A 68841-nucleotide genomic window follows, 5' to 3' on the forward strand; every position below is an offset into this window, starting at 1 on the left:
AGTCTCACCTCTGTGCCTGGCAGGATCATGGAGCGGAATCTGATGGAAATTCTGCTACGGCGCATGGAAAATCAGGAGGTGATTGGTGACAGCCAACAAGGCTTCACCAAGGCCAAATCGTGCCTGACAAGTTTGGTGGCCTTCTACAATGGGGTTACAGAGCTGGCAGGTAAGGGAAGAGCAACTGATGCCATCTGCATGGACTTGACAAATGCTTTGCTCATCGTCCTACACGACATCCCTGTCTCTAAATTGGAGAGACATGGATTTGATGGATGGGCCACTCGGTGGATAAGGAACTGGTCACACTGAGCTGCAGTCAACAGCTCCATGTCCCAGTGGAGAGCAGTGACGAGTGGTGCTCCTCAGGGGTCGGCCTCGGGGCGGGCACTGTTTAACATCTTTGTTGGCAACGTGGACAACTGGATCGATGCACCCTCAGCAAGTTCACCAAGGACACCGAGCCGTGTGCTGCGGGGACAGGCGGGAGGGCAGGGATGGCATCCAGAGGGACCTGGGCAGGCTGGAGAGGGGGCCTGGGCAAACCTCATGGAGTTCAACAAGGCCAAGGGCAAGGTCCTGTCCATGGGTCACAGCAATCCCCAGCACAGACACAGGCTGGGCAAGGAGTGGCTGGAGAGCAGCCCCGAGGAGAGGGACTTGGGGGTGCTGGTGGGGGAAAACTGTGATCCAGCAACATGTGCTCACAGCCCAGAACCCACCCGTGCCCCGGGCTGCAGCCAGGGCAGGGGGGCAGCAGGGCCAGGGAGGGGATTGTCCCCCTCTGCTCCGCTCTGGGGAGACCCCCCTGCAGTGCTGGGGCCAGCTCGGGGGCCCCCAACAGCAGAAGGACACGGAGCTGCTCGAGCGGGGCCAGAGGAGGCCACGGAGATGCTGGGGGGGCTGGAGCAGCTCCCCTGGGGGGCCGGGCTGAGAGAGTTGGGGGGTTCAGCCTGGAGAAGAGAAGGCTCCGGGGGGACCTTCGAGCGGCCTCCCAGGGCTTAAAGGGGGGGCAGGAGAGGTGGGGAGGGACTCTTGGTCAGGGGGTGGGGATGGGACGAGGGGGGACGGTTTTGCACTGAAAGAGAGCAGGTTTAGGTTAGATGTAAGGCAGAAATCCTTCCCTGTGTGGGGGGTGAGGCACCGGCCCAGGGTGACCAGAGCAGCTGTGGCTGCCCCCTCCCTGGAAGGGTTCAAGGCCAGGTTGGACGGGGCTGGGAGCACCCTGGGCTGGGGGAAAGGGTCCCTGCTCACGGCAGGGGGGCTGGAACTAGATGATCTTTAATGTCCCTTCCAACCCAAACTGTTCTGATTTTATGAAGCTCTTTGAATCGTGTAGCATGGAGCTGGGGGATGAGGTGATCTAGCTTTAATAGTCATTAACTGGATAATTTATAACTTAATACTTTAAGAATCCAAGGCAAACGATGCGTTAATTGTTGTAGCTCTCTGCTGCAGGACATTGCAGATACTAAGTCTGCATGTTCTCAGAAAGGAATCAGTCAAATTAACGGCAGCAAAAATCCACCATGTGACATAGAGGGAGCCACAAATCTTTGGAGGTACAGAAGGCGTTCCTGAAAGCGCGGCTGTGCATTTGCGATTTCCACGTGGTGTTTGCTAGGCCCAAGAAATTAGCTACTGCTTGAGACAAATCTTGGGTTTGATGGGTTCGGGCTAACCCAGAGAACCATTGTGGCAGCTGTGAGAACCAGCCGGGAGCACGCAAACCTGCTGCGAGCGGAGGAAGAGGCTGTCCCCACAGCAGCGCCGAAAGGTGATGCCTCTCGCTGAGAAACAGGAGTGAAATTCAAGCAGCCAAGCGCAGCAGCCCCGGGGCTGAGCGGCGGAAACCAGCACAGCAACGTCCCCGATGTCAGCTGCCCCGAGCCACGCGCTGGCACTGGGGAGGGGAGGAAGGAACTGGAATCGCATTCAACACACCCGGTCCGCTTTTGGCACACACAGGCAGATAATAACAGGCCCACACGTCCTCTGTGGTATAAAAATGCTGCTATCGGTAAAACAGAAATAGCGTTTCCTTTCTCTCTACCCTTCGCCTGTCTTATCAGGGCGGTGGGGAGGCTGTTTGCAGTGGGGAGGCTGTTTGCAGGGGGTTTGCAGGGTGGGAGGGGACGCCCGCGCCCAAATTGGGGCTGTTTGCACGGAAAGGCAGGAGGGAAGCGAGAAATTCCTTCCTGCCAGGAGCCCTGGAAGGGGCGCTGGGTCCTGGCCAACATCCACCCTCCTCACCCGCGTCCCCACTCCCTTTGGTCTCCCCAAAGGTCACCTTCCATTAGTCACTGCAGCTTTTTGTTTAGGAAATACCAGCTGGGATGTCCTGTCCTGTGTGAGCAGGGCTGAACCGTGGCCTCTGCCAAGCAACTACAACAGACCTTTCCCTGCAGCCCTCCAGGCCCAGGAAGTCTCCAAGAAATTCGTGGAAGAAAAGAGACAGGCTCCAAGTGCCCGGGGCCAGGCTGCCCGTGCGCACTCAGCAGTCCCTCCTTCATCCTTCCCTGCAGTTCTTCCCCAGGGCAGGGGGATAGCACAGAGAGAAGGTTCATTCACTGCATGGGGCAAAACTGCCTCGAAAGCTTTTGTGTTTTGAGATTATCCAGATGAATCAGAGGAATGTGTTAAAGCACGCAGCCAGGAAAAGCATTGCTTCTGAAAACAGGCACCTTCCCTGGGTGAGGACAAACCAGGGCTGGTCTGTGGCAGCAGGAGGGGACAGGTCCCTTCTGCAGCCAAAGAGCAACAGAGCAGCTCATCCCTAAGACACACGGGAAGGATGAGGCCTCGCACACCCCAAAGTGGACAGCAAATGTCCCCGAGGGCCTGTTCTGGCCCCAGCTCTGAGAGCAAGCTCCCCACTCGCCCAAGACACTATGCTCCAAGGACCCAAAATGGCTCTGCCTGTAAAATGAGGATGATTTCAAGCCCAGCTTCCAGCTGGGCTTGCAACATCTGAGGCATACTTTGTTATTTCAGAGCAAATAGTATTTTATTATTATTGCTCTTGGAGTATTTCAGCTTCTGTAAGCCCTGAAATTTCAGCCACCACCCAGGCCTGGAAGTCTTAGGCGGGGTCACCATTACACATCTAATGCTCAAGAAACTGGCTTAGTGCAGATTCCTGAGGCTTGTTGAAAAAAAAGCACATTCAGAGAATTTCCCCATTCTGTGGCAACTCCCACTTCCTGCTTCACAGGAAACCCCAACACACAGCGAGTAAAAATCAAACGAGACTCACACCCAACTGGAGCAGTGATAAGAAATTTGGTTCTGATCCATGCCGTGGAGAAACACAATAAAATGCCAACTTCTCAGAAGCCGAAAGACTGAACGTTTGCCAAGAGACTAAAAATAAGCCAAAGAAGGATATACTTAAAGGCAGATACTAATAAATACCTCTGTCCTTGATTAAATAAACTGCAGCTTCCAGAAAAGCACTCTGTTTTCCAGCAGTCTGGGGGAGCTTTGGCAGCAGGGGAATAAACATTAAATGCAAAACTTTCAACACATTTTAAAATAACTACCTTGCGGCTGGAGCTGTGCTGGTCAGTGCTCCGACAGCAGCAGCGAACTGGGGGGTTGCTGTTCCATCGCGCTGTACGGGCCAGGCACTGCACTTGCACATCCCCGTGTGGCTGCAGAAGCACCTTTACTTCAGCGATTGATTTCATTTGGCCTGTTTACATTCATTCCTTAGAAATAAATCATCCTTTCCACAGAAATGGGGACTAGAAGTTCGTGCTACATGGTGGCAGAAGCATTTATGGTAGCGCGCTGCCACCTGCCAGGGACCTGGGCAGAGAAGGAGCCCCTCAGCCACTCCAGCCGAGCTTTACAGGGCAACAACTGCCTCAGCTCCGCATGGTCACAACTCCAGCACGTTTAGGAAGCAAGTGTTTGCACAGGGAAAACTGTCCAAGACCCCTGTGTGAAAGGAACTGTGCCAGAGCTCGCTGAACAGCACCGTTTAACTTGACAAGTAACCCGTTGAACCTACATTACAAGAACACAGTGTATAAACGGAGCTCAGCCATGAATCACAGAAGGGATATCTGGTCTGGTTAAACAAAGCATTATTTTAATTTTAAGATTTTATAAATACATATTTACAAAAGGAACGTATCAATCCAAAGAGTTAAACAAATGTACAGCTCCCAAGTATTGCTACAGTACAGGGAGAGAAATCATGTTAATGCAATCCCACGATTTACAATACCCATTATTCAAAAAGAAACCACATTCTTAAAGTATCTCATCTGAAGTTTACAATATCCGCTGCTGCAAAAGCACGATCTGCCTCCAACAGAATGACATGACAAGAAGGAACTCATCCCTCTCATACAGCTTTTCACACAAAACACACCACTTTCCGCCATCTAAGTGAACACTGCCAGCCAACATTTCACGACCCTACGAAAGGCTTTTTTCCAGCCCACGGACTCCCTGGGGAGCACGGCTTGGGAACAGCACACTGCACGGATTCAAGGAACGTAAAGCCCTGTGAGCCCCGCGGGGCTGGTGAGGAAGCTGCAGGTCCCACCGCCCTACACCCTCCCGGCCAGAGGAGAACCCCGGCGGCACCCCGGGCGCACCGCCCGACGGCATCGGACAACGGCCGCGCTCGGACTCGCTCCGTCCCTGAAAGCGCGCGTGCAACCTTCCTCGTAAACTGGTTCTACTCTTGCTACGCTCCTCACACAGATGCAGGCCTACGGGTAAAGGGACTTCCCATCAACACAGGGGTTAAAGAAGCTACTGAGAACTCCAAGAATGCTTCAGATAAATAAAAGACCGGAGCTGCTCAGAAGTTACTCTCTGCAGCTTCCACGGGACTTGAGTAATCTTCCCCCTAAGCCAACAGCAACATTCCCTTTAGATGTCCTTCACTGCGACCGCCTCAGCACCGTTCAAATCACAGAATGAGGAGAAGCAGAGCCAGAAGAGCGCTATCTAAACTCCGTGACAGAAGCAGCAGTGACCTCCTAGAACAAAACACAGCAACGTCCACAACTGAATCTGTTTGAGGCACCAATTGCTGGATGAGGTGGGGGAGTTCTTGGATAACAAGGCTCAGCTCGTGCGTGGTTCTTCTGAAGCAGGATGTCCAGCAATTTTCTCTTAATTCATCCAGTAGTTCTAAACCTGTATGAGAGCCACCTAGGGTATTTTTTAACTGAAAGTTTCGGCAAATTAATTTTAATTAATTAAACTAAAGGACTGAAACACAAACTGCTAGTGGAAAATGGAATATAAGTCGCTAGAAACGTTAACCTGAAGTCTTGCACAATTTATTTACTTCTTTTATTTCACACCTCATGTATGCAGCTCCCAAATCTCATGGTCAGAGCAACATCCCCTGTTGTCCATTACTGTGAATCAGGTCTGGCTTGATGCTTTCACCATACTCAAGATGCTGTTTGGTCCTCTTTAGCCACAGTCTGAAGAAAGCAAAAAAAGATAAATGGAAGAAAGGGAGTACAGGAGAGCTATGTGACTCTCTGCCATGATTCAGGGGCAAGATAGCAATTTCTGCCAGATACTGAGACTGGTCTGGGCCTCTGGTTAACCACTGCAGCAGTCCAAGTACTCAGAAGCAAACTCAGCTACAGAAGAGCACAATCCCAGCACAAACTGCCAAGAAAGGTTTATCAATGTTTGAGCTTCTGATCACACCAGAGTAATTCCAGAAAACCTTTGTGAACCTGTGACAGCCAAACTGTCTGTCCCCAGAGTTGTCTGCTAATACAGCACACTCAGGAAACTTGGTAAAAGCAGAATTTAAATAACAGCCTGGAAGAGGGACAGGGAACAGTTGTACCTACTGCTGCAGGGACCTATGGAAGGAAGAAAAGCCAGTGCTGGGGCAGAAAATGATCTGTTGAGCTGGTCAGAAGTGAGAAAGAATATAAAAGGCAGTGGCAGCCCTTCCAGTTAAGAGCTACACACTCTGCAGCTGTGCACTGAAGCACGAGGACCAATGCAACATCCCTCCAGATGCATGGTTTGCTGGCTAGCACAACCCAAAGAGGAAGCAGTGCAATGAAAGGAGTAATTTAGCAACGCATTATCCAAGAGCAGTAATTTATCAAAAACCATTTTGTTCTGTCAGCACATTCACCATGTTTCTTATTTCCAATATACCAGCCATATTCCAGTAACTTCTACGGCACCTGCCCGTGGCACCAGCAAGTAACAGGAGCTCACAGTGCACTGCATATGGAACTTGATGCCAATAATTAGCAAGTTACTCTGTGACTTTACTAAGGGGGCTCAAATTCATAAGGCAGCAAGGTGTGAAGGTGCCCTCTGCAGAACTACAAATAACAGCTTTTTCAGTCTTTCTTCTCATGCCCCAGGCAGTAAGGAAGCTGATGGACAGAAACAAATATGACTGGAGGGTTTCCAAAACCCTGGAAATCTTACCTGTCGCAAGAACTGCTTCCCAAGATAGCTGGTCGCCATGCTTGTCAAGTTCTTTCTACTGCCAACTTTACACCTGATATAACCATAAAGGTTGGCTCCCTGAAGCACCACTCCCATCACAACCACTGCCTAAGACAGGAAAATACAGTCACTGATATACACTGCCTTGTCTGTAACATACAGGATCTATTACCTGAGAGAGTCCACTCACCAGCCATTTTACTTTGAAAGAAAAGAGAGCGCTGAAAGCAAATATCACCCAGATCATAGGACAGGTAATTAGACCTAACCAGAAAATTCGGGACTCTGCTTCTGATGAGGTTTTACTCCCTTGTGCTGACACCTAGAAGCAGAAAGGAAACAGAGATTAACAGGTTGCTCCATTGCATAGATCACACTGTCATTAAAAACAGCCCAGAATCTACAAGCCCCTTGTTTTTTGCCTCCACACGACAGTACTGGGTGCTTTCGAGATCAATTTCTACATCATATAAAGATCTTTCTGCAACAGAAGATGTTTCCATTTAAGGGAGCTTTTGTCAATTTTTTTGTCAGAAACAGTAGAGGCAGCAGCACCCTCTTTTTGGATACATGACATTTACTGCCTGGGTCAGTTACAAAGCTCAGAAAACAGCCAAACAGATGTTTTCTACCTCCAAATCACTGCACAGACAAACAGAATTTCACTAGTTCTAGCACTGGCAGAACTAAACACTGATACTCTTAGGCATTAAAGTAGGATAATTTTTTCTTTACACACGCAGAGGTCTGATTCACACCACACTATTATAAAGTCTTTACAGAGCTGAAGATCCCAAGCAAACACTCACTTCCTCCTATAATAGTTAGAAAACCTGGACTGTGGTAACAGCTTAGGGCTAAATTTACAGCATCACCAGCAATTCAGCTCCCTTTATTTCCATCCCCCAGTACATTCTAGCTTTTCTAAACGAGCAACGTTTTGAGAAAGAATGTGCCTGTAGCGAATGCACAAACTCAGCTGGAGAAGGACTTAAATTCAAGTCCCTCCACCACTGCAGACTTCCCACATGACTGCAGGAAATTATCATTACCTCACTCCAGAAGTGCATGCCATTAGCTCCATACAAAGAGATAAGAACCAAAACAGTAAATACGTGACACGTTGCAAGGTTCCTGACAGATGGGATACTAGTAGCCATCAGGAATGCAAAGGCACAGGAGTAGCCATGACAAATGCTATACATGGTTCTTCCTACTTCCAATAGTTTTCTTTAGAAGAGAAAAGTTATGTCAGCTGTTCCAAGTTCACACCTGAAAACCTGTAGGCTACTAACATGACACGGAAGCCTTTACTGCATTTTATATGGAACTTTCAGGTTACTTACATAAAGACAAATGAAATCATGAGAATTTTTAAATAATTCAACAATCTCAAAGCTCATTCTGCAGCCTACGTGAAACAAGCACTTGGTCACAGATCTATGCCTGGAAGTAAATGTCTGCATCGTGCAGTCTATCATCATAAGCATAGCCACCAATTAACAGAGGTTTCATAAAACAGAAGCAATTAAAGAGAAAAATAAAAGGAAAAGGAATTTACCTTTCTGGCTTCAAATATCCAGTGACTTCTACCATCATCATCTACCTGGTTCCACCAGCGAAGGCCAACCATCAGTCGCCCTGTCACATTCTGAAATAGAAGCAAAGCAACAAACTGAGGCTTTCCGCTAAAAGAAACCATTTGCTAAAGTTCAGCTGTTTGGGCTGCTATTTTCAATGCTGCTCATTTGCCTCACATTTGGGAAAACGAGGTTACAAGGCTCCTATGTCCACAACAAACTGTTTTCTAATATGTCCAGTACAATACCAAATTATTGTGAGGCGTGACTCTAGTGATTCAGAAGTGATCTGATAACAAAGCCTGGGCTACCTTAAAAGAAAGCCTAATATACGTTGTCTATTTGATTTTCAGAAAAAACCCAGGTACACAGAGATTTAAAAGTTATTATTTCATAATGCTTTGCAATACATCACAGTACTTGAGGGTATTGTAGGTATCATTTTGTGGGAATGACACAAAGTTAATTTTTTTGTGACATGAATATCACAGTTCAATTATTCTTATACATCAAGATGAAGATAACAAAAAGCTTAAGAGGAACTTACCTTTACAGCCCAAAAGTCACACGACAAGAGGAGGATAATTGTCACCATGCAGGCAATAAAGCTGCTAGTTAAGAGCTCACAGAGCAGATAGACAACTATCGCACTGACTCGGAAGAATAAGTGGAAAAATGATGCCACTGGATGCCTGGAATGAAGTACAGTACAGTCACAGCTCTTTCAGACAAGACTGAAGCAATTTCAGAGAAATGACACTGCCAAGGCGATCTCCCGCCAACTCACAGGATAAGGATCAGCATCGTAACATGACCCTGGTGTGCAACAACCGCTGCAACTACGGGAAACAAACTGACTAGAAGCTCATCATAAGGAAGACACATTCTACGTGCAACGATATCCCATGTGCAGACAGAATTTGGGGTGGAAGGGGACAGGGAGTTTTACCTGGTGTTCAATGTAAGGCAATTTTTATGGGGTAAATTTAAAAAGGTTCTGACAGAGGAAATACCTCTGAAGGAAAGATCATGTTTCTCAACACAGCAGACTTGCCCTTCCTTCTGAGTTCTGCAGTTTCCAGGTCAAAAACGTGCAGTGCACTGCTGAGCTCACCACAGCGCGCGGGTACGGACAGAGCTCTGTGGCAGGAGGCTGGGCAGCACGAAGAGGGAGGTGGCTGGACCAATATTGCCAGGACATGGCAGACAGGAGGGCAGCAAACACAGCCAAGAACAAAGACTGGGGAAGTGATAACGGACTAGCCCAGAACCAGCACTCCACACGGCGAGAGCCTCCCGTTACACAGTCACTGTGTCAGGGTCAGTCCCTTACACACAGGAACACACAAACACGTATTAAATGCGAGGGCACCCAGGACCACGAAGGCACAGACCTACAAACCCCAACTGAGCTCCTGGAACTGGCATTCTCAGTCACCCAGAAGTTATACTCTCCATTACCTCTAACCAAATAAAGGCGGTATTTGCCATTTCCTATTTTGATGTCACATGGCAGTCCTTCCTTCCTCACACATCTGCCTAGACCTCATCTGGAATCTCTCTCTATGGCTACTGACCTTATTTTTGACTTTTTTGATCTCCTGGATACATCATCATCTGCATCAAAGAGAGACACATCTTCAATGTCATCATTGCTGTCCTAAAGTGGGGAACAGATGCAAAGAGTTGTAGCAGGAAAAAGAATCTGTTTTCAACTCCAAACAGGGACAGTTTTGATAGTTTTGACTGCTCAGAAGTATTGCAGTGTCGCCTTAAGATCAAAATTACTTTGGGAAGAATGTGAAGATTTAACCACATATAAAACCAACAGCGCAGCGCTAAACGTTTTGATTTGTGCTTAGTGAAAGCTACAGGACAGCGTGAGCCCAAGGCTCCGTCCTGCCCCCCCAGCAGCTAACTTCACAGCCCGGCCCAGGGTCTCCTCCTCGGCATCCCCCCCCCCCCCCAAAGCTCATAACTACGTGCAAAAGCTCTTCCTACGTCAGGCCACGGACTCGCATCTTATTTTTTGATAGAGGGAGTCGCTGGCCCTGCAGGAACGGGCCCCGCCGAGTCCCTCACGCCGTAACCCTCCCCTCGGCCCGCCGCCCCGCGCCTCCCCACACCGCCCAGGCCCGAGGAGCCAAGGGGGGGGGGGCCGGGGCGTTTCGGGTGTCCCGGGGGCCGCAGAGCTGCCAGCGGAACGCGCCTGCCCTGCCCTGCCCTGCCCTGCCCTGCCCTGCCCTGCCCTGCCCTGCCCGCCCCGCCGGTGCCCGGTGCCCCCCGCCCCGCTGCCCCCGGCCCGCCGGGGCCGCTCACCTGCCGGAGCATGGTCGGAGCCCCCGCACTTCCGCCCGCCGCGCCACGTCACCGCCGCGGGCCAATCCCGACGCGCCTCTTCCTCCCCCCCCCACCCAATCGCTCCCTCCGCGCGCATGCGCAACGTGGCCGCGCTCCCCCCTCGCCCCGCCCAGTGCTGGTGATGTCACGGCGGCCGGACACGCCCACACCCACTCCGTGACGTGGCGGAACGCTCCCCCCTCCCACCTCCCTGCTGGTTGTATAGAAAATACAGTAGAAAAAACTGAAAATAAGAGGAACGCCCCGAGGTCAGTATTTTTAGGACGTAAGAAGAGACTGAGCAGCCGCGCTGGCAGGAGAGGGGGAGCTTTAAGCATCGTTTTTTCCAAAGTGCACAGAGAGGCCTCACACGGCAAGGAAACCATCAGAAAACATTCGTTAGGGAAGAAATGAGGAAAATTTCCCTCCGTTTACAAGGGAAGATGGTTGAATAAACTATATGCTTACCCCTTCCAGTTCTTCCATCTGTTTTGGCAAGCGCAAAGGAACAAAGAGGCTGCCTTGCAAGGAGGCACAACGTTGTTTTATTACATGCCGCCTCTTTGAAGGATCATGACTTGATCCAATTTGAAGCAAAAAGGGTCTGTCTGCATCCCTCTTACCAGAGCTGGTGCCAGCTGGAACTGCTTACTGGGTGGATCTGGCAGCCGCTGTATCCCTGAAGGACAGCTCGTTTAGCTCAGATTCAGTTACTTTGGGGACGAGCTCATCCTCTGCTGGGCTCATACACTTTAAAATTCAGACCTGCAAGACTATGACTTTTATAGCGAGTCGCACATCACAGCAAAGATGTAGAAATACAGAGCTTTTTAAGGACAAAAAGTCTCTAATTGGGCTGACCCACGAGTACTTTGAGCTGTTCTGGTGCCTCATCTGCTTCACCTCTCCCACTCGCTGGGGGAGAGAGGAGAGCAGGCAAGGGGGACCCCTGTGAGCTCTGCTTTAGCACCAGCACACACCACTACCAATAATCCCTAGTTTTTAGTTAAAAATGTCATTCTAAAGCAATAACGTGGAAGCATATGAAGTGCTGGTAGCAGCAATGCATTCTCTTTGGACAATCTTGCCTGTTGTTTCTCTGCTAAAATCTAAAACCTGGTTGTGATGCGGCATATTACAGAAATTACCGTCAGTGTTGCAACACAAAGTTGTTACTGTTGAGAAGCACAAATTTATTGGGACCCCTGAAGCTATACAGCACCGCTGCCTAACCTTTATGTTGAACGATCAAAAAGTAAAACAAACAAACAAAAAAATCAACAAATCTACTGAAAAACCTCTGAAGGAAACAGTGACCTTTTTGGGGTTTTTTTCCTTTTTTTTTTTTTTTTTTTTTTTTTTTTTAATATGGCCAAGCATTTGCCTCGAGGATAAAAAAAAAATACCAATAGTACTTTATGCTTTATTATTGTGATCAATGCAGCATTTTCACAGACAGCATTTCCTCCCAGATGCCCCCAAGGTGCTGTTCGATACCGGGACAGGACACATGCTGAGCTGGGGAGCAGGTCTTGGCTGCTTTCACCTTGTTCAGGTGTCGGTGCTGGGCAAAGCTCCCTCTGGGCATTGCCTCCCGTAGGTGCCTGCTGGGGGGCAGCGAGGCGTACACTGTCCCCAAAACGCAGCTGGGGCCCGGACCCCAAGTCCGAGCCACCGAGGAGTGGAGCTGTGGCTGTAGGGAAGATCCCCAGACATGCGGGGTGTAACCCCAGGGCTCAGATTCACCCACGCTCCCGGGTCAATATACCGGCTCGTTTAAAAGGAGCTCTGGAATCTGCTAGTGCCACAAGCAACCCAGCCTTCCCTGTCATGACTTTCTCAAAAATTGTACTGGATTCAGATTAACACTTTATTTCTATATAACACCACAGCAGAGAAGCACCACAGAAATAAAATGTATTATGCAGCAAGTCAGAAGACTTAATGTTCTTTATGTAAAGACCAGACTGTTTTAATGGCCTTTTTCATACATCTTTAATTTTCTATTTTATTTTTTTAAATTTAGAAAGGGCAGATGTAGAGATATTAGAATCACCACTGTCTTAAGTGATACACACAACCTAATCTTATGGTACGTGATCCAGCCATGAACAAGTAAACCATCCTTTCGCATCAATACTGCCTGCATACAGTTTTGCTTTCACATTAGTTTAGAGATAATATTAAAAAATCTATGGTGTTTACCTAGTTAACCAGTACACTTGCAATGCTCACTTAAGTCAGCGTGCCATTTCACAGGCAATCTAAAGCTATTACTGATAAATACAATACTATATAAAAACTTAATTTACTTTTTATATCTTTGCTTTTGCCTTTTAAAAATACTCTCTTGCTCCTTTCCTATTCGCTGCGTGAAGCATCAGGCACCACTTCTCTGCTGAAATACAGACACCTCTGGCTATAACCAACACTCAGCTAAAAGCACGTTTTGTTCAGAAGCGTCTGTCAAGCTATACGGACAAAATTCCTGTGACATCAACGCAGTCTCATTGGGATCATATCTACACTTTGTGGATGACAAGTACATCAATGACACCTAGTTACAACGAAACTATCGACACTATCTTGCCACTGCTCTGCCTGGCTTTGTCTCTGCTTGCGGGTACATCACGCCATGCACAGCACCCCCAGGTTGCCACCCCTGCACGCCCGAAGGGCAGGGGCACAGAAAGGTCAATTTAATTCAGAAGTGAATTGCAAAAATAATAAAACAACCTCCTCTTAGTTACCATCCTGACTTCACGTACCACGTATGACATCTTCCCATGCGTTAATTCCCTTGCAATGCATCTCTTGACGCCCAGCTCCCAGCTTTGCATCCGCTGTGCTGAGCTAAAGCTGATCGCAGGACTTGGTCCAGCTCTGCCTTGGTAGGTAACTGCACACCACCTCTGTTGGCTGTAGCATCTTGCAAGTGCCTGAGCATCCACACCTGCAGGAGATGCTGATTTATTGACTCCAGATAGGAAGACAACACTAATCCTCTTCACTTCGGCATGACTAAAAAGGCATCAACCGTTCCGTGATGTTTTTCCATCAGGCTTCCTGTTAGATGCTTTTTTCCAGGGGAGTTGTGCCAAAGGGCCTCTGGTTGCAGCTGTGCTGGGCTTACGCCTGATTTCTTGTGAGAAAGTGCCATCCCGTGGCTAAGTGTGAAATCCTTGCTGCTTCGTGTCTGAAAACTGCCAGGCGGAGCCACCGCAGATCACTGTAATGCTACGATAAGGCCAATTGCCAACCTCCACCCTTGCTCATCCCCAGCCTGCACAGCCTTTCAGCAGCAAATCTGAATTACAACAGTCCAGCTCCCACATCTTCATTAGCCTCCGGCTTCTTCATAGTTCTGCACGGACACTTAGTTTTTATTACCTGTTCATTATTCTTTGGGGGACAACTGGTGTTATTTTTCTCTGTTAGCAAGATCCGACTTAATCACGGGGTTTAGAAGTTGAAGATGACATTAAAATAGACAAACTGAAACTAATCCTCACCCTGCTGTATGGGGAGTTTCACAGACTTTCATCTTAGACCAAAACTGCTGCTGAAAGGACCCTTGACGTGACCCTGGGCAGGAGTATCTTGCCTTAAGCCTCTAATGCAAGAAAATAATGGAGATATTTCTGGTACACTGGCCCAGATACTCAGAGCTGGACAACCAGACAGGCTTTTGTCTTCCCAACTCAAGCCAATTTAGGTCCTGAGCGTTAATGGAAATCAAGGACATTTAGGCATTTTATCCACAAAACCAGAGAAATAGAAACCACTACCTTTATTTTTTATTTAATACAGATTAAATTTTAAGTTGCTTTCCAGCTGGGTGGCCCCCAGCATCTCCTGGTGCCTGGGGGCAGGACTTGCCACTTCCCCTTTGCTCAACCTCACCAGGTCGCTCTCCGCCCGTTTCTCCAGCCTGTCCAGGTCCCTCTGGACGGCAGCAGGACCCTCTGGTGCACCAGCCACTGCTCCCGGCGTGGTGTCATCTGCCAACTTGCTGAGGGTGCACCCTACCCCATCGTCCACGTCATTATTTAATGAAAATGTTTAAAAAGATCAGGCCCAGTATTTACCCATGGGCTACACCACTAGTTACTGGCCTCCAACTAGACTTTGTGCGACTGATCACCACCCTCTGGGCTCAGCTGCTCAGCAGTTGTCCGTATGCAGGTCTTCAGCTTATAGACTCTAATGAATCCACACAAACTCTAACAATACATATTTATTTTATTTATTCACACACAGTTGAGCCATATGTTGAGCTATATTAGCATCAAACAGTGCTGTGTCTGTAGTAACAGCAGGTCTAGCAAGATAAATTCACTAGAGGACTCAGTCCATTGACTGCCTTGAGAAATAGCTGAATATACCAATAATATTTCTCAGAAAAACTTACAGGGGAGATGTATTTTATACATAGAAACCACAGGGATCTTCACATGGCAGACTCAGCTGGACACCAGAATCCTCAGATACCAATTGTTTGTTAGACTAAGGGATTATCTCAGATGAATGTATTAAACCCAAGTTCAGGAGCAGCTATTTTCCCCTCCTTAGTGAAAGAGTCTGTAGGTAGGCCTTTAATTTTCCGTAACCAGGCCTTCTTGCATGCTTTCTGGTGATGTTCTGTGAGCTTTGCGTGGTATGCCTGAAACTGAGCTACAGTAGCTGCCTCGTACGCCTCCTTCTGTTTCGTTGTCAGAAGTCTGAACCCACTGTCATTCTGGGAAGGGTCTGCAGCGTACGGACAAAAGGGCTTTTTTCTCCTGGGAACTGCTTCATTTTTCATCTGTGCAGTCCTCACACGTGTTGATTTGATCAGTTCAGAAGAAGCTGTAAAGGGATTGATAAGCTGTTCCTCATCTTCAGGGAGAGGGATGACTTTACTGTGACCACTTTGAGCTTTGTTTTCTCGCAGCAAACCACAAGTCTTGGGACGTACAACGGAGGGAGCAGGGATGGAGGAATTCACACTGGGTCCATGCAAGGAGTTTTTCAGCTTGAGCTTCAGCATTTTGGTTTCAAAGGGTACAGAAATTCTTTTCGTAGTCAGAGAATCACCGTGCAATCTCACATGTTGGAGCTGGACTGTCTGATCCTTTTTGTGTTGCAGAGGGGTTTTGTATATTTGTACCATTTCAGGGCGGTGTTGCTGATGTTCCCGTGGAGGTTCCCATGCTTCCCTGACTTTTGCAGCGTGCTCAATACTGGACCTGAGTGGGGCTGCCTTGCGGGTGTTCTGCAGCATGCTGGTGGTTGAGAGGAGCTTGTCAGGGGACACTGGACAACTCGGACCTCTTCTCTTTTCATGGTGCAAAGTAGCTTCTGCCCTGTCAGGTTGTGCAGGTGCATAGAGAGAAAGGCCATGTTCAGGTTTGCCATCTGTTTCCAAAAATAAAACAATACATTTGGAATTGAGGATAGTTTTTGTGATCATTGTTGGCAGGTTAGTACTCTGAGTAAGACCAAATGCTGGATTGACAGGCATATGGACAGTCCCAGTTTATCTCTGGAACAGGCAGCATGGGAAGGTACATGGCAGTGGTGCCCATTTCAGTTTGCTCATCCTTAGCCTCACTAGTGATGCTGCCAACGTCAGAGGTAACTCTGTCTTGGTTGACTGAGAAATGTTCCTTGCCATCGCCTGTAAGAGTCAAACTCAAGTCAGATTCTGTAACGTGTGTTGTATTTGCATGTGGAGGGATTGGTGTCCACCTTGTTTGAAACCATGGTTTCCAAAAGGAATGGGGTTCCCCACCACTACCTCTTCCCATGCACCCCTTTCTTGTCCTACAGTTTGTGCTTTGGGAAAAGGCTTCAAGAAAAGTTGGTTCCTGGTAGAAATCTTTGAAGTAGCCAACACCTGGGAATCACTTTGAACTGTTACTACTGAGAGCTGCATTTGAATTGGAAACCACAAAACATGCTTCATAGCCTGGCTTTGCTGTCTAAAGGGGTGTGTGGAGTGACCTGTGCTGTATGACAGACACATCAAGATGGATTGTGTGATTATGCCCTTGACTATAAGAACTTGATGGGGATTATGACACAGAGTGTGTAAGATGCTCTGTCCCATGGCCTTGCCATAGCGATTAATATGTCACTTTGCTTTGCAGTGTCATGCTGTTCACATATCATTGCATTGCAATACAGTGCTGGTTTTCCAGACTGGTTAACAAACTTCTGCCCTCTGGAAATGCATTTCAGAGAACAGTAAGTTACAGTGCAGAAAGGCAGAGTACAGCAAAAGAAACGAGTGAAAATTACTGCTTGTTCCTTGTCACAGAATTTAGAACTGATTAATCTGCACATATATGTGACCCTGCATCTTAGTTACAAACACCAGGAGTTTAGGGTTGGAGACTTTCAATTGGTACAGACTTCAGAGTATGTCTTGAGATTTAAGATCCCAACAGATTCTGAATATAAAACCTTCAAAAAATTAATTTGAGACAAATGCCATATGGCCACAGACCTTATCTGTGACCTCAGCACTATCTCATTTGCGAGTTTCAGGTTGACATCTCATTGCTGGCTGAGATGATTTACATACAATTTTTAAAAACAATTACTGCTACTGATTAATTACCAACTACTTGAATAAATTTTGTGCACAGTTTTCCTATACCTGTTAAAGAAATCAGAAAGTACATTAAGGATACAGTAAAAAAAAAAAATCTAGATACCAGAGAACTAGGCTTTATAGCTAGAACTGATCTCTTATCCTACTGACTTGATCTAAAGCAGCTTCTGTAGCCATCACAGAATCTGCAAGTGATCTGTTTTACCACTGCAAACCTTTCATCCAGAACGGGTCTGTCTTCTAGAGATCCTTACCTTTTGTTTACTCCATTCCATTATCTTAGGTGCACTTATTTGAAGAATTACTGCCCTGCCTAGCTGGGAAGAATCCTTACCAGTATCTGCTAGGATTCTTGCAGAACATGCTCTCATTGACTTTCCCAAGGCAAAGCCATGGGGCTGTGTGGTACCAGGAATGAAAAGCTTTTTCAGCTTCTCTGCCTGATTATGAAAAGTCTTTTCAATCTTGAGAAAATTCTGCTGTTCCTGGCAAGCTGCTGATTTCATCAGTCCATTGCGGAGAGCTAGAAAGCAGAAGAAAGAATCATCTCTAAACCTTACTGGTGTTAAACTTTTTTTTTTTTTTAATTAAATAAATTATTCATAACTGATGATATTTCAAGTCTTTGTTTTGCCTCTTATCACAGCTTCTAAAGGCCTTGATATTATAACTAATCCAAAGATATACGATTAGCAGAAAACCTCTCAAAATTCAAAGATGACAGCAAATGTTGATTTTTAAAATATTAAATGTGTACACTTTTTTTGCCACTAAAATTAAAATATATTGTACTCCCTATTTGTTTCATGTTTCTACAAACTGTAGATCTTTTACCAAGCAGAGCTGCATCAAGGAGGTTAGCATCTGATGGCCTTAAAAGCATGCAAACTTTCTTAGCTCATGAGTTCATCTGCAATATATAGTTTGATTGTAGAGCTGGAAGATTTGTGATGCAAACTGTATTAAGTAACTGCTGATTTTAAAAAAAAACAACATCACAATGTTACAATTTAAAAGGTGCCTGCTTATGTGCAATTGCATTTCCCCGTGATGGCAGATCCTGAATGCAGGTGTCCTATGACTTTCTAGAGTATTTTCTAATAAATAATTCAAGCACTGAATCAGCGACATGTTTCCGTGCATGCCAGCTGTAAGAATATGAATAATACTACTGATTTCTCTATTACTCAGTTAGAAAGTGACAGTGCCTGTCTTGACAAATGTGTTGAATTTATACCAAACCTTTCTAAAAAGGTACAAAGGTTTTACAAAAGCCTGGAAATGACAGAACTATTGAAATGCAACAGCACATCGACCAGACTGCGCTTTCAAAAAGCAGAGCATCTGTAAATTGATTCGGATGAAGGCAGTGGGTACTTGAAATTATTTCTAACTCATTTTAGAAAATGCCAGCGTATTGCAGAGGCTGTACATAATATGTTGAGATGTTCCACAGCTTTTTGGTGGCCAGCAGCAGATCCAGCAAGACAGCATGAGCTGGTCAGCACCTCGTGTCTCCAGAGCAAGTTGATGCACCCGGCTGAGGTCGTGGCATTTCGCTCCCTGAAGGTGGAGTGGCCTGCTGCTTGAAGTCCCCGTGGGCTGTTTTTTCTTCCCCACCACCTCTCGATTGGAGTCTAAGGTATAGTCCCACCTGCCCTCCTCAAACTGGAACATCAGCAGGCTAGTTGGTGAATTGATCACCAGCCTGGAGAAGGGAAGGGAAAGCCATTAAAAGCACAGATGTCATTAACACAGCAGTTACTACCTAACAGGGCCGTGTTTTGCTTCTGTGCAATACAAAACCTGAAGGCGATTAAACAGATCCAAGATAACCATCACTTGTTTAAGGAAGCAGTAGCAATTAGCCCCATCAGTGAGATGCTGTACATTTTAACTCATACTCTGTATGAGCTCTGTGGGGCTCTTTTCGCTCATCTCTAAGGCAAGATTAGTTTTAAAATAATTAGGATGAAAATTTCCAACAGTGGACTGAGCTAGATTACTGCAATGCCAAAAGAAACTGGAGATACCAACCACATTATTAGGGACATTTAAACCTAAATTAGAGAGGTGTATTTGGTCTGGTTGGCATGGAGTTAGTTTTCTTCATGGCAGCCCATATATAACTGTGTTTTAGTGTTGTGACCAAAACAGCATTGTACACCAGTATTTTAGCTATTGTTCACACAGAAGCTGGGAACTACCTTTAGTTTAGAGGCACAGATGTGAAGGAACCTGGAAGAATTTTCCATTATTGTCTGTTATAAAGAGGCAGTAGGTCAGGGTAAAAGTAGGTAGAAGTAGGTAAAGGCTTTGGCAGGCCTTGGCTTGATTCTCCAACCCCTTAAGAAATTTGGGTTCTCAATTCAGCTTTACAGTTGGTCCATAGAATCATAGAATCATTTAGGTTGGAAAAGACCTTTAAGGTCATCAAATCCAAACATAAATCTAATACTGACAAATCTACCACTCAACCATGTAGCTACCCACCAGGACTACACATCTTTACCTCCAGGGATGGTGACTCAACCCCAGGCAGCCTGTTTCAATGCTATATCTTAAGGTTGTGTAAAACCAGAAAATTATAGATTTCTGAATGGACTAAGCAAATCTATTTTCAATCATTACTAACAAAACCAAGTTGCTGAAGCAGCCAATAAGCAGTAGAGCCCTTTAAAGCTTATTTGCAAGGACAGTAAAAGGAAGAATACATAATTTCTTAAATTACAATGTTATCTACCGAGTTTGGTCCAGAGGCTGATTGCAGCTGTCATCACCAACCTGTTTTCTGCAACACAGAAAGACGATATGGGGTCCCCTCTACTACTGGCCATCAAGACTTTCAGGCAGGTTCCAGTCAGGTAGCTAAATACACGAATCTTTCCATCAGCGCAGCCGCTGATGACTCTGAGATAGAGGAACTCCAGGCACAGAACTTCCCTGAAAACACAATATGCCACTGTTGGTACATCATGCTTTCACAAGGAGACATGATCAACTACCTCTTTTGTCTTGGAGGAGATGCAAAGGTCTGCCTCCATCAACAGGCTAAACAAAGATGCTCACTGAGATATTTAAAAGGCCTGGTAGTGAAGTCCTTCATCATCACTCCATGTCCAAACAAACCAACCCAGTGCATCCTCAGAACAACCTGTGTGGTTATGGCCATCTGCTTTATTTTAAATTTCATTATTATGTCTAGGAAAGCAAATGAAAACAATATGATGCTACAGTTTTTACAGTTCTAATAAGCAATTAAAGTATTATCAAATAACAATATACAGTTGGTAGGGTTCAGTATGCAACCCAGCCACCTCTGACACAGGCGGTATCTTCTCCTGACCAGGTAGCATGATCCCCTCTTGCATCTTTAAAATATTGCATGGACTGTGCACTGTCAGTCTTAAGTCATCCCTGTTTGTGAACAAGTGGTTGCATATTTGCATTTTAGGTTGTTCTAGGTCTTAACTGACAAACACTGGTTGCAGCCACGTAGTGCCTGACACTGTGAAGATGAAGACTGTTGAAAATGGGGATATTTCAAATCCTAAGGCTGTTAATTAAAGCATTTTGTGTTCCTACAAAGGAGGATTATTTTTTTTTTTAACAGGTTTAATGGGCTGTTGAATACAACTTGAAACACATCTGATTCCTACTTAGGGTGACGGAAAGCTATTAGGCATCGCTTAAGGTTTCCCAACATGCTCCATCCCAGGGCGTATCCATCAGTGCTTCCTGTGACTAGGTGCCACTGATCGAAGGACAAGCACTTAACTGGGCCTTGGTGCCCCTCTAATGTCTGCAAAGTAAAAGAAATAGGTGCAACACTGTCAGCAATCTGGATATAAATATGCCAAGGTATCTATGGCATTCACAATACCAGCCTTATATATTATATTGTAGTTTTATTGGGTGTTATTATAATATACCAATACAACCTACGGAGAAATGTGTTAGTTTTATAATCACTTATAAGAAATATTCTGGGCTTGTTGCTGATAATGAGCTACTAGCATGGAATTAACATCCATTCTCCTTCTTTATTATCTGTGCTAAATAGATGTGACTGCACCGAGACCTTTGCGATCTACTGAATCACCCAGGAGATCACGAGGATTCACCCACCCAGGAGAAGAGAGTGGACTGCCCTGACTATAGTGGACGGGCCAATTGCAAACTTAGCTCAGCTGGTGCTGGGGTAGCTTGCACCTGAGATGCATTTCAATTTGCAGCTCTCTTCCCGCAGGTAGAGCGAGATTCATTCCTCTCAGAGATGTGGACTAATACTAATTCTGGATGCCTGCTAAGGTAATTGGCAGACTCTGGCCTCAATCTTTACATTGCAGAGCAGCTATCCAGCTGCTTCAGCTTTATAAATGGGTTCTGAGAGCAAGTTTCATATTTTTGGCTAACCCGTGATACCTCTGACCCTGAGAGCTGTTAGTCAAGCCCTCCTGCCCTCTTCCCAGTTCTGAACGTTCCTACAGGAGCAGAGATGAGTGTATCTACAGAGATCAAGTAATGATGGGGCTTAAGCAAGGCAAATCAAACCCTGAGTTAAAATTGACAGTTGTTTTCAAATCAGTTTTTGTATTATTTGCTTAAGACTAATTCTGCAGTTTCTTTTATCAGTTTAGACTGCTTGTGATTTGAGGGGCCGGGGGAGAGATATTTCTTCTTTTTTTTTTTTTTTTTTTTTTAAGAACGTCTTTGGCAATAGCAAAAAGCTATGATAAACTAGCACAGAAGATTTTTGACTATTTTGCACAAAATTATCCACCTGAGGAGAAACTTACTTTGATCAGAGTGCCCGTATCAGCACACCAGACTTTCACCAGCCCTTGGTTACCCCCACTGACAACACGGGTGCCATCCATTTTAACTACCCAAACAGCACTGTTGTGCTTCAGGGTCTTGAGACATTTCCCACTCTCCAAGCTCCACACTGTTAGGGGCAAAGGGGAGAAATATTAAATACATATGCCCCAATGATAATTTTTTCTGATTTAATTAAAAGATACTATTGGAATTACAGCTGCACCTTGAACCTGCAGCTCTGCATGGAGTCAGGTGTTGGCTTAAAGAGTGTAATTGCATGGAAAAATTTTTAAATGTGAAGTCCAGAAAATGGCACGTCCTTTTCATCCCATTCTATAAGCTAACAACAAGGAAATGTCTGGCAAAGCTGAAAGTTGATAACTCTCTCCTAAGACTTTGTCTAGTCCCATAGTCACAAAGCCATTAAAATGACTAAAAGCAGAAATAATGAGAATTTTTTCAATGACACAATCAGAGCCCTTGGGTGTGCATGTGCCAGCTTCAGCTGTTCTGGAAGCAAAAATATAAGACACTAACATTCACCTTCTGATTTACAGACTTATTTCGTACTCGCACACTACACGTGTCACACTCATTACAACTCCCAAGTACTCTGCCCACTGCTCACTGCTGGTTGCCTTTGGCTGGGAAGCTGCTAGTCTTGGCTCTCACCTTTTACCATCCCATCTCTGGCTCCTGACACAAACTGCTCTTCATGTAAGTCCAAGCAGGTGATTGTCCCACAGTGACCATTAAAGATTTTCACGCAAGCACCACTGTATATATTCCAACATCTACAAAAGACCAACCAGAAAGGGAATACAGTGACTAACTTGACTGGTGGCTTATTCATCTTACTCATTATTTCCAGCTCTTCTCCCGTACACACTAGGTTAAAATCAGGAGTCATTCCACTAGGGTGTTGGAGGATTTGGAATGATGAAGTCAGGCTCAGTATTCAATTTTTACCAGTATACTTTGTTCTTCTACCTCCAAACGGCCTGAAAATGTGTGGCTAGATTTCACCTTTGTCATGGTTACCTTCACTTAACCTTAAAATGTGGAGTTTTCCAGATAAGATTGTTTCTTTACTGGCCAAGATGATTTCTGTTGACTTTATCTAGAGAACTCAAGCTCACACTTAAGCAAACAGCCCTTTTGGAGTGGGGAAGAGCAGGGAGAGCAGAGCCTGAGTCAGTATAAACTCTTTCCCCTTTAGTTAAATGCTCCCTTTAAGGAAGTTATGCAATTACCCTGCCAGAGCCAGACAACCTGCCGTTTAGCTTTTCACACCTCATTGTAATACTTTGAGAATTAGTGCTAAATAAGATACAAGAGCTGATCATCTCCACCCCTTGTTTCAGGGTGCAGTACCTGGGAAGGAGCAGCTGTACAGCAGCTACCCGGGTGTTGAGCCTGCTGAGCACAACCCACCTTCTAAAATGCCCTGGAGACACTCAGCCCCCCTGAACTTGATGCTGACCTTAGAAAGCTCAGAATCTTACTGAAGGTTCCTATGGGAAACATATCTGGTGTTTTAAGATACTGTAGGAAAACCTGTGCATCACCATATCTTCCTATTTTATCACTCAGTACTGGGTGAAACTGGGAAACAGAAGTTGTCCTGTGTGAGTGGGGGGATGTGTTTTCTTGTCCACTGTCCTTTCTTCATTGCTTTAATGAAAGTGATGGAAGGAGGATTCACAAAGGTTGGAGTGGAAGGATTAAAGTTTCATTTTTCCTAGGGGCTGGTATCCCAGTGCTGCTCACCTGATGCTGAGATCAAAGCTTGCACTGAGAACCAACCCTTTCTTCTCATTGAGGAAGAGTGCTTTGATGCTCCCAGCGTGGCCAGAGAGCAGAGGAGGAACTTCTTTCATTCCTGACATATCAAGAAGCCTCACTTTTCGGTCTGCAGAGCCAATGGCTACCAAGTTTCCACCACTGTAGTGGATTATTCTGCTCCCGTCTGGTCTGGATTAGAAACAGTGATGGAGAAGAACTTTAGCCAGCTAACAAGGTACAACAGGCCTAGGACTGTGACAGGCGTTTCTCTGATGCTTAATGGTCCTTATTGAGCAACCTGATGGGCAAGACACTTAAGTGAGCGAGTCCTTTGCAGGCCACCACAGCCAAGACCCCTCGTTCTGCATACCTGAGTTTGTATCTGGAGGGTAAACTTAAAAAGGGGAGAGGACTCTTCCTGACCCCGTGATGCACTGTGGATCGCTAACCCTTGTGTCTTTAAAAGTAGCTTATCTTGGTATCGCCACAAAAAACTGGATTTGACACTGAGGATTTCTTAACACTGATGGTGAGAGACCCTTCTCCAGCCATACATTGTCACAGAAGGATCACAGGGAATGGGACAGGTTTTAAGAAGCTGCTGTTTGGCCCTACAGCTGAGCAGCCCACTCACTGGTCCATGAGAACACGAATATTGTAGGAGCCACAGAAGACATTTCTCTCTTCCAGCTGGATTGTGTCAGTTTTCAGACCATGATAGGCTGCCTGTAGATTTTTTTCCTCCTGATGGAAAGAAAAATAGGGAAAAGTGACTCAAGGAGAGAGGAACGCAGCATCACGCCATAGTATTACACATATCGGCTTGGTCCCCACCATAGCAATGAGACCAAATGGGACAGAAAGCGTTGGCATGGAACACCCAGAGTGCAGAAACTTCCTGGTTGGTGCCGAAACAAGGGTTGTTCCCGTGCCACGTGCTGTGGCAGAAATGGAAGACCTGACAGCTGCACCCTTTATTCTTTGGGAAAGATGCCGTGTCCTTGTGATGCTGCCCAGCCGTGCCAGCGCCCTGGGGCGGTGCGACTGGGGGACGTTAGGACACGGCAGGAGCTCAGGGATGCAGGCTCCCTCCCCTGTGAGAAGGTGCTGAGCAAGCACTGTGCTTATGAATTGCTCACGATGGTGCAAGCAGGAGTGGGAGGAGAGCAAAGCAACTCCAATTTCACTGTCCTGTCTTCCAAGACCACCATGTCCTCCTTCCTCCGCAAATACTGGAATGCAGGATCCATGGAAGGCAAACAATTTCCAGCATACCTTTGATTTGCTTCCCCATTTGTGGCGTTTCATTTCGATGGCATCACCCTCTTCATTTAACTGTGGAATTGTGACATTGACTCTTTTAGCATAGTTTGAAACTGCTCCTCTGGGGCACAATCCCTGGAATAAACCAGTAGAGGTAGCACAGTTACTCCATATCCCATCTCCCATCTCCACGGGATGCACTGCACGCACTGGCTCCCTGTTACTGTTTAAGAGACTTTGTTGGTATAAGATTTAACTTCTTGTGAAAAATAATTGCTTTTTATTTTTTTTTTTCCAAAACTCTAGTCTTAAGCTTTTAATAAGCTGAAAAATTTCAAAGCGCATATCATCTTTGGTGAACACTCAGTTGATTCAAAATCCAAACCCACTGGGATGAGAGGCTCTCAAAACATCTTTATCAATATTTAAGATTCATTTTTAATGTGTGAAACCTTCCATTAAGCCTTCTTGAATAGCTAGCACAGGGTGGAGATCTCTGTGCTCTCTTCACAAATTAAAGCATGCAAAGACTCCTAACTATCTCTTTGGGGATTTACCTTTCCGCTTAGCTTGGTGTATGGCAGGTCTGTACTAACCAGGACAAGCCTTTCCTAGAAGCTCTGCTTTACTGTGTCCCAACCACCAGCTCTGACTTCTCGCAAAGAAACCTAGCATTTCCATCTTCCTAAGTGGAACAAATAAAGCTCATTTTTGAGCTGCCCCAGGGAGCCACTGTCGCTCTGCCCAATTTCCACTAGCTCCTGGAAGTCCAGTATTTGCATTTGTGACCAGACTCTGCTTTCTTGATTACGAGAATGTTTTGATCCTTTTTTAGAGTCATAGGCTCTCTAAAGGTCAGTAAAAGCTATTCTGTTGTGCTTACTTGTGACAGCAGGAACATCTGACCTGGATTAGCTCTGCAGAGGGAGGAGAAAGGAACAGGGTGGAGTTGGGAGGTAGCCTTTAGTAAAAGATCTCCATCTAATGGCTTGGGCAGTAGCAGAAAAACACCCTCTTCTTAAAGTGCATAATAATGGCAGAAACCCAGACATCGTACCTGCAAATACAGGATCCTCTCCTGGACTGTTCTTTGACACACACGTTCCCTCTTGACTTCTTTGGCCAGAAAATCCCAGCATCTACTCACAGCAGCACACGCATTGAGGGATTTTTCATCCAGAAGCCCTGAGAAATTGAAGGGACAGATTGGCTAAGCCCTATCCACGCTAGAGACCGTTCATTACCCTTGGGGGAAACCACCCTTGGAAATCAGAGCAGCTTTACCCAGGATATACATGGACAGGTGAGGTGGCAGGCAGCGAATGAAGTCCTTGGATTGGTTGGCATTAGAGGGTGACTGGAGAGATGCAGGAACCACGGTGACATCTTGATCAGCCAAGGACATAATAGGTGAGTTGTCCTCTGCATCAAGACCCTCCTGGATGAGGCACTCGGTGTTTTGGGGCCAGAAGCACATTGCTGGTGCTTGACCACCTAGAAGACAGGAGAAACTACCGTCACGTACGTGCTGGAGCTTTGGTGGCTGTTAACAGCACTGTTGCTAATGGTGCATGGCAGGAGTCGGTTGATCTTAATCTGACTCTTCTGCTAGCCCCTTTGGCACTGCGCCGTCCAAAGGAAAATGCCAAAACCACTCAGGGTCTTGCAGGACAGTTGACACCAGCGGGGTATGAGGGTGGGGAGTGACAGCTCTTCCCCCTCACCATTGCCCTGAGAGGTCGTGAGGGCTCTTCACAGCTGGAAACATCAGCGAGGCCATAGGAGACCCTGGGTGAGCTTGGTGGGGACACAGCGTGACACTTTTCTCTTTACAAACAGGAAACACTTTAACTCCCGCACCTCTGTCTACAGCAGTCACCAACACGGGAGAGTGACTGACCCAGACTCTACAGGGGAATACCAAAACAACCTCATGCCAAGGACATAGCTCTACTTTTCTGAAAAAGAGTGGAAAACCTTCTCTTCTTTCAGCCATTAGCTTTTCATGTGTGAAAATATGACTTGGGTTATGACACTGCAGAAGCAAAGAAAGGGGGACAAATTTCTCTGTTGTCCCCAAGATAACAGAAAGGTAAACACAGCTAATGCCCTTCTCACAGTAGTTTTTGCTGGTGTCCACATGCACCTCTAGCATCTTTGCCCAGCTTCAACCCCCCACAGTGCAAGGCTTTCGCTCCTTTTAGGTGCAACACCAGCCACAGCGCTACATTTTGAAATTCAGTTTGTGCTGGTAGAAGACCTTACACCTGGCAGAACAACATCTCAATCAGCAGAAGGGAAGACACTGTCTTTCATCTCTTCTCTAAGAGCATACTGTCAGCACCTCGGCAAGCTTGGGAGGTGACTCAGTGCGAAGACAAGCATCTGTTGAATGGCATCACCTCCCCTTGCATGGCAGTTTGAAATTCCCAGCTAACTACTGCCATGGTCTGCCATGCTTTCTTCCAGAACGACTCAGGACAGAGCTGGTCCTAGGCAGTGCCAGTAGTCAGTGTCCTGGTATGAAACTCCATAGGGTTTTTTTCCCACAGTATCACATATTCAGGTAGTGGTGCCCATCACACTAAGCTGGCCTGTTCTTGCAGATGAGGTTTAAGTGAAGAGCTGCAGAAGTGCTAGCAGACCATAGTGGAAATCAAATCTGGGCACTGGGCTGAGGACAGCTGTCTTCCCTGAAGCTGCTTTGGGATTCAGCCCATGATCCACCTACATCTTCCTCTGGAAGAATTAACCAGAGTCAAACTTTACAATAGACATCTTAGAGCTGAATCAGGGGATTGGGGATTGCAGAAGTTAGAATAGTATATTAAGTATCTAATAAATAAATTATGCTATATTATTTATTTTATCCCTTCAGCGCTTTCTTTAGTATGGTTTTCATTACTTAAAACATTCAATTCACAACCACCCCTCCCGAGATGTGTTGCCCAGGAAAATTCATTAGGAAGTTTTTGCCATTACACTGCTGTCAACTATACTCCACTCTAATTCTCTTCCCTTTAACGATCACCTCATTTACAGGGTTGCTGCACACTGGTGCACACATGCAGGCTGGTGCTGAGGCAGAGCTGGCCCCGGGAGGCTGATGCTGGGGCTGAAGCTGCCAGGTCTGAGTCCCCTTTGGCCCCGTCTCCTGCTGCCGGGATCGCCCCATTCCCTCCACCACCCGTACTTGCCCTTGGCTTTGCCCACTCGCTTTCTCCAGCTGGAAGGACCAGAGACCTAAACAATACCAGATTTGCAGTATTAACCAGAAGATTAATAGCGTAATGCAAATAAAGCTACAATTAACAGTTATGTTGACTGGGCGGTTTCTTTCAGCAGTTACCCTTTGTAGCGCCTGCATGGGGAATTTTGCCACATGCCATAAAATACTTTCTAGGGAAGGGAACAAGCATCTGGACTGCCAGGCTGTGGCAGATGACAGAACGGAGCCTGGGTAGCGTTGCCTCCATTTTAGCATCGTCCCTGGACCACAGTGCTTGTACGCCAGAGGTGGCTCTGACACGGCCTGGCCATCTCCCCCCGACCGCGGGCTGGCCAGCAGCGCAACCGGCGAAAGCTCAGGGGCAGATCTGGATCTCTGGGACGAGCAGAGGGTGAGTGCAGCGCTCTGCATTCCCCGGGGGACACAGGTGACGCTCTCAAAGCGCCGATGACCCCAGCCCTGCCGCTCTGCCAGCAGAAGCCCGTTCCCCCCGGGCAGGGGCTGCGTGCTGCGTCCCCGCAGCGCTGCTCCGCCGGGGGGGACCCACCGAACGCCACGCACCCCGCTCGTGGGGGGGCATCCTCCTGCCTCGCCCGCACAGTTCCCTCCAGGTCGCGTTCAACTCGCAAGTCTCAGCTGGGAGAAACCCAAGAGGATTTGGGGGGGGGGGGGGGGGGGGGGGGGGGGGGGGGGGGGCGGGGAGGGGCTCAGGGGAGCCCCAGCAAGGCAGTAGCTGCCTTTCCTACCTCAGAAGGACCAGCACCCCCAAACGCCAACCCCCGCGGGCCTGGCTGCCCCGAGTGGGGGGGTTTACCCCCCTGTTTTCTACCCGGCAAGCGGTGAATGAAGCATCACCTGAAGGTCTGTTCTGCGTCCCAGTATCCCCACGCCCGGGCGCAGACCAGACCGCCCGTCCCCGCGTCCCACGCACACCCGGCGGTGCCAGGGGCGGCCACGGGCCCCACGGATCCCGCGGCCCCGGCCCCGCCGTTCGCGGCCACGCAGCCGGTACCGCTTGCCCGGCGCTGCGCTCCCCCCGCCGCCCGCCCATCCCCGGCGCGTCGCGGCTGCTAGGAGACAGCCGCTCCCGTAAACGGCCGCATTGCTGCCAGTAACCGCCCCTCCTGCCCGCCCGGGGGGGGGGGGGGGGAACTGCTGCCTCCCCCCTCGGCTCTGCCCAGGCAGCGGGGATGGGGGGCCCGGGCACCGCAGAGCACGAAGCAGCTGGAAAGTGAAGCAAATGGGCGTAAAAATTCCCGCTGAGGTGGGAGCGCAGTTGGCCTTCCGACCCCCCCCCGTGTTTGCTTTTTAAACGCTGAAATCCAAACGCAGTCAAAGTTGGGCAGAGCTGATGCAGAGGCTGTTGCTTCGGTCAAACACACATTTTTTTACTTAGTTTCCTGAGTCCCAAGCTTCCCCAGGTAGGAAAAAAAAAAAAAAAAAAAAAAAAAAAAAAAAAAAAAGACCTCATTTAGTCATCTAATGAGTCAAAGATGCATGCAGAATAAAGAGTAAAGGCTAGTTCATCCATCATTTGGGAGAAGGTAGGAGGATTAGCTAGGTCATTAAAAAACCCTGACTTTTGACAAGACGACACAGCATTGCAGAACAGCCCAGGTGGGAAAGCAGCAGAACTCAGCAATAAACTCACACCCCCTCACGCCTTGCAGAGAGGGGCACAAGCACATTAGGAGAGCAGAGCCATGTACCGGGGCCTTGTTCTGCACACGGCAGGTTTGGGGCTCTCGCTGTGCCCGTTTGGCCCTTCCACTTGTAGGCAGGAGTGGAAAAGACAGCGCTGGAAGGGAACACGACACACTCTGCCCCACGGAGATTTCGGTGCAGCCGGTGCAGAGGTTTCAAGCTTGGCACGTGCAAAACAAACGTGCTGTTTGAAGCTGGCAGCCCTACGGCCTCAGGCACCCAAGCTGCCGTCCCACACACATCCCCACGCAGGATTTTAATGCAACTCTTTGGTAGAGCAAGCAGAGGAAAGTAGGGCTGCAGCCTCAGCCATTCTTCTCCAGTACAGTCTCGTTCTCCTGCCACGAAGAGCTACTTGTGGCAAATCCAGCCCTTCTCACCAGTTCCAAACCCAGCTATAGGCTGCCTCTGGGTGTTTGCTTGTTTATTTAAATCAAAGCTTGGAGCTGCCCTCTGCAGAGATCACGGCCCCTCCCAGAGATGCATTTCACTCCCTGCGCACGGAAATGCTCCTCTCACACGGCATCTAGGAAGCAATCTTTACTTCCCTCATAGTCCATTTGGGATGGCAGCACCCACCACTGAGAAACTGCTGTCCCAGGGTGAGAGACATCCCCCAACTTCCCCGATCTCACCTACCTCCGGGAGGGTGCAGCCACCTCTCCCCAGGGCAGGCTCCCTGCTGTCCCCCCTCTATACCAGCCCTGAAACCCCCCATGTAACCCTGATTGCCTCTCCAGCCCCAGGCTTCACAGAGACCCAAAGCCCCACTGCTGAGACAACACCCTCTGCACCAAACCTAACCCCTTGGCCAGGGGAACAGGAGGGCTGGGAGCACATCCCCCACTGCCAACTCCTTCTCAGATAATCCCCGGAGTCACTTTACCAGCTGCACATGAGTACACAGAATTGAACCAGCACCTGAGGGCATTTACTAGAGGTAAATATTGATAGAACTCAGAGAAGCACAGCCCAGCAGCTGAGATAGCAAGCTGAATGTTTTTGGTTTGTTGGGTTTTTGTTTTTTTTTTTTTTTTGTTTTGTTTTTTTTTTTTTAATCTCTTATACTCTCCCCCATACTCCTCCTGAGCTACAGCTCTTCTGTGCTGCAACTCAGCCTTTTTATAGGAAACCTGTGCTCCTTCTCCAGCTGAAATAATTTTGCTGCTGATAGAGCTCAGGTGTCTCTGCCTGTTCCTGGTGCAGGCAAGGCTGCTTGCCTGGGGAGCCCTCCCCGCAGTCAGAGCTGTGGGGATTAGTGTTTTGAAGCAAGCAATAAATTCCTGAGATGCGTAAGATTCGTTTGGAGATTAAAGCTGTGCAGGCAAATCAGCTAAAACAAACTGAGTGTTTTCCTGGCTCTATCTGTCCTAGGATACACAATAACCTGGGAGAGATGAAGGCACCCTGGGAACAGATATGAAGCTGAAGTCCTGTATCTGGGAGATTTACACTGGGAAGAACCGGATGCAATGGGAAACGTACTGGTTTGCCAAGGCCTGGGGACACATTCAGCTGCTGGCCAGTGGAAGGAGGAGCCCAGGCCATCCCTGGGGCCTGGAAGGGTGGGCATGTGTCTGGGTCATTTTTTTCCTTCCACAGGTCTTTAAAGAAAATATCCCTTTTCTTTTAAGTCTCAGTGTTTTGGAATGATGACTGGAGCATGCCCAGGGGCTAGCAAGTAAATCCGTCTTCTTCTTCGTGCAGGGGTGGTTAAAGCTCAGAAGATATAGTGAGCACCCTGAGAAGGGTGGAAAAATACTTCTTGCTTCCCAAGCACGGCATCCTTCTCCTATAGCACATTTCCTCCCATGCAGAAGGGTCAAAAAACATTTTTGATGTTTTGATGGCCTAGAGGTTGTTCACAAGGGTTTCGTCCCTGTGTGGTGGGATGCAGGGGGTGGGAGTGAGTGCAATTTGCAGTGTCACAGACTTTGTGTGATGCTGGAGGGTACAGAGAAGGGTCAAAGCAGGGAAGCAGAAGTATTAGGTGCTTGTCACCTTGGTTGTTGTGTCTGACGCACACACCACGTGTGAAGAGCAGGGAAACTTGAGCATCACCACCTTTACATCAAGACACACCACAAGTGTCCTTATAAACACCGGCATCCAGTTATGATGATTGTTTTTATTGTAGAAGCAATCTTAATCTCTCACCAAAATGAGGGAGTGCCCTGCTCAGCCTGGGGAGCTACAGGCAGCCCAGCCACGAGGAGCTAGAGGCTCGATCAGAGCTGACAGGTATGGAAGGAGGAAAACCAGCGCTGTCTTCCTTGTGTTACTGGGATGTGGAAGGGCAGGGTTGGAAGCAGGTTGCCCGTGGAGCTGGCGGCAGAGATGCCTGGCAGTTCTCTGAGGAGAAGGCTGAAGCTCAAAGTGACCCTCCTCCTTGGTGGCTGCTGCCGTAGCATTCATGGTGGCATGGCTTGCTCTGATTTCAGAAGCGAAGGCGCCTGGAAGAAGCCTTCCTTCTCCCCGCTGCTCTCTGCTTAAGAGGACACCGGGCGCCGGATAGCAAAGAACTTGATGGGTATCGCCCTTCTCTCTATCTCAAGCCATAGGGAGAATAAATTCGTCTCCTTGTACTCGATGGCGAGCTGGAAGGTGAAGCTCTGCAGCAGTGTGGTGAGGAAAAGGAAGAGCTCTATGCGGGCCAGCGCCTCTCCTGGGCACATCCGCTTCCCTGGGGACACAGAAAGGGGAGGGTGGGCACTGGGCTGATGGCTTCACCCAGCATTTGGGGAAAAAAGGGTGTAAAAGGGTAGCGATAAAGCTCATATTAAGGGTATAACTGGTGCCAGCCATATTCGTGCTGGCTGTCCCCGGAGCAGAGCTGCTGCGGGCAGGGTGCCGGCAAAGGCGACGTGAAGGACTGAGCACTGACCTGCCGAGAAAGCCATGAAGGCTTCGCGCTTCCTGAACTCGCCCTTCTCATCCAAGAAGTGGCCTGGGTCGAATTCTGTGGGGTTCTCCCACTGGGTTGGATCCGTGTGCACGGAGGAAATGACGGGAATAACAACTGTGCCCTGCGAGAAAGGGAAGGGGCAGGGGAGCAAGGAGGGACATCAGTACCACGACATAGGGCTCTGCTGAGATGGCTTAGCAAGCGAGGAGAGTCTGGGGGGCACGGGGAGAGGCTGGGTGCACACCCCGATGCCTGTGGGGAGGCAGCCCAGAGCGATGGCTCTGTGACAGGCAGGGACAACTAATGTGGGGCTCTGGTGTCCCCATGATCCTGCCAGTCTCTGTAGAGCTCATGAGACAGAAATTACTGAGTTATTCCCATTGAGTTATGTTAAAACCCCTCTCACTGTGCAAAGCCCAATGGAGGGAGGTGTTGCTTCAAGGTGGGTGCTGTACGAAATGCTTGCAGCTGTCCCCAGAGCTGCCGAGGAGGTGGGGGCTAGCTTGGCCGCACCAGGGCCAGCTCAGGCTCCCAGCCCCAGCAGCCCCGCACACCTCTCTGGTTGAGAGAGGTTTTTTTTCCAGGTCAGGCAGGGAACACGGGTGTATAGCCAGAACTGGCAGCAGCATTCACCTCCCTCTACTCCTCTGCTAAAAGGTTATCACCATCTCCCCACACTGAGGATTGGGAAAGACCTTGGACCTTCAGGAGTGAACAAACAGTCCAGGGGCAAAGGCAAATCTCATTCAAGCCCCCCCTGCCACCCCTCTCCTCCCCTCCCCTCGGGACACAGAGACTCCAGGGACGCGATGTTTACCTTGGGGATGGTGTAGCCCCTGAACACGACGTCCTGCGTCATCATCCGCGGGAAGTTCTCGATGCGGGTCTTGTGGAAACGCTGCAGCTCGTGGATCACTGCATTGGTGTATGGCATCCTCAGCTTGTCCTCCGTGCTGGGAGCACGGCCGGTGCCCACCACTGTGTCGATCTCCTCTTGGACCTTGGCTGGGGAAAAGCCAGAGATGGAGTTGAGGTGCTTGCTGTACAAACCCCCCCATAATTCCTTACTGGCCTCCATGGCACCTATCCTAGAGCCAAAGGATGACCTAGCAGAGAGGGAGCAAGCTGGCATAACTCCTTGTAGAGACCAGAATTAGGGTCTCTGTCCACATACCTCCCCAAATCAGGCAGGTTCAAAGCATCTCTCATAGGCCAGTCCGGGGCCATCTGCACAGGCAGGGATGGAGAACGGGGAGCAGGTACCCGCATCCCTCTGGCCTGTGTAAATCTGTTTCTGATGGCTCTCACTCTTGGGTGACCCATGCAGGATGATTTTGGTCTCCCCCCAAACAGGACCCTCCAGGGCTAGGGCTCTCTGTCTGCACCTTTGCTGCGCCGTGACCTCCTCAGGCACAGGGAGCACTCACATTTTGCTGCCCTTACCTTGAATATGGGGGTGTTTTGCCAGGATCAAGAAGAAGAAGACCAGGGCATTGCTAGTAGTCATTGTTCCGGCACCAAAGATTTCGAATACTGACATGACCAAGTTTTCACTGCTGTACATCTTCTCCGGGCTGCTTTTCTCCTACAAGGATGCAGTGGGGAGGGGATTTAGTATCGTCTGGGTGATTTTCCAGGCTGCAACCAGGTCTGAAGGGCAGCCCTGGCCCCTCTTTGCACCACCTCTACCTTCTCTGCTTTCACAAGGAAACAGTCGATGTAGTCCCGGGGGCAACTGGGATCCAGCGTCAGTTTGTGAAGCTCAATTCTTTCTCGGATGTAGTCCTTCAGCTTCTCACACTTGGCCAGGACTTTCTTGTGTCGCCCCGGGAAGTGGTGTATGATGTTGGGGAAGGTGTTGTAGACCTGTGGATGGAAGAGGCACAGGAGGGCTCAGGTGCCTGGATGGAGCCTCCTGCACCTTCCCTCAAAGCCATGTTGTCCCATCAAAGCCAAGGAGCATCCCTTGACTGCCCAAGCACATTGAACATGAGGGTACTGAGCACAGCAAGGATGCCTACCATGGCGATGGGAGAGAGAAAGAAGCTGACATAATTGCCAATCGCATTCAGTAGCTCCAGAAAGACCTTGTCGCTGTAGCTGTAATGGCTCCCGAAGACAACGGAGCAGATCACATTGGCAACTGCATGTCTGAACATCATCACCGGTTCAAAGGCATTTCCTGCAGCCACAGAAGAATCAAGAAAGGCATCAAAAAGTCAACAGTTATTCTTCTGCTTCAACACAGAAAACACCCTTCCTCTCTGTCATGGTTTGAGCCCAGAGGGCAACTGAGCAGCACGCAGCCCTTCACTCACCCCGTCCCCTCCAAGTCTAGGAAAGAGAAGAATGAAGTAAAAGGCTTGGGAATCGAGAAAAGGAAAGGGAGGGGAGGCTGACCCATTATAGTCACAGGCAAAAGACAAAGAACATCACGTCTCTGCTCCGATGGACCTCCCTCCCTTCTTCCTCCTTCCTTCCACTGACTGTGGTCTTCGCACAGGTGTCCTCCTCCCAACACCTCTTCATCAGTCCCAACTCTCTCCCAGGTTCCCCTTCTTAAATACGTTACCACGGAGGCACAGTCACCACGGCTAATTGGCTCTGCCCTGGCCAGAAGTGGGTCCAACTTGGAGCCAGGGGAGCTCTGAGAAGCTTCTTACAGGGGCCACTGCTGTAGCCCCCTTCCCTTGCTACCAAAAACCTTGTCACACAAACCCAGCACACTCCCTCTCTGAGCCCGTCCTTTGAACTCTGAGCCCTGGTTGAATCTGCCGGGTCTAACAGCCAAAACAAGGATCCCTCCTGAGCTGTGGGCTCCTACATCTACCTCCCTGCTCCTAAACACCTCTCCAGTGGCTGGGACTGAGGAAAGCAGAGGCATCTCCAGGCGCTTTGGGCTCCTGCTGACATGACCTGGGAATCTGGGGGGCTGCAACCCCTCGCCAGCACCACACGTCAGAGGCAGAGGAGCCGGCATATGACTGAGCTTCCATCTCCTGTTGTGTTCAGAAAGCCCCAGAAGAGGTGGTGGCACGGGCAGCAGCTCAGTTTTGTTGGAGGGGAAGACATCATTATGGCAACCCCTGTGTCACCAGGGCAGTATCTTATTTGTGCATTCTCAATGCCAGGCAGTTTAGTTTCCTATTTCTGTTCTTTTGGCATGAAATGTTCCTGAGTGGTTTCCCTCCCCTGCACCAGTTCAGGAGCAGGATCTCCCACCCTGGCCTTTCAGCCATGACCGTACCACATCCCTGCAGCTCCCTTTGGGTGGGATGGGGCTGGGTCTAAGCCCTTTCTCTACAACCATCATCCACACCAGCCATTGCAAACAGCTCTAGGGACTACACGTGTCCCATGGGGCTGCTGTGTGTCCTCTGCCTGCTGCAAGGGCCGGGGTGGACAGGACCCACGTCACCTTTGAGTTTCTCCAACAGTTCCACCAGATGCTGGACCTCCTGCTGCACCCGCTGCGACATGGTGTTCTTCCCCATCCCAAAGTCCCGCAGGGTGCTGAGCGTGAACCTCCGCAGCTCCCGCCACTTCTTCTCGTCGTTGGAGACAAAACCTGGAGGGAGGCAGTGAAGACCACTCACCTGCTCACCCCACCGCTCCCCCCCAGGAACGGGGGACCTTGCCCTGAGCCCAGCTGAGGAGCAATAGGGCAGTGAGCCAGGGAATGGCCCTGGCGTGTGCACAGTGACCTTGAAAGGCTGAGGATCTCTACAGAAGCTCAGAACAAAGCTGGAACTGGATAACTGGAATTAATACTGTCCTTGGACAAGAGGCTTCATAGTGGGAGGGACTTGCAGAGTGGGAAGTGGGTGTTTGAGATCTCGGGTGTTGTGTCTTTCACTAGACTTGAGCATGGCCAGCTGCAGCCAGAGACTTTCTGCTCACCCAGAGGGCAATAGTGTCTAGAAGAAACCCAGACACCTACCATAGCCTTTCGATAGCTGCATCAGAAGGGGTATTTCAGGTCTCCCTCCAAACTCCTCGGAGTGGCCCAGCAGAGCATCCTTCACCACCTTGTACCCGCAGAGCACCACCACCGGCTTCTGCCCCAGCCAGACGGTGAAGATGGGGCCGTACGTGCTGCTGAGCTGGGGGAGGACGGGAAAGCTGTGGTGAAGGAGGGTCCCGCACCCCAGCCATTCGTTTAATTTTAAATTGGGTCTTGTGTCTGCAGGGCTGGTGAACGCGTGGGCGGGGAGGGGAAGTGCCTCCCTCCAAGTCGGCATCCTCGCCCCGCTCCCATCCCCAGCCCTGACCCTGGGGGGTTTCTGATCCCAGTGCCACCTTGGGGGGTTTGAAACATCACCTGCAGGAAGCAGCTCTGGATGGCAGCAGTGCTGCCGCCCGGAGAGAGGATAGTGTCACTGCCGTGGGTCCCTTACAGGAGGAGAAAGACTTCAATAACATTATTGATTATGCTCCCAGTAACAGGGATTTAGGCAATTCTGGCAGAGCAAGAGAAGAGGAAGGGAAAAATAGAAAAGAAAGGTAGGAAAAGAATCACCTGCACAATCCCCTTTTATTCTGACACGGGACATTCACATTTTCTCTCCTGTGGGGCTGGGAGCGGATCTGGCACCACCAGCTCCTCTCTTACCTTCTCGTAGGTCTTGTAGAGGGGCAGGACATCTTTTTGCAATAGGTTGCCCAGAATGGGCCTGGGGGGTGGTCCAGGAGGCAAACAGCTTCTCTTCTTATCGTTTCTCCAGACCAGGAACCAGAGGATGGAGAGGAGGAGGAGGGTAACGAGCACTCCAGCCAATCCAGCATCCATCCTCACCTGTGCTGCTGAGCAGGGAAAAAAAATCAAGAAATTCCCTTTCTAGGGAGAAACCCACAACTGAGTAGTGAGCAGTGAGGAGCTGAAACCTGCTGCCTCTGCCCTTCCTTGTGCTTTATATAGGCACAGCCCTTCCCACATGCCCAGGGTCATCTCTTTCGTGTCCCCCCACCACTCCCCGGGCGGTCAGTGACATGGAAATGCTGGTTTCTCCCAGCCCCGCTGTGTTGTAACACGGGTCTCAAAGAGCTGACATGGGGTGCTGGAAGTGTTGCAAAACCCCTCAGGAGTGCTGGGGGAGATAGCGGCTCTCCCCGCCCCATGTTGCTGAATCACTTCTGTGCTCTCTTTTGGTGGCATGCCAGAGAAGTTGTCCCTGTCCTAGGAAAGCCTCACATGTCATTGCCAGGTCATTGCTCGTTTTGTCACTGCCTTGCCTACCGGTGCAGTGACCCAGGAGGGGACATTCTTGTAAACAGAAACCAAGGGAGCCTGGGAGGGGGGCATGCACGGCTGGTCAGGTACCTGTTGGGTGACAATTTTCCATCAAATTCCTTTGTAATAGAAAATGGATCAGAAATTAGGAAAAACATCTTTTTTTTTTTTTTTTTTTTCCCTGAAATATTTTGGGGTTCCAGTTGAGGTCTGGAGGAATGTCAACCCAAGGTGTTGCAGTTGTTGCAGGCATGGAGTTAACTCTTCCCAATGTTTTTGAGCATCTTGCTCTGAGCACCAACACATCTGGCTGCACGCGAGCACATCTGGCATTGGCTCAGCCACCACACCTCCGGTCAGGAGCGCTCGCAGCCCTTGGCCAAGCAAGCCAGTTCCCAGCAAAGGATGTGATTTCTCCTGGAGGAGAGGGCTGAAGGAAAAGAGGGGGGAAATTTGATTTCATGCTAGTCCCTGCAGTGGAAGGAGACCCTCAGAAGAGGGTATTGAATGGTATTCACTGAGAAGAGCCTGAATTATAACACTCACCCAGAGCAGAGCATCTTCTGGCTTCCAGCTGCGGGATGAACGGCTGAGAGCCAGGGCTGTGTTTGAGCAGGGCTGGTAGAAACAGCCAGGATCTCTGCACTTGCTCCCATTTTTGGCCACATAGCAGGGCAGTTCGCAGGTGTCGGGCCAGGGATGCTCGGCACCGCTGGCCAGGCTCATCCCAGCCAGGCTCTGGGGGATGCTCTCCCATGGCTGCAGTGCAATTCCTTACACAGACGCACCAAATCTCTCTCAAATCACAAAAAGAAAGTGACTGGGAATGAACCTCCCTCAGCCCTGGGACTGCTCTGTGTCAATATTTTGATTTTTCACCCTGTCCCATGCTGCTGGGGGCCGGAGGGGGGTTCCTGCCTCCACCAGAATTGCAAGTGCACTCAGCAAAAGGGGTTTTGGGGAGGAAGGGTCGTGGTGGCTGGATGGGCAGCCCCACGGCGGTGCCAGGAGCCCCGTAGCTGAGATTCACTGGGGCTGAGGCCAGGAGGTTACCGTGACTCACTTGTTTACCCTGTCCCATCCCATCCCGTCCCTGCTCTTCCCACAGATTGCTCTAAATTCTTGGCTGGGGTGCCTGCAATTGGGGAACTTTGCCTGGGGAGGTGAAGCACTGACCAGGATTTTGGCAGGGGTGTTAACAGCCTCTCGGTGACTGACACCATTTTTTCCATGGCAGCCAAACAATACAAAGGAATCACTCAAATAACAGGAAAAGAAATAGCCATAGGGATTAATTTGAGCTGCAAAATTTAAATCCAATGGAAAATTCCCTCTTTTGCGGGCGAGCTTAGGCAGAGCCTGTGGACGCCTGCCTGGACACCGATAGCATTTCAGTGCAACACTCATTGTTACAGCAGCTTTTGAAAGGTGAATGTGTCTAGTGCAACAAAAAATCATTATTATATCACATTTTATTAATGAAATAGAGAAGACGAACAAATCACCCTGAAATTTGTGAAGCCAGGTCACCAGACAAGAAGTTTAACAACAAATAACTCCCAGAGATGATGAAACTTTCCACTTGCCTTCTCGATCTGCTTGATGAAACTTTACTTTAAGTTTCTCTACATAATCTATAGAAAAAAAAAAAAATAAACAAAACCCCAAAATGTAGTGTCTGTGTAGTATCTCTTGTCAAGTGTGTAAAAAAAAAGGGAAAGGTAGAAGTTGTCAACTGAACTTTTAGCAGCTGAACACCACTTTGAAGACAGCTCAGGAGGGAAGAGCACAGATGGGCTTTGACGCAGCTGCTTTGTCATTTTGAGGGACTGGGACTTAAAGTGAGCTCAAACTGCTTCATATGGACCCAAAACCATTGGTACTTTGCCCATCTTTCTGCTGATTTTCTTACAAAGGCTTTTGGAGAGCAGGGGTCTGTGGAGAAGCAGGCTGCTGCAAGGCTTTGGGATCCCTTCAGGAGCAGTTGGTGAGACCTTTCTGCCCCAAAAACTAAAATAGCAGGGAAGAGCCAGCTAAAAACTCACATGGAAGGACCCATGTGACATGAACAAAAAAAGGGAGAATATTTTGACTGCTAAAAAAATTTAAAATCCATTTAGGGATTGCCAGGGCCTTCGGATTTTCATTCAAAGTCATGTTTTGGGACTAAACTCATGCAGAAATAACATGTAAAAGCAATCGGGGAGCTGAGCAGCTCATGCCTGGCCAGTCCTGGTGCCTGGATGGAGCCTGGCTCCTGCCTGCCATGCTGAGGCTCTGCAAGGGATGGGGAAAAACATTGCTCAATTAAATAAATGGTCATGTTGCTGGAGCAGACCCAGAGTATATCAGAGGGGTAGATTGAAGGAGTTAGAAAAAATTAGGCTCGTGGAGTCTTTTTCGGCGTAGACATGTATTTGGAAAAGCTGCAAGGCAAACACAACAGCGCAGAAATGAGAGAAGATGACTCTGGTTAAATAAAGAAGTCAATAAACTGTCTGAGTTATTAGATCTGGGAAGATCTGCCAGAGGAAATCATAATGGTTGTGCCTGTCTCTCAGCTAGAGCTTCCCTGCAGACGGTGTCAAAAAACTGTGGCAAGGATCAGGAGGTGTCCCACGTCACAGGGAGGAGGGTGGGGAGAAGAACCACAGCACGGCACAGCCAGGAATAGGGTCTGGCTGGGGCTCGCAGCTGCAGAGACACCAAGTCACTGAGGCTGGAGACACCTCTGGACATCATCTCCTCCAAGCTCCTGGTACAACAGGACGGCGGAAGGAGGCTGCTCCAGGCCACGTCTAGTTGGGTTTTTAATATCTCCAGGGATGGAAACTCCACAGCCTCTCTGAGGAACCTCTTTCTATGTTTGACCACACTCACAGTAAAATAGTATTTTCTTATGTTTAAGGAGAATTTCAGTTTGTGCCCATTGCCTCTTGTCACTTGATACCTTGGAGAAGAGTCTGGCCCAGTCTCCTTTACCCTCGCCATCAAGCATTTATCCACATGGATAAGGTCTCCTTGAGCCATTTCCTCTCCAGGCTGAATCATCCCAGCTCTCTCAGCCTCTGCTCATTGGAGAGATGCTCCAGACCCTCGGTCTTTGCTGAACTCACTCCAGAATGTTCACATCTCGCTTGTCCTGGGGAGCCCAGCGTGGGACATGACGCCCAGATGTGTCATCAGTGCTGAGCAGAGGGGCAGAATCCGCCCCTTGACGTGCTGGTGATGCTCATGCGTCATGCTGATGCAGCTCAGGAGGCTGGTGGCTGCCTTTGCTGTCAGAGTGCATTGCTGGCCCATAGCTCAATCTCCTCCAGGACCACCAGAGCCAAGCCAGCTGGGTGGCCCCCAGCATCTCCTGGTGCCTGGGGGCAGGACTTGCCACTTCCCCTTTGCTCAACCTCACCAGGTCGCTCTCAGCCCGTTTCTCCAGCCTGTCCAGGTCCCTCTGCACGGCAGCAGGACCCTCTGGTGCACCAGCCACTGCTCCCGGCGTGGTGTCATCTGCCAACTTGCTGAGGGTGCACCCATCGTCCACGTCATTAATGAAGGTGTCAGACAACATTTCCGGAGATTCCTGGTCCACAGGCTTTCAAACACAGCCTTCGTGGCAGCGCCAATGGGTAGCTGTTACACTGTGCAAGGTTTCAGCCCGGGCTTTGCGGAGCCCAGCCTGCCTCCACACCCTCCTCCTCGCACCCTTCACATTGCAGCCGTTTGTCAAGGCTGATGCCCAGATCCCACCTTGGCTATGAAGCAAAGCTACAGCCCTGAGTTCCCCTGATCTCATGCTTTGCTTCAGCTCTGCTGGCTTAGAGTAAGCTGTTACACTTACGCTAAGGCAATTAATATTATCCTAATGCAATTTTGCCCCATCAGCAGCCCAGAGGCTCTGGAGGTGCGCTGCTCACCCCGGGGCCTCGACCGTGCAGAGCGAAGGTTGCATAAAAATAGCAGTAAACCATTTTAATCTCTCCTCCTTTCCCCTCTGCAAGCACAGGGGTGAGACAGCCCCGGCGACCGCTCGCTGCGTAGCCCAGGCCAGCTAATGACTAAGCTGGGAGTATTTTTGGTTGCTCTTAATAATGCAGCAGTACTCACTGCATCAGAGTCTGGCCGTAATTATAGGGCGAGTGTCATTTGTCATCTCTGTCATCTCCTCTTGTTGGGAGGTATCTCCATGGCAGCGTGATGCTGAAGCCCCTTTCACACTCCCGGGGGGAGGTTTCTGCAGTTTGCCATGGGATCCCTCAAGAAAACCCAGTTTTACACCACCGACTAACCCAGACCTGCCCTGGCGTGTGGGAGGGGCCCGGTTTGATTTGTCTCCGTAATAAAAATGCGTTTGGTTTGGTGGCAGGGCTTCCTCCGGCGCAAGGCAGGCGAAGGGGTGGAGCAGGTCCCCGCCACCCGCTCGCGGTCCTTGCGCTGTTACTCCTCGGCCGCGTGTCTCAGCTGAGGCCCTCGGCTGAGCCCCCCGCCGCGGTGGATGCTCGCTGGAGGTGGGTAACACCGGCGCGTTGTGGTCTTAGCCCCTGGTGATCGGGCTGGCAGCGTGGGCGCGGAGCTGGGCTTTGGGCTTTGAGGTCAACCCTGCACCCTTTGAGGGTTCAGCACCGGAGGAGCATCGGGCCCTTCCTTCATCCAGCTACAGAGCGGGGTTAAACCAAGCAGCTGGGTCTGGTTTTCCAGGGCTTGCACGTCCCACGAGGAGGATGAGGCTTTCTGCAGTGCCAGCATGTTTCTCCTGGTCCCTGAAACATCTCAAAGGTCTCTGGGAGCCCTGGGGGACACCGAGGAGGGGTCCTGCTGCAAGTGCAGGAGGCAGGCAGGTAGTCCCGTGTCTCGTCTTCCCAAGCAGGAAGACATAATTCAGGCAGGAAGATGAAGCAATTCCCATTTGCATTCAATAAATGTCATCAAAAGCTTGCTTCTGGTCTACCATGGGTTTAATTTTAATAGAGCAGCAACAGCGGGTGATCTGTACAGCAGTGGCAAAGGAGAGCAGAGCACAATCCCAGCGTTGGAAACAGCCTCAGAAAGGGTAATTGTTAATGAGGGACTGACAGCCTTCGATTTCATTCCTTCGGTGGTCAGCGAAATAGGACAGACAGACATTTTGCCCATTAATCAGAGTTTGCACAGAAGGCAGACAAAGGTAGACTGTGTTTGAAGTGCCAGCAGGATCGGTCCCACTCCAAAGCGATGCGCGTCGAAGACGGGCATGCCCTGAAGGTCAGTCAGCCCAGGAGAGCCAGGGGTGAAGACAGCCCAAATACTGATTAATATTTGGCCAGAGACACGTGCTGACAGAATGTGGTCCTGGTCTGCAGGTGCACATACACCCCTGCTGCCACACTGTAAATCAAATAAACCGCATGAATCACCGACGGGTGAAAATTCATCACCACTGCGGGAAACGATCTCAAGCACCATGTTTGTGTTTGAACCAAAAAACATAATTCAACTTGCCTATAACATTTTCATTTTTAATCTTCCCCCCACTTCTCTGCGATGCCTGTCTGATGTGTGTTGCCCGCGGCCGGGCACGCGGAGCGAGGGGCGGCTGTGGTGGATTTACAGCTGCACCAGGCACTTCCCATACAGCCTCTGCTTGCTTAATTACACAACATTAATCCCGCCCCGTAATTCCCTGGAGAGCAAGGCTGGCTGCAGCAGGGGGGATCAGTTTGTAATGCTTGTAGTGGGTCTGAATTATGGACAAAGCGTGCAATTCTGTGCTCTGAATCACTCCGGTAAAGGAACCCGCTGCTCTCCCTGCACCCTTGCTCCTAAATGGGACCAGGGTCCTGCTCCCAGTTCTCGGCACACAGGGCTCTATTTTTAAGCAATGTTTGGAGAGGGAAAATCTTGTGCTGTGCTCATGGAAAATTAGCTGAGCCTTGCCATGCTCCCATTTTCTGTTAGTGAGAGGGCATCCCAGCAGGGATATTAGTGAGTTGTTATGAAAATCATTTAAGGGATGTAAAATACATGGGTTTTGATATAACAGCTGCACTTCCCTGAAAGCTTCTTATCCTGCTGTTCACCATTCCTGCAATAATTATGAAAGAAATCCCCGTCCCTTGTCCTCTGCCACCTTGCAAACACACCACATCCTTATCCAGGGCACGCCGTTTCTTTGCTCTGCACATGTGTGCATTTTGCACACCTATAAACCTTATTAAAACATATCCATTGCAAGAAAGGGAAAGAATAGCACTTGCACTCGATGTGGCGGAGTGCGATGCTCACACCGTCCCAAGCACGCCTAGGGGAGATGCGCCCCGGGAGCCGGGCTGGTGACCCGGACTGTCCCTGCAGATGGGATGGCGTGTTCCCTGGGGACAGGGAGTGCCCCCGCCGTGGGCTTTCTGGCTGGAAGCCCAAACCCCATCCTGTGCATTTCTGTAATAGGTGACAGATCCTGGGTTTTGGGCTCAGGGACTCCCTGCCCCTTCCCTCCGGCCAGGGAGCGCAGAGTGGGGCTCAGTGTGCCTTGCGCACCCCTACGACCGACCCTTAGGGCTTTGGGTTGGGGACAAGGGGCTGTGGCCACGTCTGCACCTCCTGTGGGTCCCCTCTCCCAGGGGGGTTTAACCCCCTGGTGTCTGTGTCACCTCCAGCCACAAGCGAGGCAGGGAGGGATCCCTGCAGGGTGGAAGCAGGAGGGAGCCAGGAGCCGGACGCTCTGCGCGAGCCCCCAGCAGCAGCAGCGCTCGTTACCCATCCAAAAAGGGGCAGCTCCAAAAAGGGGCAGCTCCAAAAAGGGGCAGCTCCAAAAAGGGGCAGCTCCAAAAAGGGACAGCTCCAAAAAGGGGCAGCTCCGGTGCCATATGCGACGCGGCGGGACGGGCGCCGGCAGAGCCAGGTAAGCAGATGGCAGGCGGAGCAGAGCTGCCCTTCCCCGGGCGAGCGGCTTCAGGGGCACGGCAGCGTGCCAGCCAGCAGCGGCCAGATCCCAGCGGGCGTGGGGAGGAGAGGGATGCTGTGCAGTTTCTCCGGGCACGGCATCGCACTGAAGCCCTGCTGCTCAGGAATTTGCTCGTTCGTTGCTTCTTAGCGCCCAAATCATTATTTACGCTCGCACGGGAATAAACCGGAGAGCGGAGAGTCTGGTGTCTCCTGGTTTTGGGAGAACGCTGTCCTGCAGAGGATGAAGGCTTGTGCTCCAGCAGCAGCTTGGCCAGGACAGAGCAGGGTCACAGGACGGTGGGTGACAGCCGGGCTCGGCCAGGGTCACCCATGCCAGGCAGGTGCCCACTAACCAAACGACAAAGGATGGGACCTTACTGCGAGCTCTTCAGACACCTCCCCTGCTCCTCACCTCCCTTACCTCCTGTTTTCCTGCTGCAGGGATTGCACAGGCACCTCTTCCAGCACGCCCTTCATTATCTCTGCCTCCTGGAACAGAAAACAGGGAAATATAATTAAAGCCCTTTCTCAGAGGAACTTCTCAGCTCGCAGAAGGACATTAGCTTCATCGCTGCTGGGAAAGAGCATCCTTGGTGCTCGCAGGGCTGCCATCAACACAGCAGGGGCTACTGCTCCTGGTACATTCACACCACGCAGCCCAAGCGCGGCACCCACCAAAGCCCGAGAAGAGGCACGGTGGGATGTGACATTTGCTTGTGACATGGTCTGGGAGCAGGTCGGGTCACGGAGGGGTGGATGTGGGTCAGGAGGAGCCCGTGCTGGACCTGTGGGTAGGGGCAACTGGGCCAGTGCCCAGTTCACGTCAGGGCTGTTAACTATCATATGGTTTTCCACTAAAATGAGTTGCTATGATGCTAATTTGCTTTGACCCATCCGGGCCGATGCTATCTGATCTTGGAGGTTCAGTGGCTCTGAGATGATGGGGGAGGTGGATGGGAGGGGCAGCTCAGTCACCATGTGTATGAGGCAAGAGGGTTAAAGCCAGAAGCAAGCTGGGGTGGAAAGGTTGACCTTACTGGCACCAGTGTGTTGGTGAAAGCAAGAATAATCCACCCTGACGTGGTGTTTTGAAGCTGTCTTTGGGCCAGGAGAAGGTGGACACCATTACTGTGTTCCACAGGGCTCTTCCCAGGGTTGTGTCAGTGAGTTTTACTCTTCCTGCTCCAGTGAAAGCTTGTAAACCAATTTAATGTCTCAATACATCACATGATGGGAACCACAGCTCTGAGCTGTGCAGCTCTCCATACCTCTTCAAAGAAGCCAAAATTCCCTGTATCTACCCCCAGACCCCTAGAAAACGTCCCCTTTATCCATCCCATAGTAACAGCGTGATTAAGAGTAGAAAAATAGAGAGAAGTGCTGAGCCTGCAGCAGCTGATGCCAGGAGTGGTGCCAGGGACTCTGCAGCCACCCGAGAGCCCTGAAATGGGGATGCTCCCCCATCGGTCCTTGCCCTCCTGCCCTGGGGGGGGGCCCTGCATGACTTGCCCAGGCACAGGAGTTGACAGACCCCAAACCTCATCCCTGGAGTGTTGCAAACTCCCCTCGACTGGGAGACACTGGGCTGGGGCTTCACCTCCTGGGACAGCCCCCCGGCGGGTGCAGTGCGGGGGAAGGAGCTGTGTTATAGGGCCGGGGAAAGCGGGGACACAAAATCAGGCTGGGTTTGAGCTCATGCCTGGAGCTGCTGTGAGCAATGCTGTTCCCACCAATATTGCTCTTGCTTTGCCACCTCCTGGCAGTCTCAGGGGGGTTTCAGTCACTTAGAATGTCCATCATCACTCCTCACTGCTTAATATTAACTGAGAGCATCCCTGCTCTTCCCCAGACAGCTCCAGGGGGGTTATTATGGGTTTGCCCAGGAACAGCCTGATTTTGTAAGCACTGTTAGACCCCCAGGAAAACATCCCTGGGAGCTGCCTGGTTTGAGGAGCCTGTGAGAGAGGCAGCGCAGGCAGCTGCCCAAACACCGAGATGTGGTGTGGTGCTGCCAGCGGGCGCGGGGAGCGGGCGTGGGTTTTGCAAGAAAGTGGTAAAGAGGAGGAAGGACCATTATTTTCCAAATAGTGTAAAACCAAAAAAGCCTGTGAATCTCCTCAGATGGCACAGAGCAGAGAGGAAGGAGAGGGGCTGCTGTGCAGCCCCCAGCACAGCACGACTTTGGGAGCAGGCAAGAGCTACCCCCAGCATGGTCCACCCAGGGCAGCTTTTGCTCTCCCTTAATGCAAAATTTCTTGGCTTTTTCCATTAGATGAGCATTGGTTTATTTTTTTCCCTGAGTTTTCAGAGAGCTGCAAGGAACACGGCTGAGACTTGATATTTTTTTTTTTTTTGTTTTTTAAGGAATTGTTCTCTGTGAACGCCTGCATGCCCAGCGTGCATCAGCACCCCGAGCAGTGCGCCCTGCCTGCGCTGAGCATCACCCTGGAGCTGGCAGGGGAAGTGCTACTTCGGGGGGTTGTTTGGACCGACCAAAATAGCAGCTGCAGCACCCCATCATCTTATTTTGGGGGGATGATCAACAGTACACCTAGAAGCTCATGGAAACTGCTGACTACCAGAAAATCCTAAAAGAGGTTGTAAAAATCCTGGGAACACCTTTACAGCCCCATTTTGCAGATGGGAAGACTGAGGCTGAGGGCTGTGAGGCTGCGATGGAGCAGATGCTTTGCAGGCTCCAGCGGCAAGAGCGGGTTTCCGGACCCCGTTTTAGCAGAGTGAAACATGGACATATGGAAAAGGTCTGGGGGTAACGGGGCTTCAAAGCGGAGCTCGCAGCCCGGTGCGGGGGCTGCCCGAGTGCTCTGCTGCCCGAGCCCGGCCGCTGCCGTGGGGGAGAGCGGCCGCTTGCACAGCCCAGTGCGTTCAGGGCTGTGTTTCTGCAGGGTGCTCTACCCTCCAAGCATGTCTCCGAGGGTCAGATTCTAGATGCAGGACATGGTGACCGGGATGGGGAGGATGCAGATGCGTTCAGAGAGCATCAGTGGAGCTTTTCCTATGCGAGTTTCCCGTTGTCACAGGGATCGGTGCCTTAGATTTTTTTCTTCCACACTAAGAAGCTGCAGAGCAGTTAAATCAATCAAGTGTCCTTCAAACCGGGAGCGGTGCCAGCGTGGGCAGAGCAGCCCTTTCGGTGCTCAGCACTGTGCAGGCCCCGGGCAGGCAGCCGGGGTGATGGTAGAGGGGTGAGCATCACCCCACCTTCTCCCCCAGGGTCTGCAGAGCCTGGGTGGCACCGAGCAGCTGGGCAGCGAGGTCCCTCGGCCACCCCAGCCCTGTCCCAGCTGGGACCAGCTCCTGCTGCCCTGCCTGGGGGCTGCAGGCAGGCTCCTGCTCCGGCTCACCTGGGGATGCACAGCAGCAAGACGTTTTTTAAACCTGCCACAGCCCTGAGCACCCCAAATCCCCGGCAGCTCCAGAGAGCAGAAGTGGGGGATGCATGTGGGGGGGATGGTTGGGGATGCCAAGGGGTGCTGGAGGGATGCTGGGGCCGTGCCAAGGGATGGCAGGGTGATGGTGGGGGGGGGGTGCCAAGGGTTGCCAGGGGACGCTGGAGGGATGCTGAGGTCATGTCAAGGGACGCTGAGGGATGCCAAGGGATGCCAGGTGATGCTGGGGCCATGCCAGAGGGATGCCGGGGGGGATGCCAGGGGATGCTGGGGCCATGCCAAGGGATGCTGAGGGATGCGGAGGGGGATGCTGGGGCCATGCCAAGGGACGCCGGGGGGATGCCAGGGAATGCCGGGGGGATGCCGGGAGCCAGGCTGCCTCCAAGACCCATCCCCCCCCCCCCCAATACCCGGCAGACCCCGCCGGGTCGGGCGCCCCCGGACTACATTTCCCATCGCCGCCGCGGCCGGGGGCGGTGCGGGGCGGTGCGGAGCGGGGCGGGGGGCGCGGAGCGCGGCGGGGCCCGCGCAGGCGGAGGCGCGGAGCCGCGCAGGGGCGGCGGGCCCGCTCGGCTCGGCTCGGCTCGGCTCGGCTCGGCCCGGCTCGGCTCGGCTCGGCTCGGCTCGGCTCGGCTCGGCTCGGCCCAGCCCCGCTCCGGGCGAGGATGCGCTGCCCCCCCGCGTAAGGGGCGCCCGGCCGCCACCATGAAGAAGCAATTCAACCGCATGCGCCAGCTCGCCAACCAGACCGTGGGCAGGTAGGGATGGGGACGGGCCCTGCCCGCCCCCGGCCCCGCACCCTGCCTGCCCCTGCTCCCTGCTGCCCCCCCCCGCCCCTGCTCCCTGCTCCCCAGCCCGCCCCACTGCCCCCGATCCTGTACCTCGGCTGCACCCAGTGCCCCTGCCCATCCCCTGCCCTCTTCCAGTTGCCCGCCCCCCCCCCCCCCCCCCGTTCCTGCCCACCCTGCTCCCCGCTGCCTGTGCTCCCAGCACTCAACCTCCCAGCTCCCTGTACACCCCTTGCCCTGCTGCCCCCCCCCTCTGCCCACACCGTGCCCCACAGCCTGCTCCCTGCCTGCCCCACTCCCTGCCCCCCCCCTCCCCCGCCTGCCTGTTAACCCCTGCTCGTCCCCCTGCACGCACCCTGCCCCACTGCCCCCCCCCCCCCCCCGCCCTGCACCCTGCCCCCTTTTTACCCACTGCATCCCTGCCCGCCCCCCTGCCCGTTCCCCATATCCCAGGGCTGGGCCCCAGGGACACCCACAGTCCGGGCACCCCAGACCTGATGCCGTGGGGTGCCCCCCTGGTCTGCTCCCCCAGCACCCACGGGTGGCCCCAGCTGGCTGTGGGGCAGGGGGGCAGGCGGGGTGCAGGGGGGTGCGTTGGGGTGCGGGTGGAGGGGCTGTGCCCGCAGGGATGCCCGTGTGTGCCGAAGCACGGCCGGGCCCAGGGTTTGGTGGTGACTGTTGTGTAATTCCTGGAGATTTTGCAGTTTGGGGAGGAAGGGGAGGGGGAATTTATTTATTTTTCTCCTTCCCAGTGTGGCGCTGGGGCACCGGCACGGCTGGGGGGTTGGGCTCAGCACCCCCCTCCCAGAGCCAAGGGCTTGGACTTCTGCAGCCATCCCCCCACGTTCCCCCCTCGCCGTGTCCCCCGTGGCGGTGGGGGACACCCCGCAGGCTGCAGGTGGCCGGTGGCGATGGCTCCTGTCTCGGCCACGGTGCTGCCACCCGGCTCTGGCGTGCGGGCACAGGGCTGGGATGGCAGCAGGACACCGTCCCGCGGCTGGGGCGGCGGTGCGGGAATCCGGGGTGGGAATCCAGGGTGGAAATCTGGGGTGGGAATGCGGTTTGGGGGGTGGGGGGGGGGTGTGTGTGCTGTGGGAACCCGGTGTGGGAACAGGGTGCACGTGGTGGGAACGCGGTGCGGGAGCGTGGTACAAGGAACGCGGCGCGGGAGCGCTGGGGGCCCGGCGCTTGCCTCCCTTGGGGAAGCGGCAGGAGGAGGCTGTTCTGGGGACAGAGCGTGTGATTTTTCTCTTTGCGTCTGCGCCGGGCCAGGTTTGCTCTCTGGACACACCGAGGGGGTTTGACACGTCTCCCAGCCGCGGCTTGGGGGGGGGGGGCTGCAGGGGAGGGGTGTCCCCAGGTCCCTCCACCACCGCCCGGGGAGACGTGAACCGGGCACCGCACGCACGCCCGGCTTCAAAATGGTGCTGCTGGCGAGGCGAGCATCTTCCTTCCCGCATCCCCCCCGGGAGCGCGAGGCCGTGCGGGGCTCCCTGCAGCACCCGCCTCGCAGCCTGGGGAGCGGGGCCGCGGGGCTTGGAGCCGCTGCACCCCTAATTCTCACAGGGGCTCATGGCCACACCGGCTCGTGATGGGCAGCTGGTGGGCTCCGCCGGTACCCCGGCACGGCTGCTGCCTGCAGGGCTGCCTGCGCTGCCAGGCTCCTCGGGGCGGGGGGTACGTGGCCCCCTCTTTGCTCAGCGCTGGGACAGGGAGGCTGTGAACCTCTGCAGGGCTCGGCGGGAGCTGCGGGACCATCCTCTTCCTCAGCCCGGCTCCGTTGGTTCCCATCTCAAGCGCAGGCTGATGTTTTATCCCTCTTCCCCACGGCGGGGCCCTGAGCAGCCCTCTCCAGCCAGCTGGGAATATGAAATAATAGATAGAAATAAGGAATAATAGATGAAAATAGGGAATATTGAATGGCAATAGGGAATAATGAATGGAAATAGGGAATAATGAATGGAAATAGGGAATAATGAATGGAAATAGGGAATAATGAAAGGAAATGAGGAATAATTAATGGAAATGAGGAATAATTAATGGAAATAAGGAATAATTAATGGAAATAAGGAATAAGTAATGGAAATAAGGAATAATAAGTGGAAATAAGGAATAATAATAGAAACCTGGTGTTTTGTCTCCCCTGGGAGAGGCTCACTGGGGTATGTGCACCATAAACCTCCAGGGTCTGAGGGGTGTCCCCTCCTGCTTGTCACCAAACCCCCGTGGGCCACCGTCACCCTGCAGTGCCAGCCCCCCTGAGCCCAGGGCTGGGGACCACTGGGCTGGATGCTGCCCCCGGGCGGTTGTCCCTTGGGGGGATTCGGGGACGCTGGGGACAGTTTGCATGTGGCAGTGGTGACATCCAGCTGGTGTCCCTTGTCCCAGCAGCACGTGGCCCAGAAGATCCCACTGCAGTGGGGGGTGGCTGCGCCTCTCCCACCAACGTGGGGAGCTGGGTCCCGCGGGCCAGGGGGACAGCGGTGACATGTCCCCAGCCACCTGCGGGGCGTGCGGAGGGAGGCACAGTGTGGGGGCCCCGGCCCCCTGTGGCCTTTCCTGCTTTTGGGGGTGCAAGTTCCTTAAAAAAGGAAGAAAAAAGGCAGCTGAAGGGAAACCCCCATCTGTGGGTCTGCCAGCAGCTGCCAGAAGTACCCTGGTGGGGGACAGGCAGGAGCAGCACATTGTCCCCGTGAGGTGGCCGCAGCTGGCACTGGCGTGGGGGCGAGTGTGTGACCCTCTGCGGGCTCGCGACAGGGCTCGCCTGCACGGGGTGGGGTGGGTCAGGATGGGGGTCAGGGTTAGGGTTACGGTTGGGATCAGAGTCCGAGTTAGGATCAGGGTTAGAGAAAGGGTTAGGCTTAGTGTCAAGGTCAGGATTAGGGTTGGGGCCAAAGTTAGGGTCAGGAAAAGGATCAGAATCAGGGTTAAGGTCAGGGTCAGGGTCAAAATCGTCTGGGTTAAGGTTAGTGTCAAGGTCAGGATTAGGGTTAGGGCCAAGGTTAGGGTCAGGAAAAGGATCAGAATCAGGGTTAGGGTTAAGGTCAGGGTCAGGGTTATGGTTACGGTTGGGGTCAGAGTCAGAGTTAAGATCAGGGTTAGAGAAAAGGTTAAGCTTAGTGTCAAGGTCAGGATTAGGATTAGGGCCAAGGTTAGGGTCAGGAAAAGGATCAGAATCAGGGTTAAGGTCAGGGTCAGGATCAAAATTGTCTGGTGTCAAGGTCAGGATTAGGGTTAGGGTCAAGATCAGGGTCAGGGTGAGATCGGAATCAGGGTCAACATTAGGTGAGGATGCTGAGTGCATTTTCTTACCTTTCCAAATCTGGTCTCCAGCTCTGTTCCCCGGGCACTGTCGCGTTCCTCTGCTGCTGCACGTGGGTGCTGGGGGCGAGCGGGGACCTCCTGGGCCCCCCGGGGAGAGCAGCAGCACCCGCCAGCACCAGGGTGCCCAGTCTGGGAGTGTGACAGGGCCACCCGGAGCAGACCATGCTCTGCTGTGCCCTAAGCTTGTTATTTATTTTACTTTATTTTTTTTTTTTTTTTAATATATTTTATTTTACTTTGTTTTGTTTTGCTTATTTTTAAATTTTATTTTATTTACTTTATTTTATTCAGGTCATTCCACTAGTTAGAAGGATGCTCATCCTAGTCCAGACCCACACTTGGTACCTGACCTTCGGGAGAATTACTGCGCCCAGTCTGGAAGGGGCCATAATACTTATCTCCATGGGGTGGACAAAAGGAAGAGAAATCAATAAGTAGCTCTAAAACAAAAGCACTTTTATTTTTTATTTCTGTTTATTTCCCCATTTCATCAGTGGCCAAGCCAGTGGGAGCTCAAACCCTCACCTCGAGGTCACAGGACGATGGGCACAAGCGTGCCACAGCACTCGCTCCGGTGGCCCAAACAGCCCCGTGAATTTTCCAGAATTGGCTCAATATGTTGTGGGGTTTTTTTTCCATCAGGAATCAAAGAGGTGCTTGCAACCGCGTGCAGAATGGCACGGCTGGGTTCCCAAACAGCACGGCAGGTGATGGGGGGACACTGGGGAGGACAATGTCAGCTTGGGGGGGTTGTTTTTTTCCTCCTGGTCCTTTCTGAGCATCCCAAGATGTATCCCCCATCCCGGGGGACAGTGATGGCATTTTGGGCTGGACATCTCTTTGGTGGCTCTCGGGGCAGATGCTTTTCCAAGCACCAGAACGTCAGCGCGTAAATAGAAAGCCTTTAAACACCAAGGTTTTATTCTCTGTGCAGCAAGAATATTCTGCAAGAAATAAGGACATTTTATTCTGCATGTACAAAATAAGGACAGAGAGAATAAAAGCACCACCTGGGATTTTTCCGATGGGATTTGCAGGAAAGAACAACACGCTTTAAATAGCTGGGTTCCGTGTCTGCCCTTTGGGGTGCCGGTGGCTTGCCATCAGCAGACACCCCCCCCCCCCCCCCCCAGGCTTTTTGGCTTTGCTGAGCGACGCCGCGCCCCTCGGATGGTGCCGGCAGCATCCCCGCAGCCTTGGGGATATTTTTATCCTCCTCGCAAGGCGGCAGCGCTGACAAACTGAAATATTCATGGAGCAGGCTGAAGGTTTCATCCCCGCGGCCAGCAGCCTCAGGGCCCTGCGCTTTGCAGGGGCTTCTCCATGATTTTCGAATTAGGACCAAGCGTGGTCAGGATGCGACCCTTGGGGGGGTTTCCTCTGCCAGGGATGTGCCAGGAGCAAGGAGCAAAGGGCCCCGTGCATCCCGTGCCGATGGGATGCCGACACAGAGAGCTCGCAGCCGGGAAGGGGGCAGGAGAGGAGGAAAAGAGGCTTTTCTGCTTTTAAAATCTGCCCCCCCCCCTTTTACTTTGACCCGTTTGGTTTTCTCAGCGGTGAGCAGAAGGATGGGGAAAGCTGGACCAGCTTTCCCCGCTCGTTTCATCCCGCTTTTCCAGCCTGGCTTAGCTGAGGGCGAGTGAGCTGCTGGGGGCTGAGCATCGCTGCCCTCAGCTGCAGGTTTGGGACACGGGGACTGTCACTTTGGGTCACCCACCGGGGCAGGACGAGCCCAGGATGCGCCGGAGGAGGCAGTGGCGGGGCTGTCTCACCGCGTCTGGCTGGATATCGCACCCCAGACTTGTCTCCCTGGGGGCTTTGAGCAGCGATTTGAGGATATAAATATTTGATGTTTTGCTTCTCGCCTGCTGAAAAGGCATCAGGATAAAGCTGCAGCTCTGTTTGGCCTCAGCTGGATCCTGGTGACAAGCCGCCGGGCTGCGTGTCCCCGGGGATGCGGTGGCAAGGAGAGCTCGGACGGCAGCAGGGGCGGGGGACGGCGCGGTCCTCGGGCCAGCATCCCGCCGGGACCACAGCGCCCAGCGCTTCCAGGGGTTGTCTGGATGAGACCCGAGGGGCTTTCTCCTCCCTCCGGCACACGCGACGGATGCGCAGCTCCTGATCCCAGTTGCATGGTTGAACCTCACCTCACCAAGTTCACCTCCGAGCTTTTGGGGGCTCCGGGGACCTTGAGTTTTCCTGTGGGTACCAGCCCCCAGGCACGTGCGGCGGCAGCGGTGGGAGATGGTGGGCAGGGCTGGGATGGAGCTGGGCACCGACCCCGAGCCCACACAGGACGGCGGGGCAGACCCGTCGGTGGGAGTTAACTGGGTTTTTGTGCCTCCCTCTGCCTGCACTCATCTGCGAGGCTATTTTTAGCCTGGAGCAAGCAGAAATCAGGGGAACCGGCCAGCATCAGTAATTAAATAGCAATGAAATATTTATGGGCATACTCGCAGCGAGGGGATGGGCAGGGCTGGGGGTGACAGGGGTATTTTGGGCGGGAGGTGTGGACAAGGGGTCCGAGGGGCATCGTGGACACACTCTGCCTCTGGAGACACATCCTCACACCTGCCTGTCCCCGCGCCAGGTGAAGCGCTGCCCGCCAGCCGGGCGTGCTGGTGTGCCCACTCAGAGACAATACTGCTGTGAAATCCCTGTTGTGCTTTGAATTTTGCTGGCTCGGGGTCAAATCCAAGGCTTGGGGTTCCTTGTCTTGGGTGGTTTGAGCGTCAGAGGGGGACGGTGGTAGATGGTCCCATCAAACAGAGATGTCTGGCATCAGGAGCTGCTCCAGGAAAGCATCGGCTTTGCTGCAGCTCCCCAGGTCAAGGCACTGGAAGCTCATGTAGTATTTATTTGGAAATCAACTTAATTTGGTTGATTGGTGTTGATTTCTGCTGGCAGCAATTAGTTTTCGCAGAAGCGAATGCCTGACCAAATTGTAGCTGCATCCCCCTCTTGTTTGCTTTTAACTCTCCGTATTAATTGTCCCTTTTCTCCCAGCTGTTTGCAGGGACGTGGGTGTCTGGGTGCTGACTGAGGCTGAGGAGTGCCTGGTTTTGTGCTGAGAAAAACAGCTCTGGGCTGGAAATCTGGAGGGGAAAGGAAGGAGTGGGCTTTATTTACCTAAAGGAAAGATGAAAGAAAGTGTTGAAAGCCAGTAATCCTGGCTGCCTCTCCAAGGGTTGCTCCTGCAGGATGCGTGTAACCCGTAAGGCATATAGTTTTGGGGGATTGGGAACCAGACAGGGAAATTGGGGTGTCCCCGCACCCCTCTTTTGGGTGCTGTTGTTTGCTGAGGTCACCTTGCACAAGCAAAAAATCGACATCAATCAAGCAAACACCACCGTCTCTGGTTCCCCAGGGGAGGTCGTATCCCAGCGCGGGAGCCCTGGCTGCATCCCCCCGTGAGACATGGGGATGGAAATACCCATGGAAAAATGAACAGGTGAAAGGAATTGCCCAAAGCTGATGCCGGCTTAAACTGGTGCGTAGAGGAGATGTTTTGCTGGTGCCACCAGTTGCCTGCTCTCATGGTTGCGCCATGGGATGCTCCAGCCACAGGATAGCCCCTTCCCAGGGCTCTGCTGCACGGGTCAGATGCTTGAGCATCGTTCGTGGGTCCGGGGTGGTGGGGTAAGCACAGATGGGCCCCGAACCCTGCCAGGGCGTGAGGAAGAGGAGGCGATTTGAGAGGGAGACGGGTTTGTGCAGGCAGGAGCTCAGCTGCCTCCCACACGTGGCTGGAGCAGCACGGGCAGGGAGAGGGTCCCGGGGGTCCCCTGGGCTCAGGGTGGCTGTTACCGCTACGGCAGAGGCTGCAACCCCCACAGCTCTGGCTGCTTGTATGGGGCCAGCAACAGGGTAAGGAGGGGGCTGGGGAGGAGCTGGGGGGTGCCAGGAGGGGCTGGGGGGATGCCAGAAAGGGCTGGAGAATGATGGGGATGGACTAGGGGGGTGCTGGGGAGGAACTGCGGGGTGCTAGGGATGGACTAGGGCATGCCTGGCAGGGCTTTGAGGTGCTGGGGATGGGCCGGGGTGTGCCTGGAAGGGCTGGGGTATTCCTTGCCTAAGAACAAGGTGCCAGGATGGAACAGGGAGAGCATCTCTGCTGGAGCCAGACACATTTCCCAGCATTGGTCACATCCAAACTGGTTCCTCTTGGTGCTGTTAGTGGGTTTCTGTGGGGTTGTGGTTTCAGAAGCACCACTGTGGTTTGGGCTCCAAAGTCCCACGTGGTCCCACTAAGCGCTTGAGAGCAAACCAAGAGCTGGGGCTCCGGAATCCCGGGGGTTTCGGTGGGTGGTTCTCCCCCCGGGATGGGGAGCCAAGGCGAGGGGGGAGGCGCGGGGACCCACACCCCTCCTCGGGTGGGATGCTGACTGGAGCACGGTATGAAGAGGGAGAAGAAAGCACAGACCAAAAAGGTTTGTTGAAGAGGATGGGCTGAGGGGAGATGCTCAGGGCTGAGCCCGCTGAAGGTGCTTTGACTCAGAGATGCTGCCGTCCCACCCCCAGAGGAGGCAGCAGGATATTATTTTTTCATCCCCACTGAGTGCCCTTGGGAAATCCCTGGATACCAGAGAGGTGGCACTGGGGCCCTGGGGTCTCCTTGAGCATCTCTGAGTGCCAGCAAGGGCTCAGCACCCAAAAAATACCCCCCAGGCAGGACAGAGCCCAGGGTGTGCAGAGGAGTCTCCCCTGACAGGACATGTGTGCCGGTGTTTTGCCGCCAGGCATCGCCTGCTGCAGGTTTGCAGGATGGCTCATAAAACCATATAAGCTCCTGTAAAACCGTATTAACTTTAGGCTAAGACTTTAGAAACATAATGGATATAATGGGATTTTTCCCAGTGGCATTAGCAGCACGGAGCTGTAATGCAATTGAGATGTCAGTGGAGTAGGATGATGTTATTTTTCAGTCTTTATGTGTAAAATGGCCATGAGGAGCGGCTTGGGCTGGGCTTTCTGTGGGTTTGGAGGTGCCGCTTGGTTCTCACTCTCCTGGATATAATTTTCAGGTTCTGGAGTGCTGCTGGCAGGAGCAAGTACAGACAGGGGGAATTACTTGTATTTTTTTGGTGCGTTCTAGAAAAGCAATAAGGAGCTTTAGGTGGGGTGGCAGGACATCAGCAGAGCCACGTTGTCAGCAGGACTGTGCGTGTGGACAGGAGCAGGATCTGTCCTGCTTGCAGCTCCTGGACCGCGTTCGATGGAGCTGCAGCCGGTTCCTCCGTGGGGCCGGGCTCTCCCGCCGTGGCTGCTGGTGGCATCACCCATCGGGTCCCGGTGCCCCACAGCAGCAGACTTGTCCCCCGCTTTGGTTTTGCAGAAATACCCCGCGGTGGCTTCTGGAGGGGGCACGTTTTACCCCATTCTGCCAGGTGAGACGCGGGCGGGGGGTGATGCCCAGCTCCAGGTGCCAGCCCTCGGTGCTGGCAGGCCGTGGTACCCAGCTCCCACCGCCGCGGCCAACACCGGGCCGCCGCAGCCCTGCCACATGCCCGTGCCACCGCCGGTGGCTGCAGCGTGTCCCCGAGGCCACGCAGAGACCCCCATCCCCATCGCAAGCAGGAGGGGAGGAGAAAGCATCCCGGCTCCCCCAGATGCCAAAACCAGGCAGGGAAACCCATGCTCCCATCGCTCTGCCGCATCCCCAGCCAGCTGTGTCAAGCGGCTCCAACAGCCTCTTTGCTTATTCCTATCCATAAAATGCTGCAGCCCTTTTCCCCCCAACTTTTTAAAGGCAAATTAATTGCTGGCAGGCTCCTCAATCTGCTTAAGCATCCTGGGAAGTGGCAGGGCTGGTGGCGGTGCCTGTGCCGGTGGTGTGGCTGGGGGATGCTCTCCTTGCAGCCAATGAGGTTTCTCACGCTGAGGATATACTTAAAAGCAGAACAAGGCCAGATTTTTGTTCCCCTGTTTGAAACACCATTTTCTGCTTCCCGAATGCACCTAGAGCATAGCATGTGTTGCTTTGTCGCTGCTGGGAGAGACGTGCTGGCACAGGACTGTGGAGTGTACAGAACCCATCCATCAGCCCGTCTGGAAGAGGAGAAAATGCACTAAAAACATGACTTTTGGGGGAGGATTTTCCCCGTGGTGCAAGGACAGGCAGGACTTCTTTCTCCCCCGGCCTTTTTTTAAAGTCTGGAAATGATTTCTGGGGTGCAGAGCGAGCGGCAGGGATGTGCGCCGGCACTGCCTGCCCGTGGGTGCACGACACTCGCCAGCATCCCTGCCACCTCCTTCTCCTCGGGGTGCTCAGTGTGTCCTGAGCCCGGGCAGGGAAGTGGGGACAGCCGTTGTGTCTGTGCTGGTGGATATTTACTGCTTTCTTCCCCTTTTCATGCTAATTCAGTGGCATTCACAACCCCGTCCGTCAATAATAGCAAAGGTGATTTGCAGAAGAGGAGGAGAACCTGAGCAGCCCTTGCTCCCAGATGTCCAGTGCATCACTCACGTTTCATAGAGAAGATATAATTATGCATTCATTTAAAAAAAAAAAAAATTAAATAGTTTGGGGATTTTTTTTTAATTTTTAGAGCCAACTTAAATCAGACCCTGGGACAACTTTCACACATAGATCAGATTTAATGGAGTCAATTTACACTTTTTAAGTCTTTGGACATGGTGTATTTGCAGATGAGCCCATAGACCAAGCCTTGCCCTGGCTCGTGCTGCTGCTGTGCCATGCTTGCTCTTTTAACCTTGCTCTGCCGGTGCTCATTCTTTATTTCCACAATTTTGATACTTCACTCTGCCTCTCAAAGCTGAGAAACCATCTTGGATAGCAGAAAGCAACCAGGGCTCGGGCAATAAAGGTATTTCTTCAAGAAGAATGAGAGCACCAAGCGTTATTTGTTTGTTAACCAACATTCAGGGACTAATTGGCTAAATCCCAACTCTGCCCAAGTCCATCTTGATGGAGGTAGTTTTTCGAAGGGAGATGATGCTCTAAAGTTGTAAACCACCCTTAATGGGTAAATGATCCAGAGCGTGATCGCTTAAATAAGCGTGAGGAGTGGCTGCGGGGTGGCGCGGGCAGGGATGCTGCGGCTCAGTGCGTGGCTGAAGGAGGCTCTTGCAGCGGGTTTGCGTCTCCTGCGTCCCCGGCGCCCCTCGCTAGCAAAGACAGCGGATGACACGGGCGCTGGAGCGGTAAATCCGTCTCCGAGGAGCGGCGGGGAGGGTTACGGCGAAGCCCCGGGCAGCAGCTGCCGCTGCAGATTCAGTCGGCTGCCTCGGGCCGAAGAGCCTCAGCCGTGCGGGAGGGTTGTGTCCTTGAAATCCGCGGCGCTGAGGGTGTGCCAGAGCCCGGCGCGGCCCAGGGAGCTGCTCCTGTGCATAGACACACCGCCTCCCTGCGCAGCACTGCCCGCATCCGCCTGGGAATTTAACATCCCTCTTTGGCTGGGGATAATGGAAAAATAAGGGGGAGGTCAAGGGAGGACCCTAAATTGGTGCGGGACGTGGCATGCTCACAGCGAGCCGTGGAAGGTGCTCCGTCCTTTGCTGATTTAGGAGATGAGGCGGTGGCTGGTGGGACCAGAGAGCCTCAAATCACCGGCTGCATCCCGACGGAGAGGCACGTCCAGCCGTGCCCGGTTCCGCGGGGTGCAGCCCCGGCACTGCCGCATGTGCCGGACCCTTCGCCACCGCTTTATGTTCTTTCTTGCAGGGCTGAGAAGACGGAGGTTTTGAGTGAAGATCTCCTGCAGGTAAGGTCCTCTGCAGCTGGTCCAGCTCGCACCCGAGGTGCCCAGGCACCCACCCACGGGTGCTGGATGTGGTGGCAGCTCCGTGGCGGTCGGTGCCACGGTGTCCCCTGGCAATGAGACGGGCTGGGAGGAGGAGGAGGGGGTTGGGAGCGTGGGAAGCAGCGCTGTCTCCCTCCCACGCGCCTTCCCAGCCCGGTTTTCAGGTCAGCTGGAATCGGATCCAGTCGTGTCTCTGCCAGGATGGCAACCTGATACGGCCGCCTGGATTGTGGGTGCCTGTGTCTCCCGTCTCTGCTGCAAAACCTGCCGTGGGGACGGGACACGTGACGGCAGGGGACAGTCCCCAAAGCTGATGGGTTGGGTAACTTCAGCAAAACAGCCCAAGCCAAAAACCTCACGTGGTGCATCGGCTGTGATGCTCAGGTCGCGGTCTCTTGGGGACGTCTCATCTTGGTGCTTTTTGCTTCCTGCACACCCCAGGGAAGGAGGCAGCTGGGAAGGTGCCAGGAAAGGGACATGTTTTCACAAATCCGTCACTGAATTCATGAGGTTTCTAACTCGCATGTTCTCTAAATCATCACTCGGGCACCGATGAGCAAAACAGCTGCCCAGCTCCACCTGCATCACGGCGCGGGCGTACCCCAGTGTCAGCCAGTCCGGCTGCTGTTGGAACCACTTTAAAACCTGTTTGGGGGCTAAGCTGATGTATTTACACCTTCCCGCTTCGGAGTTTGGTCTGTGCTGTTGCTGTCAGGTAGCAGATTCTGCAGAAACAGCCAGAGAACCGGTGTGCAAGGACGCTGGTGGCTGGAGGCAGCGCCTGGCAGGTGACAGTGGCTGCAGAGTGACTTTTAGCTCTTTCTGGCCACTGTGCCCTGCCTGCGTGTTGCCCTCGCTTGGGCGTAGTGATGCTGCTCCCTGCATTTTTTTTTTTTTTTTCCTTTCCTCCCCGCCGGTGCTGGTGGCCGGGATGGGCAGCGTGCGGCGGTGACGTGCCCCGCTGTCCCCAGGGACGGGCAGCCCCGGCAGGACGGAGCGGAGGGGAGCTGAGCGCTCCCCGCCACCAGCAGCCGGAGGGACCATCAGTAACAAATCTTTTTTTCTTTCTATTTTAACTTTTGGTATTTCTCCTTGCAAGCTCTGAGGTCTCCATGGCCCCTTGGCACTGAGAGCCAGACCCTGCTCTGGCAGCCGCCCGGTGACATCCCGGCACTGGGCAGCATCTGTGGCTCGCTGGGCTTCCACAGCGTCGCACAGAGCATTTTTACACCTTTTGGAGATAATTCAGTGGGCAGTGCCACCTTGTCTGAGTGTCTCCCGAAGTCATGTTCGCTGGGGTCTGTCTCCAGGCGTGGGGGGAACCCAAACCCTCCCCGGTGTTGTGCTCCATCACCCCCGCTTTGGCTCATCTACGTGGGTGTGCACCCACATGTGTGCCCTTCTGAGCATCATACCCTTTCCTTGCAAAATAAACACAGACATCTGTGTGTATATATATATATATATAAAAGTATATATACAATTTTATAATTTACATAAAATTTGCATGTCTATAATTTATATTATTTTAATATCTATAATTTTTATAGATATATATATAGACACACATGTCCGTGTATATGTTGAAAGGAACATGCCGGTGTTGCAGGGGTGGCAGAGGCTGCTCTACCTCAGCCAGGCATCATAGAGGGGTTTTTTTAAAATATAGATAAATAATATTTTTTCTTTATATTATTCTTAGATATAGTATATATTGCTAGTCATATCTGTATTATAGTGGTGGAGGGTGGCTCAGCTCGAGTGCCAGGTTCCTGTGAGATGCCTCAGGGACGTGCTGCAGGCTCAGCACTTCTCCCGGTCAGGGAGGATTTCTTTCTTTTTTTTCTTTCCCCAGATCATTTCCCAGGATTTTGACCTTTAGGGAATATTTCTCTTTTTCCAGATTATTTCTCAAAACGTTGAGGTTTCCACGATTCCCTCGTGTCTCTCAGCTTTGGTTTTCAGCAGATCTTGGTTGCTTGCATTTAATGACTCATCTTGTTGAGTTTGGGGATGAGCCGCTGAATTTAGTCCACGCAGAAGCAAATAAGGCAATTTTCAGCCCCAGGTTAGAGCACCGGCCAGTCTGGTTTGTGGCAGGGACAGACACCTCCTGCCCTCAGCCTTGCTGGGGGGGGGGGGCCAGATGGGGCAGCATCAGCCTGGTGAAACCTTCTCCCACTAAAAACATCCCTGCCCCGGGGAGGGGTTGGGCTCCGGGGCTGTTGCACCCGCTGCAGCAGCAATTAAACCCGCTTTGGTTAAAAAGCAAAAAAAGTCCCTTATGCCCCCGCATGGCGGGTGCGGGACCAGGCGGGATACCCCGGTGATGGGCACCACCACATCCGCAGGTGGAGAAGCGCCTGGAGCTGGTGAAGCAGGTCTCCCACAGCACCCACAAGAAGCTGACGGCATGTCTGCAGGGCCAGCAAGGCGTGGACGCCGACAAGCGCTCGGTGAGGCTTTGGCGGGGCGCTGGGGGGGCCGGGCGGGCGGCGGGGCGGGAGACACAGCCCCTCTCTTTGCAGAAGAAGCTGCCGCTGACGACGCTGGCGCAGTGCTTGATGGAGGGCTCGGCTGTGCTGGGCGACGACTCCCTGCTGGGGTAAGGGGGGGGCCGGGTCTCCCCCCAGCACGCTGCCGGGATGCTGCTGGGAATTGCTGCGGCTCCCGAGCTGTGGTGCTGGATAACGGGGGGGGGTCACAGCGGCGTTGGGCGGGCTGGCATGCTCCTGTGATCTCGGTAGTCCAGGGCTTTCCTTTACTCTTCTCCTTGTGATGAGCTGCGGTCCTCTAGTCACGCAATATCCAGTGTAAAGTGTGTGTATGTATATCTGTCATTGATCGATCTATCTATCTGTCTAACAATCTATCTTTTAATCTATTGATCTATCGATCTATCTATTTATCAATCTGTTGATCTATCTATCTATTGATTTATCTGTCAATCTATCTTTTTATCTATCTATCTATTAACAATCTATGTATCTATCAATTTATCAATCTATCAACCTATTTATCAATCTATCTATTAACTATCAATTTATCTATTTATTGATCTATTTATCTATTGATCTATTTATCAATCTATCAATCTATTTATTATCAATCTGTCTATCTATTGATCTATCTATCGATCTATTTATCTATTATCAATCTATCAATCTATCTTTTAATCTCTTGATCTATCGATCTGTTTATCAATCTATCTATCTATTTATCTATCTATCTGTTTACCTATAATTATCTATCTATCTATCTATCTATCTATCTATCTATCTATCTATCTATCTATCTATCTATCTATCTATCCATCTATCCATCTATCCATCTATCCATCTATCCATCTATCCATCTATCCATCTATCTATCTATCTATCTATCTATCTATCTATCTATCTATCTATCTATCTATCTATCTATCTATCTATCTATCTATCTATCTATCCATCTATCCATCTATCCATCTATCCATCTATCCATCTATCCATCTATCTATCTATCTCTCTATCTCTCTATCTCTCTATCTCTCTATCTCTCTCTTAACAAAGTCCAATTTCAGACTATAATTGGTGCAGTAGGTAGGGAATGAGATTTTCCTAACAGCCAGGGTGCCCACGGTCCCCGGGCTGCCACCCTCCCTCCCTCCAGCCCTCTGCCCCACGCCACTGCCAAGCCCCCCCCCCCCCCCCCCCGAGGCTTTGGGTGACCGTCGCCCACCCCCATGGGTGCAGGGTGGGTGCCCGTCGCTGCCCCGGCCCCCGCGGTGCCCAGCCCGGCCGGTGCCCTTGCAGGAAGATGCTGCGGCTGTGCGGGGAGGCGGAGGACAAGCTGGCTCAGGAGCTCATCCACTTCGAGCTGCAGGTGGAGAGGGACGTCATCGAGCCCCTCTTCGTGCTGGCTGAGGTGAGCGGCGGCGGGGACGGCACCGGCTCGGGGTGTCACCGCGCCAGGGACTCGCAGCCGAAACGAGCCTGGGGGAGGGCAGGGTTTCACTGCTTCCGTGGCATATTTGGGTCCTGGCCCCCGCGAGGGACCTTCCCCCCTTTGAGACGTTTGCTAATCGCTTTAACTGGCAGGCAGGATTTGCACGTGCAGCTGGGCTGGCTGCTGGCACGGTGGTTCTGCCGGCTCCTTTGCCTCCCCTTGCTTATCTTGCTCTTTTCTGCCTTCCCTGAAGGCAGAGGCATTAACACTTATTTCTGACCCATTTTTCCAAGCTCCAAACACATACCATTGTATTGGGGATTTTTTTCCCCCTCCTTCTTCCCTGGGCTGCAAGCTTTGTTTTTCAATTTTTCCCAGTGCTTTTTTCCCTGCTTGTACATCTAGCAAAGTGTCCTGGGCTTGGTTCTGATTTTATCTTCCTCAGCAGAAACAAAAGCTTTATTGCACTGCTGGTGTTCAGGGCTGTCAACCGTCACCAGATCCCTTGGCAAACAGTGCCCATGCATTGCCACCCCCAAAAGCCCTTTTCCTGCCTTCACCCAGCTCCCCAGTGCGGTCAGCTTTGATCCCCCCGAGGATGCTCCTCTCTGGGATGTGGGTTCTGCGGTCAGGGCTGGCGGGGGGTGGCACAGCCCAGGTGGGGACACAGAGGAGGGGCGAGCTGTGCCATCTTCCCTAATGACGTTAAAATAAGGAGCTGCATCCTTAGCTGCCCAGCTTGCACCAGCCCAACATCCCCGCGTCGCAGCCAGGTCCGACCTACCCCGACGCCTCTCCGGGGATGTTTATCTCCTCCCGTTCCTGTGTGCTGCTGCAGGTGGAAATCCCGAATATCCAGAAGCAAAGGAAGCACTTGGCGAAGCTCGTGCTGGACATGGACTCCTCCAGGACACGGTAGGAAGCAGCCTCAAAGCTGCTTTATAAAAAATAAAAATTCCCAAGTGATGGGTAGTGCTGGGGAGAGCATGTCCCGAAGCCCCCGGGTACCGTGGCTTCCTTGGGACAATAAGTCTCGGTCGTGTCACCATGTGCCTTGAAGTCAAGCTCTGCAATGAGCCAAGATTTCCGCTCTTGTCTTCAGAATCCTTAGATCCCTTTTCTTTGCCTGCCCTCTGCAGAAAAGAGTATTTTTTTTCTGGCACAAATCTTTATTTTTTCCTTCTTTTCCCTATATTGGTGAGTTATTCTGTGATGGCAAAGAGCCTGGTGCTCTTGCTGCCCTAGAGAAGTGCTGGGGTGGAGCTGGGATGACTCATGGGATTGTCCTGTGTCCCAGACGCTGTGCTTTGGGTTTTGCCTGGGGCTGTGGGGCTGCCCAAGCCCCGCGCTTCACGGCATGCCCTGGGGAGAGGTTTGGGAGGTGACTGTAGTCCCCAGTGTCCAGGACCTCCCATCACCTTCCTCTCTCCTCCCACCTGGATGAGGCTTGTTCTCCTGCTGAAAATAATTGCTTCTTTAGAGCCCAGTGTGTGCAGCTGGTTGTGGGGGCTGGGGATGTTTAGGGTTGGGAGTGGGTGCTGCATCCCCGCCTGGGTTTGGGACCATCTCTATGGTGCTCAGCCCTGGGGACCACGGGGGGCTTGGCTGAGGGGGGTCCCTGGGCTGCTCTCCAAGTCCGCTGGGACCTGGGAACCGCTCTGCGCGGGTCCCTGTCCCTCCCCGTGACGGCTCTGCCCTCTCTGTGCAGGTGGCAGCAGTCGGCCAAGTCCTCGGGCTTGGCCAGCAACCTGCAGCCCTCGGGCGCCAAAGCCGACGCTCTCAGGGAGGAGATGGAGGAGGCGGCCAACAGAGTGGAGATTTGCAGGGTACCCAGGGTCCGGGGGGGGATCGCTCCTTGCTGGGGTGGGGGGACATTGGTGTCCCGGGCGCCGTGGAAAACCTGCAGCCTCTCTTCTTACCTGTTTTTCTCCCTCTTCTCACCCCACTGCCCATGGTAAACCCTCCCTCTGGCTGGTCCCCGTGCCCAGATGCAGCCTGGTGGCAGTGGGTGATGCTCAGCAGCCAAGCAGGACGTCCCCGGTTCCGCTGGCCCCATCCATATCCCACTGGAGCCAGAGAGCATCCCATTGCCAGGGCACCCGTCCCGGCAGCAGCCGGCGAGCTCGGCGCTGAGAGCAGCCAGCCCTGGCACAGGGACCTGCGGGAAGCGCCACTGCGTGCCGAGCCCCCTCCTGCCACCCGGCCACGTCACCCCCCGCCATCCCGCGGCAGCACAGCCCACCCAGCTGGTCGTGCTGGGTGGGAAAAGTGTCCGAGCGAGGCAGGACGCTGCTGCCAGCGCCCTCGTCACGGGCTGCGGGATTCAGCCATGAAGACCACGGGCAAATTTGTGTGGCTTTTAAATTCCCCAGGGCAGAAAATGCAAAGGGGCGGGTGAACCTTGCTTTGGGCAGGAGGTGGAGCCGGGTGCATGTCTCAAATCCTGGTGGTTGTTTTCTCCAGGGGCACAACCAGAACCTGCGTAGCCTTTATAATCCCATCTCGAACTCGTGTTCTCTTCCCCCCATTGTAGAGCATTGCAGCCCCATGCACCCAGCAATTCCCAGCAAACCAACTGGGCCACGAGCTGCCCCCAGTATATTCGCTGTACTGATGGTGGATGTTGGAACTGGGACGTGCTCATGGCGTTTTAAAAACCTGCTGGTTTTCCTCCAGTTGAGTTATCCAAAGGGATTCTCAGAAAGGAGCAATTTCAGAAGTGGCAAAGTCTATTTTGCGAGCGTGAGGACAGAGAGATGTGTCCTGGTGCCGAAGGGCTCGTTGCAGTTTGGAGTAAGAGGCACCCGATGCCCCATCAGTCCGGCCCACACCGAACAGTTGGGATGCTACGCGTGGCAGCCGAGCCGTGCGCGCTGCTCCGCTGCACGGCAATTAGCCCTGTGGTTAACGAGCCACTTGCACGCGAGGAGCAACACAGCGAGGTGCTGGGACGAGCAAACTTGGGGTTTAATTTGTGCCGTTCGGCCCTCCGGGCTGTGCAGCCTTTGGCTGACAGGTTGCTTCCAAGTAACTCTCGCTCCCAGAGAGCTCGTTGCAAGGTGCCGGCTAATTGTGGGCTCTGGAAGGAGGAGGGGGGGGCGAGGGTGGCACCGCTTGCACGGCAGCAGAAAGCAAACCCCCGTGGTTCCGCCGTATGTTCAGCATCCCCAGCACACCTCGGGCATTGCTGCCACCTGCCATGTTGCACGTTGGCTCCCGGTGTCACCGAGCTGGTCCCTCCCGGTGGCCTCCGAAAGGGCCGTCGTGGTGGCATCAGGACGAGTGGGACGGCGACTAATTCTCTGCTCTCTGCAGGACCAGCTCTCGGCCGACATGTACAATTTTGTGGCCAAAGAAGTAGACTATGCAAACTATTTTCAAACCGTAAGTGCCACCCATCCCCACGGGACTCCTCCGCCCCCGTCCCCGGCCGTAGGGCTGACAGCCGGTGCTGTCTCTCCCCCCCAGCTGATCGAGGTGCAGGCAGAGTACCATCGGAAATCCTTAGCGCTTTTGCAGAATGTCCTGCCTCAAATTAAAGCCCAGCAGGGTAAGTGCCGGCGGGGTCCATCCCGCTCCCGCGTGCGACGCCGAGGGCTCTGCCTCACGCCGGGGCTGCGGCCTGACCCCGCGGCGCGGCGTGGTGCTGGGCTTGTGGCTGAGCATCCTCCCTTTGCTGCCCCCCCCCCCCGCATCCCGCCTGCGCGGCGCTGGCGAGGGCAGCCCTGGCCCACTCGGTCACGGGTGGGGGGGCAGGATCCGGCCGGCTTCATGGAGAGGGGGGGAAACCTGCCCGAATAGCCCCGTCGGGCGCAGCGCTGGGGGTGGGAACCCAGCGCCAAGGTGGGGGGGGGGGTGGTGGGATGTCTTGGGGCTTGGCTTTGAGCTGTGCAACCTCTGTAGGAGCTGGGCTGGGAGACCAAGGTCGGGGAAAGCCCCACGCGATGGCCCCGAGAGCAGCGCATTCCCCGGGGCAGGGCTCGGGGTGCTGCCGTCACTGCAGCGAGGCAGGGAGTGATTTGTATTTTATTTTTTTCTCTCGATCCCACAAAATATTCCTGCCTCAAACTGTGATGGAAGAAGGGGGAATATATTGCAAAGGTTTGCTCGTGATTGCTTCCCCCGGAAAACGTTATCCAGCCCCTTTGAAATGTCCCGTGTGATGATTGGAAAACATTTTGTTTGGATTTCATCTTTAAAAAGCACTTCCCGAGCCGCCCAGGACAGAGGTGCGGGGTCCTGTTGTTTTAGCAACACCCAAACGGAATATTTTGCTGCCGAAACGCTGTGATCCAAGGGCCTTTCGGGGAGGGGATGCCAGATCCGGCACCGTCCCCGCCGTGTCCTCCCCCTCCTCTCACCCCCTCTGCCCGTCACAGAGGCGTGGATGGAGAAGCCCTCCTTCGGGAAGCCCTTGGAGGAGCATCTGGCCGTCAGCAGGCGGGAGATCGCCTTCCCCGTGGAGGCGTGCGTGACGATGCTGCTGGAGTGTGGCATGCAGGAGGAGGTGGGTCCCGTGTCCTACCACCCTCGGTTGGGATGGACGGGGACACGGGCGCCTCCAAGGCGGGGATGAGGAACCGGGGAGAGGCGGGGAGTGGTTTGGGGACATCCCCGGCCCCAAAGCTTGCCTGACGCTCTCCCGTGTCCTCTGCGAAGGGTCTCTTCCGAGTGGCTCCCTCGGCCTCCAAGCTGAAGAAGCTCAAGGCCGCGCTGGACTGCTGCGTGGTGGACGTGCAGGAGTACTCGGCCGACCCGCATGCCATCGCAGGTAGAGGCTGCCCAGGGCAGGGG

The 68841-nt window shown here is 52.2% G+C and overlaps 4 protein-coding genes across 6 annotated transcripts in view; 1 reads left to right on the forward strand and 3 right to left on the reverse strand.

Moving 5' to 3' along the window:
* Window positions 1-5290: 5290 nt before the first annotated feature.
* LOC104365578 (Golgi apparatus membrane protein TVP23 homolog B) lies at window positions 5291-10433 on the reverse strand. Its single transcript, XM_042802702.1, has 7 exons — window positions 10362-10433; window positions 9620-9702; window positions 8590-8734; window positions 8024-8113; window positions 6653-6784; window positions 6442-6570; window positions 5291-5456 (listed from the first exon to the last, which is right to left on the reverse strand). Exons 1-7 carry the CDS (start codon window positions 10371-10373, stop codon window positions 5424-5426), a joined length of 624 nt encoding a protein of 207 aa, XP_042658636.1. The 5' UTR covers window positions 10374-10433; the 3' UTR covers window positions 5291-5423.
* Window positions 10434-14901: 4468 nt separating this feature from the next.
* On the reverse strand, window positions 14902-28951 carry CDRT1 (CMT1A duplicated region transcript 1). Its single transcript, XM_009967673.3, is given in 14 exon segments — window positions 14902-15779; window positions 17315-17503; window positions 18489-18688; window positions 19765-19923; window positions 20640-20782; window positions 21780-21928; window positions 22474-22595; window positions 23572-23775; window positions 24221-24330; window positions 24862-24984; window positions 25907-26034; window positions 26134-26247; window positions 26250-26343; window positions 28934-28951. Coding segments are annotated over 13 exon segments (2547 nt in total). The 5' UTR covers window positions 26278-26343; window positions 28934-28951.
* A 2939-nt stretch (window positions 28952-31890) lies between these two features.
* Window positions 31891-37565, reverse strand: LOC104360444 (cytochrome P450 2C5-like). The gene is made up of 9 exons (XM_042802572.1): window positions 37300-37565; window positions 36628-36790; window positions 36106-36255; window positions 34709-34869; window positions 34377-34553; window positions 34131-34272; window positions 33505-33692; window positions 32667-32808; window positions 31891-32465 (listed from the first exon to the last, which is right to left on the reverse strand). Exons 1-9 carry the CDS (start codon window positions 37474-37476, stop codon window positions 32272-32274), a joined length of 1494 nt encoding a protein of 497 aa, XP_042658506.1. The 5' UTR covers window positions 37477-37565; the 3' UTR covers window positions 31891-32271.
* An 11314-nt stretch (window positions 37566-48879) lies between these two features.
* The window catches only part of ARHGAP44 (Rho GTPase activating protein 44), a 29958-nt gene continuing 9996 nt past the window's right edge, over window positions 48880-68841 (forward strand). For 2 of the 3 annotated variants that reach the window (XM_042802711.1, XM_042802712.1), the window contains exons 1-11: window positions 48880-49003; window positions 60042-60081; window positions 62472-62576; window positions 62649-62725; window positions 63915-64026; window positions 64886-64962; window positions 65756-65873; window positions 67363-67431; window positions 67516-67597; window positions 68427-68554; window positions 68707-68818. In XM_042802711.1, coding sequence (XP_042658645.1) covers window positions 48951-49003; window positions 60042-60081; window positions 62472-62576; window positions 62649-62725; window positions 63915-64026; window positions 64886-64962; window positions 65756-65873; window positions 67363-67431; window positions 67516-67597; window positions 68427-68554; window positions 68707-68818 — 973 coding nt within the window. In that variant the 5' untranslated portion in view covers window positions 48880-48950. Of the gene's footprint in view, window positions 49004-59224; window positions 59522-60041; window positions 60082-62471; window positions 62577-62648; window positions 62726-63914; window positions 64027-64885; window positions 64963-65755; window positions 65874-67362; window positions 67432-67515; window positions 67598-68426; window positions 68555-68706; window positions 68819-68841 lie in introns of those variants that run through there. The other variant, XM_042802713.1, reaches the window with a different exon arrangement.

The sequence above is a fragment of the Tyto alba genome, unplaced genomic scaffold, assembly GCF_018691265.1.
Source record: "Tyto alba isolate M040663 unplaced genomic scaffold, T.alba_DEE_v4.0 Super-Scaffold_39, whole genome shotgun sequence".
Lineage (NCBI taxonomy): Eukaryota > Metazoa > Chordata > Aves > Strigiformes > Tytonidae > Tyto > Tyto alba.

Coding starts and splice junctions, on each gene's coding strand:
- LOC104365578 (XM_042802702.1), bottom strand. Junction 6,785..8,023: donor GGATATTTGAAGCCAGAAAG/GTAAATTCCTTT, acceptor TTCTGCTTCTAG/GTGTCAGCACAAGGGAGTAA. Junction 6,571..6,652: donor CTTTCAAAGTAAAATGGCTG/GTGAGTGGACTC, acceptor TTCCTGTCTTAG/GCAGTGGTTGTGATGGGAGT.
- LOC104360444 (XM_042802572.1), bottom strand. CDS start 37,476: ATGGATGCTGGATTGGCTGGAGTGCTCGTTACCCTCCTCCTCCTCTCC. Junction 34,870..36,105: donor ACTGTTGGAGAAACTCAAAG/GTGACGTGGGTC, acceptor CTGTGGCTGCAG/GAAATGCCTTTGAACCGGTG. Junction 32,466..32,666: donor CTTCATGGCTTTCTCGGCAG/GTCAGTGCTCAG, acceptor CTGTGTCCCCAG/GGAAGCGGATGTGCCCAGGA.